This window comes from Sorex araneus, chromosome 11 (genome assembly GCF_027595985.1).
Source record: "Sorex araneus isolate mSorAra2 chromosome 11, mSorAra2.pri, whole genome shotgun sequence".
Taxonomy (NCBI): Eukaryota; Metazoa; Chordata; class Mammalia; order Eulipotyphla; family Soricidae; genus Sorex; species Sorex araneus.
The window spans coordinates 45,919,619-45,991,707 of record NC_073312.1 but is presented as its reverse complement, the minus strand read 5'-3'; the positions used below and the strand labels follow the sequence as shown (position 1 = coordinate 45,991,707).

At 40.1% G+C, this 72,089-nt stretch overlaps 1 non-coding gene and 1 pseudogene across 1 annotated transcript; one reads left to right on the top strand and one right to left on the bottom strand.

The window, feature by feature from the left end:
* The first annotated feature begins 14,232 nt into the window (after window positions 1–14,232).
* On the top strand, window positions 14,233–46,387 carry LOC101554568 (aldo-keto reductase family 1 member B1-like; annotated as a pseudogene).
* Window positions 46,367–46,533, bottom strand: LOC129399520 (U1 spliceosomal RNA). Its single transcript, XR_008627152.1, has one exon. It is a non-coding gene; the product is annotated as a U1 spliceosomal RNA (small nuclear RNA).
* Window positions 46,534–72,089: the final 25,556 nt, after the last annotated feature.

The window sequence follows — 72,089 nt, the reverse complement described above, 5'->3', positions numbered from 1 at the left end:
TGATACCACGGGCAAGTAAAGCTTCAGGGTTCTCCTTTTAACGAATGCTCTTACTTTTATTTAAGATCCTGTTTATCAGTATAAGGAATAGAAAAACTTAAAAGAAAAAAATCAAAGAAAATGACTTGACTATGAATGTCCATGGTGGACCACTTCTGAGTATCACTTTAGAAGCAAAACACAACTTGAACAGAATTTGTGGTCAATGACCAGTGACATAATCATGATGTCCAGACTTTCTTTTTTTAAAAAAATTTTTCTTTTTAAATTTTATTTTATTGAATCACCATGTGGAAAATTACAATGCTTTCAGGCTTAAGTCTTAGTCATACAATGCTGAAACAACCATCCCTTCACCAGTGTCCATATACCACCACCAAAAAAAAAAAAAACCACAGTACACCTCCCATCCCGCCCACCCCCATACCCCCCCGCCTTGTAACTGATAAATTTCACTTTACTTTCTATTTACTTTGGTTACATTCAATATTTCAACACAAACCTCACCATCATTGTTAGGAGCACCCCACTAGAGTCAGACCTGTTGTGAAGAGAAATGAGATCGCGCAGCCACAGTAGTGGCCGCGCGGTTTTGTATTTCTGTACTTTAACAACTAGGTCCAGGGAGATTTCTTCCAGATATTGGATCATTGCAAGCTTGTAAACCCCATCTGTGGTCATCATAATATGGCGTTCCCACGCCCTTCATCCCCGGGAGGGACAGGCGAGAGAGAGAAATACCTTTCCCCTCCTGGGCAGGCATGGGGGCGTGGCTTATTTCTCAGGCTGGAGACATTCTGCAAGTAGCTGCCCATGTTGAGATTGGTTCAACTGGGTCTGGATTCACGCGCGTGCAGCTGCGGAGGAGCCGCACGCACCTGCGGCCCCCGGGGTCACCTGTCCAGACTTTCTTAATGCGTGCTTGCTGCTTTCTAAACAATCTGAAAGTGCATACCCTGGGTAGGAGCTTGAGAAACTCTCATCGCCCTGGGACTTGAACTTGAGGACAGACACCAATGGGACAGAGGAATGGTGCCTTGCTACATGGTTAAAAACTGGCTCTCTGAAAATAACGATCCTGGTTGTAGCTCTCATTTATTCCTGTGGTCTAAGTACATTCTCTTGGTGTGAATACTTTAACACTTGCACTTACGATGTAAATGGACTAGTTTTATGTTACCAACAAATTAACACTTGGTTCTCAGGAATCCTGAAAATTTAAGTTTTCTCAAGCTGATATATGTTGACTGGCATACCTTTGAGCAGGAATTGCATGGAGGAAAAGTCTAGTTCTTAGGCTCTCCTTTCATTGTGCTTTGGATCAATGTGTCACCTTTTTATCAGACTGTCCTAGAATACCCAGTTGGGCTCAGTATTCTCAGTTTAGTCCACAACAATTCTTTCAGATTCTACTTTAGTTGGTGTGAATTTCATCACTGGATGAACTATTTGCTGGAACGGTGACAGGTGCTTAAATAAAGGCATTGCACTTGAAGCTTGAATCTAGTTTTGTTTTCAATTTGCAAAGAGAAATGACTAAGGAAAGTTTTATCTTTATTAAAGAACAGCAATAGGAAAGAGAGATAGAGAGAGTGTAGATGAAATAAAGTTTACCTACTTGGATTACAAATTATTATATCCTCTGGTTGAATAATATGGTAGGATGAAGAGGGAGGAAATGGATTAATAATATTTGATAACTCTAGACAGATACTGTCTTGATCTGTAGTGGAGAACATTCTTGTATAGATAGGTGAGTAATATTCCTTGGGGAAGCTTTACACTCCAGCTGTTTCTTTTGCGGCTGCCTATTGGCCAGTCTACTCTTGTGCCTACAGAACAGAACAACCACAGACAATCCATCTGCTTTGGTTATTGCAGGGTATATAACTCAAGGTTATTGCTCAAGTATAGGCAATGGCTCAAAGAAAAAAAATTCAGGGTGTAAGGCAAATGATAGCTGGGAGATAGTCCTGCAGTACTGTAGCACTGTAGCACTGTCGTCCTGTTGTTCATTGATTTGCTCAGGTGGGCACCAGTAACGTCTCCATTGTGATACTTGTTGTTACTGTTTTTGGCATATCGAATACACCATGGGTAGTTTGCCAGGCTCTGCTGTGTGGGTGGGATACGCTCGGTAGCTTGCTCCGAGAGGGACAGAGGAATCGACCCCGGGTTGGCCCCGTGCAAGGCAAATGGCCTACCCGCTATGCTAGTCCTGCAGTATACATTGGAATTTATTTTGTTTTTGCAAGCACAAATTGGTGCAGGGTGAGTTATTTTAAGCAAACACATCATCTCTGCCTTTTAGTAATGATGACCAACGAAAACCTTACTAACACCTGAATTTCCAAATGATTGTGCTGACTCTAAAATGGACATATAACAAATCACAGTGTTTAAGTAAAGTAAAAAAATTAAAATGGATACATTATATATATATGTATATATATACATATATATAAATATCGTGTGTGTGTGTGGGGGGGAGATACAGGGAAAAAGGCTGGCTTGTAAATTCTAGGTGCTACCAGGACCTGCTGTTTCTACATATTCTCTGCTTTGGTAATTGAGACATTTTAAAGTTTATTTCTACTATGTTTATTTTCTATTTTCTATTCCTTGTTCACCAGCTGTAGAGGTGATAGACAATATCACAGAATGCTAAAATCTAAGGGTTGTGAGAAAAGAATTGAGAGAGAAGTGAAAAGAGAAATAAGTGAGTATTATTGTCTCAGAAACCCTATGAAGCCCTGTTACTAATTAAACTCTCATACTTTGGTGGAGGAGATGTCTAGTATGTACTTGCTTTAAGCAGTGCCCCTCTTTCCATCCTTGCAACACCCTATCCGTCCCCGGACCCTTTCCCGTGGGAAAACCTCGGAGGATCTCTCATTGCAGTTAGGCCTGGACATGTGATTTACTTTGACTAGCAGAAGATGAGTAGAGATGATGTGTTCCCTTTCCTAGCAAAAGCCTCGAAAGTCACTTGTTTCTGCTACCACACTTTCCATATGCTGCGGGAACAGTAGTTCTCAGATGGGGGCTGCTCCTTCAGCCTGAATCACAGAATGTAGACACAGGGAACACAGCCATAGCTAGTTTGCAGCCAGCATGATTGCAAACTGGGAATAAATTTTTTACTGATGTAAGTAACTGGGATTTGGGGGTTTGTTCCGGAAGCAAAATTTAGCAAACTTGGTCAGCACAGAAAATGGTACTACATGACAAAATCAACATCAAAATCTAAAATATGTGGTTAATGCCAGCATACTTGGTAAAACTGTTGCCTTCAACAGCTTGGAGAGCAGATAATAAATTTAATAAAGTTGAGGAGAAATAGAATGCTATAGTGTGAGCTGGTTGCTTGGGAAGTGTACTGAAAGAATGAGGTTATCTCAGAACAGAGTTGGCCAATATGCAAACAGAAATCAAAGGAAATAGAGCCTAGAAGATTCAGGATGTGCATAATTGGAAGATGTGATTTGATTTCATTTATAAGCCATGTATTATAAAGTTGAAACATGTTTTGGCATATCTCAAAAGAATTATGAGTTCCAAGTATAGATGTTGCTGATTGGAATAAAGATAAAAAACTCTTCTTTTTTTACATAAAAAAGATTAAAAAAACCCATATGTTCTGAAAGAGTCCTATCACCAGAAAGTCAGCACAATTAAAGAGTCTGAGACTGCAAAATTTAAAATTATTTTTAATGTCTTAATCTCCTAGAAGAAAAAAACTAGCCATCCCTTAAAAGGGACACATTCTTTGGTACCATCTTCAAATATGGGCAAGAAAGGCTTTGACTGAAAGGATTTTTAAAAGGAAGCAACCATGAAGAATAATGGATTTTCAATCCTAGATTAAAGAGTTTTTGAAATAAATGTCCAGTAGGATTTCAAAGTTTATAGGCCAAAACTGATATGTACATTTTATCCTTTCTCTTTCCACAGGGGAATATTTGTTTTGGTAAACCTATTCCTCTAGCTCCATTGCTTGTTCTCTCTTTTCTCTCTCTCCCCCGCCCCCTTCTCACTCACACCCTTGGGGTGGTTAATGTACAAATAACTTGTCTTTAGTTCACAGGTCTTCATATCAAGAATAGAAAATTATAAAATAGTTACAAAAGTCATCCAAAAATACATTGGATTTTAGATCTCAAGGCATTGTGAGCTTTCAGGAAATATTTCTTTTCCTGGAATATGGGGGAGTGTATTTTTTATGCAGAATAGCGGAAAGTGAATATTTGTGTTCAAAAGAACAAATTAAGAAAGAATCACCATCACTGTCATCCCGTTGCTCATCAATTTGCTCCAGCGGGCACCAGTAATGTCTCCATTGTGAGACTTGTTACTGTTTTTGGCATATTGAATACACCACGGGAGCTTTCCAGGCTCTGCCATTTGGGTGGGATACTGGCATATTGAATACTCTCGGTAGCTTGCCCGTCTCTCTGAGAGGGGCGGAGGAACGGAACCCTGGGTCGGCCGCATGCAAGGCGAACGCCCTACCCGCTGTACTATCGCTCCAGCCCGAGAGACAGGTCAACAGATGCCATACACAGGTATGAGGAGAAGCCTGGACAGTGGGGGGTGCCCCAAACTCATCTACTGAGCTGCAAAATAAACTTCTGCTTCTTAAAGTTCTGGTTTTGGGGGTCAGAGCAATAGCACAGCAGGAAGGGCATTTACCTTACAGAGCTGACCCGGGGTCAATCCCCGGCATCCCATATGGTCCCCCAAGCACTGCCAGAAGTAATTCCTGAGCACAGAGCCAGGAGTAACCTCTGAGCATCACTGGGTGTGACCCCAAACAAACAAACAAACAAACAAACAAACAAAACCCCACAACCCTTTTGGTTTGGTTTTGTCGGCAAATCTTTTATATGAACAGAATTTACTTGTTCAAAAGAGCAAATTACGAAAGAATGTGTAATATTATTACAGTATCTGCTATTTTACTTTTGCTGTATTCTTTCAGACTCTCTTTTTGTCCCATTTTCTTCAGGCCTAGAGACATGCTTTGTATTGGACAACGGGAGACGAGCAGTATTGCTTCCTAGGAAAAGTTTCGAGAGTCATTGCTGATTCTAGTTCTGTGCCTTTTCCTATGCCATATGACAATCTGTTCCGTTTAGCATTCTAGGGACCCAAAGTGAAGAAGACACGTAGAGCAATCCCACACTTAGCCAGCAGCAAAAATGTACAGGAGTGAAAAATAAACCTTCATTGTTGCAAGCCACCAAGATTTAGAGGTTGTTTGTTACCACAATATAAGTGAGTTAAAGCTGACAGACCAAGAGAACAAGACTCATATATATGGCAAGTTTAATTTCCAAGAGCAGTGTAAGAAAATGCTCCTTTAACTGTATACTTGCCAATCTTGTTATTTACTCTGCTTTGTAATTAGCATCCTTGTGTGTTAATTACAATATGTTTTTTTTTGTATGTTAATTACCTGTAGAATTTTATAAAATAGTTTCCATGTCTATACTATCACAAGAATCAGTTTTCATATATCCATATTTAGTTTGGAAACATTTTCTTTTATGAACTATGTATGTCAGCTTCCTATCTGTTGCTTTATTACTTCACTTTTCTTAGTGATTTTTAAGAACTTTAAAAATTTTTAAATTTATTAAAGGCATATTTTCTTTACCATGGACACTGCAAATAATTTTTCTCTAGTTTTGTTATTTTAAAAAATATTGTATGTGGTGACTTATACAACTTTTTTCTTTAAATGAATCACTGTGAGATACAGTTACAAATTTACAAAGTTTCATGATTACGTTCCAGTCATACAATGATCGAGTACCCATTCTCCACAAATGCCCATTTGTGGTGACTTTTGACAAATAGAGCCACATTACCTAGTAGTTCCGATAAATATTTAACAAATCAGTAAGCTTAATTCTTTATTCTTAAGTATTCAGATTGTTCCCTCATGTTGACTTGAGAAAACACTCATCTACATTTCCCCTAATTTTATCAAACATGTTTTGTTTCAACTCCAGATCGAACTCTATAGCATCAATAATATCTGGGAGCCTTCAATTGTCATTTCATTTATTTGCAAAATGTAAGTGTTAGATTTTTAATTTTTATTGCTAAGTTTTTTTCAAACTAACATTAGTTTATAATTTAATAAAAATTTCAGATGTAAGCATTAGATAATCCGTCATCTGTTAATATTTCATTATGATCAAGAGCAAAAGTTTAATTTGGAGAAATTTTTTGTGGGGTACATTTCCTCAGTAATGTTGGGGTTGGGAGATCCAGGAGTCATATCCAGCGATATTCTACTTGGCTCTGTGGGCCTGTAAGTTCATTCTTTGACTTGTGGTGTTGGATGGGGCATACAGTACTGGGGATCGAATTCAGGGTCTCCTGCATGGGAAATATGAGCTGCTCAGTTCTTTTGAACTGCTATTTGCCCTGCCCCTCGTGAGGTTAAAAATTTAAAAAAAACTTTATTTAAACACCCTGGTTTACAAAGTTGTTCATAATACAGTTGCTACAGGCTTTTGATGTTCCAACACCAATTCCACTACCTGAGTGAGTGACTTTCCCTTCACCATTTCCCCATTTTCTCAACCACCCCTAATGCTGCCTTTTTAGCAGACACACGATAATTCGTCTTTTATTGTTACAAGCAAATGGCTAAAGGAATTACCAAAAGTGCCTCAGTAAAAGGAAATCTGTGAAAATTGTTCTATCTCACCATGGGGTTGTTTTGTTTTTATCTGAGGATTTGCCAAGCTGTTTGAGTCTTCTGTGGTACTCTTTTAGTTTGTTGAGTTCAGTTGGCTTCTACATTATTTTCTCATCTAATTTGGTGTACTCCTCCTGGAATTATGCAGCCGGTATATGGCCCAGAAACTTTAGGATCTGTAGAATTGAGATGATTCTGCAGAGATTCTTGTGAAGCCGTTAAGTTAGACGATAGGTGTTGGCTTGGCGGCATCAGTGGTATATAGGTGCGGCTGCCAGGGACTCGGCAGGGCAGGGACATGGCTTGTCCTGCTCCAGAGGGTGCCCGGAGTTTTCACAAGGGGTGGGGACAAGGAGAGGGGAGGGACATTGGTGTGTTCATGAATTTCAGCTGCTTGGCCTGCATCTCCTGGGAGATTTAGGTCATGAATCTAAAGAGCAGAACTGATGGGTGAGCCGACATAGTGGTAACCATTGGGCATGACTCCCTGGTGAGGTTGTTTTTTTTTTTTCCTAAAGTTCAACTTTTCATACTTTTTGAGGAATTCTTTATTTCTGTGTAGTGCTTGTCTTTTTATTCTTAGGATATTTCTCATGCAGTTAGCTTGGAGTTGGAAGATCACTATTAAACACACTTAAATTTTGATGTAGTTCAACTTACCTATTTTTTCTTTTGTTGCTTGCACTTTTTTTTGTGTGTGTACTTACTAAGAAACATTACCTTAACTCAAGATTATCCAAATATATTTACTTTTTTCTTCTAAGAGTTTTATACCTTTAGCTCTTTAAGTCTGTCATTCATTTGAGTTAATTGGTGTGAATTAGGGGGTCAGCACCATTTTTTTTTCTTCAAGAGACTGTGCCTTCCCCATTGAATTGTCTTGACACCTTTGTCAAAATAAATTGCTCATAAATGTGAGAGTTTATTTCTAGACTCTAGTTATATTTCATTAATCTATTTGTCTATACTGATGCCAGAACCACATAGGCTTCATTAGAATAGCTTTATAGGAAGTCTTGAAATCATGAAGTGTGAATCTTCTAACTTTGTTCTTTTTCAAGATTATTTTGGCTCTTCTGAGACTATATGAGTCTCCATCAAATTTCAATTTATGCAAAAACAATCTTCTACAACATTCCCTTCCCACTCTGATTATAGTGCTATCTCTTTTTCTGGCCACCTGTTTGTATTAATTTGAATCATTTTAGAAGTAGATAACTTAAAAAATATTTTATTAGAGAATCACTGTGATGTACAGTTACAAACTTATGAACTTTTGTGTTTGCATTTCACTCATACAGTGATCGTTTACCTATCCCTCCACCAGTGCCCATTCACCTCCACCAATGATCCCAGTATCCCTCTCACCACCCCCACCCCATCCCTCACCACCCCACCCTGCCTCTGCAGCAGGGCATTCCCCTTTGTTCTCTCTCCTTTTGGGTGTTGTAGTATGCAATAGAGGCATTGAGTGGCCCTCATGTATGGTCTATAGTCTACTTTTAGTTCGCATCTTCCAACCCGAATGGGTCCTCCCCACATCCTCTACTTGGTGTTCCCTTCTCTCTCTGAGCTGCCTTTTCCCCAAGCATGTGAGGCCAGTTTCCAAGCTGTGGGGCAGACCTCCTGGTCCTTAGAAGTAGATAACTTTTTTTGAAACATAGAATGCCTTTAAATTCCACAGTAATGTGGAAAACTTAGATTTAATCTTTTGAGACTCAGTCTATCTGTAATGAAGAGATGGGTACAGATCAGATCCAGTGTGTCAATTCACCAATTAGAACTTCCCCACTTATCCCTATCTACTGCTTTCAACAGAAATTATTGACTATGATTTTTCCCGTGCTTTTCTAATCTTTTTTCCTTTTGATGTTCTTAGACTAAATATTTTGTCAGGTTCATTTGCTTTCTGAGGTCCATGATTCCATGAAAAGATCAGTGTTCTGAGAAAACCTTCTAACTCAAGAACTGGTGGATTTTTTAAAAAATTAAACAAACAAGAAAAAACAAGCCAAAAGTCATTTCTTGATGCTGAGACTATTTTGTTTATAGACATAAGTGTGTTGTGTGTCACTTAAAACCATCAAAATGTTCATCACCAAGACTGTGTCTATGCCTCATGGAATTTAGTCACATGATACATCCTAAGAGTAGAGTTAATGTCAAGGCATAATGGATATTTTAATTTTCCAGCATTACATACTAGTTTGCATTATTGATACTACGTTGTTTCTGAATCACTGTGTTAAAATAAAATGTAAGTGAAATTCACTCACTCCAAGAAGGAAAAGGAATATTTCATGACTTAGGATATGTTTAAAGTCATTTTCACTGGGAACATTTTAAGTTTTTAGTCTCTTGGTGAGTAAAAGAGCTTCGTAACATAGAATTTAGCTTCAAAGCATCTGGAAAAACTGTTTTGGCTATAAACTAGGGTACTATCAGTCCTTTCAATCTAATAAGAATTTAATAAATATTTATTGGAAAATGAGTGGATGGCAATGTGACTGAATCTTACACCAGTAGTGTTCCTGAACTTAATTCTCCATACATGTTTAATTCACTGAATGTTATTTGCTATACACTGTTAGTTATATCTCCATTTTATAAATACAGTATCTAGAGATCCAGAATTTCCAGAGTTTAATGTTTTCATTGCTTCTCCAACTTTAATGTAGCGTAGATGACCTGAGGTTCTTATTAAGAGAGATGTTGATGCATCAGGTCTGAGTGAGCCTGAGAGTTGTAGTTCTAAAAGGCTTCCATAATTCTACTACTGTTGTTCTACAAATTATTTGTTGTGGCAACAGTATTGCCAGCCTGACATCTAAATTGCAAAAACCACACTTAAAATGGTGCCTGCCAAGAAGGGAGACGGGGGTGGGAGGGAACTTGGGGATATTGTTGAAGGAAAATTGACACTGGTGGTGGGATTGATGTTGAAACATTGGACGGACTCCTATAATTCAGCTATGAATAACTATGTAAATCATAGTGCCATCGTATTCAATAGAATATTTTAAAAATCATATAAAAGGCAAACATACATCTCACCACCCTCAAAAGTGTAGAGACCCAAAGCAAAGTATACTAATAAACATCATTTAAATAAAATGTCAAAGAGACAGCTTGATTGAACATTATTTCAGCATACAATATATCACAGTACAGAATATACTGTAGACTTGGAGCATTTGTGCTCTTGATTTCAAGACTTATTGCAAAGCTTCTTTTCAAATCTAAAACAAAAGCTCTAAACAGAAAGAATAAGAAGACTCTTGTGACCATTGCTATTACAAAAGTGTTTTTATTTATTACTGGGAGTATTTGTGTGTTATGAGCCATACCCAGCTGGTTCTGTGCTTACAAGTGACCCTGACTGCACTCAGGAGACCCTATGTTGTACAAGGTATTAAACATGGATGGCTTCATGCAAGGCAAGTGCCTTTGTACTATCTCTTTGGCACCCCCAAAGTTGTTTTTGACTAATTTAATGCATATCACCTTTCATAATCCATTTAGATATGGATATTTAAAATAAGATATTAGATACTTAAAGACTGTAGTTAAGGGCAAAAATGTGCCCGTTTTACATGCAAATAAAAAACTCTTAAGAAATCTTATTCATCTTTATGGGTTTCTTGAAAAACCAATATTGTCCCAAAGTTTGAAGATAAAAGCTTACTATCTCTGACTGTGCTCTTGATCAGTTACTAAACTTCCTATGTGGAACTCAGCAGTCATTCATCACTGCTGCTACCTCTTACAATCAGGAGTCCTCATCTGCCCACACCAGGTTATTTTATATCTCATCATTTACTAAAGAGTTCACCATTTTGCACAGCCTTTTATCCTTGAAATGTGTAGATGTTTGAAAAGTTAAGAGGAGATGACAATGAGGAGACTCTGGAAGCGGATTTATTGGCCCTAGGCTGGTGGGTGAAGGCAGAAGATAAAACATTAATTGATGGCCATTAAACCCTTGGACTTTGCCTACTCTGGGAAGATTTAAAAGCCAATATTCATGGGTGTAATTTCTTTCTTGTAATATTTACAAGAGATATCTCGCAGCTAGTTGCTTTCTTAGGAGCCAGTGTTGGGGAAGCCTTAAAGGTAGCTGTTATGGATGGAAAGATTTGGAAGAATTATTGACTCAGATAAACCACTGTGAGGAGGATTTTTAGAAATTAATTTTGAGGGACTCAGAGATAGCACAGCAGTTTGAGTGCATGTTTAACTATATCTCTGACCCAGGTTTGATTTCCAGTACCATAGAGTGCCTCAGCATTGCTGGATGCAGCCTGGGAGGCCTATGAGCACCTACAGGGTATCCTTTATATCCTTAACCCCACAAGACCTGAGCAGATCTTGCATTTTCTGTTCCTTGCACTGAAACACTAGCCCAGTTGGCCAAGAATCACTGATGGGGCTATTGGCACCTGAACTCCACTTGAGAGTCTCCTCCCTCTACCTTTGCCTGCCTGCTCCCACCCAAATCAATGAACTTTTGGTAAAAGATATCGGTTCATGCCACACATTGTTGGTGGAAATTTAAATTGCTGCACCTTTTATAGAAAATGTCATGAAAAGAATTTTAAAAAGTAACCAAGCCCAAACTACCATATAGCGCTCTCTGTCGCACTGTAATCCCATCGATTTGCTCAAGCGAGCACCAGTAACATCTCCATTGTGAGACTTGTTGTTACTGTTTTTGGCATATTAAATACACCACAGGTAGCTTGTCAGGCTCTGCCGTGAGTGTGGGATACTCTTGGTAGCTTGCTGGGCTCTCTGAGAGGAACGGAGGAATCGAACTGGGGTCGGCCTCGTGCAAGGCAAACACCCTACCCACTGTGCTATCGCTCCAGTCTAACTCCCATATAATAACATGGAGCAATAGCACAGCAGGCAGGGCATTTGCCTTGCACATGGCCGACCCGGATTCGATTCCTCTGTTCCTCTCGGAGAGCCCGGCAAGCTACTGATAGTGTCCCGCCCACATGGCAGAGCCTGGTAAGCTACCCGTGGCGTATTTGATATGCCAAAAACAGTAACAACAAGTCTCACAATGGAGACGTTATTGGTGCCTTCTCCAGCAAATCGATGAGCAATGGGATGACAGTGCGACAGTAACATAACAATTTCACTCCTAAGTATTTCTCTGATGAATGTAGAAAACCAATTTATAGTGATGTATGAGTGAATTAATAGGAATTTCTATCTGCCCTGGTTTCACTGGCGAATTTTTCCAAACATTTAAAGAAGACCTATTGCCTGTTTTCCTCAAACTTTTCCAGGAAATTGAAAAAACAGGAACTCTCCCAAACAGTTTCTATGAAGCACATATCTCCCTAATACCAAAAGCAAACAAAGACACCACTAAGAAAGAAAATTACAGACCAATTTCCCTGATGAACACCGATGCGAAGATCCACAACAAAATACTAGCAAATAGGATCCAACAACTCATCAAAAAGATCATACATCACGACCAAGTGGGATTCATCCCAGGGATGCAAGGATGGTTTAACATTCGGAATTTCTATCTGCCCTGTTGGATTCCCTGGTAATAATTAGTTACCTGCATGCAGGAATAGAAACAAGGATTTGGCATTAAAATAAAAATAAAAAAATTTTATTATGAAATTAGTTAATTGTAAAAAACTAAGGCTCTCTGAGGGGCGCGTGCACTCGAGGGCTCTCCGAGCGGCTCTGTCTCACCGCCCACGTTAGGTGCTCTGGAACCGCTGTGTGTGCTGTCCATCAAGGGCAGGCGACAGAAGGAAGAAGGCCAACTGGTTGCTCGATCAGTTTATTTCATTCTCTCTCTCTGCTTCTCTCCCGGCTCTCGATCTCTCTCTGGATCTCTGGATCTGGCCCCCCCAACCCACTCTTACAGCCTAGTTAAATCTCCCCAGCATGAGGGGGTTGGGGTGTACACCTAGGTGTGGTCACCATCAATAGGGTTGAGGTTCCTTTCCCTTAGGGAATGCTTCTCCTAGGACTTAATTCTCTCTCAGCAGGAGGATCCACTCAAGGACGGAGTCCCATGAGTGTGTTTCTCTTCTCCTCAGCCAGCAAACATATAAGAATTCATAATATTAATTGTTTTGTATGGACACAATAAGAGATGCATTAAAGCTTATAGAATTGCTCTCCTGGGGCCATCTCAATCTCAGACTACAGTGCTCAGGCCAGATCAGTCTTTCCTATCCCTAGCAGGGTCCTAGTCTCATCATTACTTTGGGATCATGACAGCATTTGTCTACGATCAAGCTCTTAACTTATAGTTAAGAATTAGGCACTTTGGCCAGGCCCATCTCGATGCCAGGGTAGCACATAACTCACCGCTTGCCCTGGATCCATCCCATCCCTTGTCGAGACCCTGCTTTTGGGGTGCTAGGAACTGAGGGCAACTGAGGCATAAGTGGAGAAAGCAGATGCCTGGGAGGGAATAATATTTGAAGCCAATTAAGTCCCAAGTTACAAAAACATAATATTGTCTTCTTGTGTCTATACAAAAAAGACATTGCTTTAAAGTAAATTATTCAAAAGGCATAAAGAGGGGAGAAAGGCAAAGTTATATAATATTCAGTGTCCTAGGAAGGTCTGACCTTACAAATTAGCAGAGTCAGATTAAGGGAAAGCCGAGGATTAACTGTTTTGGGGAAGAGAGCATAGAGAAGTGATTATAGCTAAACAAAGGGATGGGAGAGATTCGGGAACACCTTAACGGGTGAGACTAGGGTAAGCCTAAACTCCGGGAAAAACCGGGACAAGCTACTCATGCCAAGGGGGAGAGGACAAAGTAATGTCATCCTACAGTTAATAAAATTAATTTTGCTTAAAATAAATCTTAAATTTGGGCAAGGAATTAAAAAAAATAATTATATAGATGTATGTACATGATTACCTAAAAGAATTTAAATGAAGTTTAGAAGAACTTCTGCATCTTGTTTCCATTATCTTATGTTTGCTACTTCTGTCCATTTTTCTTATCTTTTTCTTCATTGGAACCAATGGTATCTCCAGTGGTATCATCGTTTTTCGGAAGTGATTAAGCCATGAGGGTGTAATTACAATTGAATGGGGTTAGTGTCTTTATAAAGGGCCAAGGCTTTTCTTGGGCCAAGAAAGCTCCTTTGCTCTTTCCATATTGTCATCAAAAGTTGAAGAAAGGATGAATTAAAAATGGATTACGGCACATAAAATTAGCTACAACTTTGGTGCTATTGGATGAGATTGAAGAAAGAAGTCTGTCCCTCTAGCTGCAGAATCTGTTGGTGCCTTGTTCTTGGACTTTTGTTCAGAACTGGGATATAAGTTAGATGATGCAGTCACTGTTCTTTTGCTATAGTAGTTGGAACAAACTAAGAACACACGTGACTGATAGCAGTGTGGGAAGTGATAAGGAACCAGGACCCCATGTTTGCGACAGTGAGGGCACAGAGTTGTGCAAGATGATAGACAATGTGATGGGAGGCATTCGTCATGGACTCTGGCATCACAGACCTTGAATGGCCAATGACCCCAGGCAGAAAGGAGCAGGACCCTCTTCTAATTTTGTCCTTGAGCAGCAGGAGGTACGGAGGGTCGAGGGGAAAGGGTATAGGCAGGAACATACTTCTAACAATCCCCTCGTCCTGTATTTTTATTGACAAACTTTTCAATGTCTTTTCTTAAATCTTCAAATGTAATGCATTAAAAATTATGATGCGTAATATATATGTATATGTTTTTGCTTGAGTTTGAGTGCTTTGCACTGCCTTTTTCTGGCCATTCATTCCTTTGCTAAAATAAATTATGTCTTCCCTAGTATTTGCTTAAGTATACATTCATCAAAATTTCCATTAAAGTATGGATAGAACAAATTGACAGGAAATAAGAAGCCCTTGGGATCAGAAAAGGTTGGTGTTCCTTGTTGATGAGATGACCTCAGACGCAGTGTGCCTGTACTTCTTCAAAGTGAGGCCTGTTGGAGGAGGCCATTGGGAAGGTGTGTCTACTCTTTGACCCAGTAACGGAGTAGGGTAACTGGAGAGTGCTTGGTCCCCTCTTCTTTTCTTGGAATGCATATTTAGTCCACTATTCCCACATTAAGCACTATTTCCAGGAGGGAACTTAAAAGAGAGAACCACAGGATGTAACCTAAAGAGATTAAAATCATGCATCATTTAGTGCATCACTCAAGGGATACAGTATGAGAAATGCATCAGTCGGTGATCTTGCTGTGAAAATTTTGAACAGTACAATTATACCAATCTGATGGAATAGCCTACTATATATCCAGGCAATGCAGTTTAGCCTGTGGGATCACTGTTGTATATACTATCTACTGCTGCTTGCATGTCATTAAGCAAAGAATGACAATAATGCTTTCCTATTGTTGAGGCCATCTGAACTGTTTCCATGACTGAACCCAGTAAGGTCTTTTATGTAAATTTTTAAGATTGTGGTATGAGTGTGTGGAGACCTACTTGTTTGCTACTGCCTCTTTTAAAGTTTTTAAAGTTTTTTTTAAAGTTTCCTTGTTTAACTGCTACCTACAAAACTTGAGTGGCTGGCTTCTCAATTCAGGCTCTTTTGAAGTAAGATTACTGGCCTAACTTTAAGACTTTACAAAGAGCTGTAGAATATTGCCAAATTTCTTTTCAGAAGTCTGTCTCTATCAATTTATATTCTCTCCAGAAAAAGGTAGGAGAACTGATTTTGTCACATGCTCAGAGTATTAAACATAATTTAAAATATTTTATTAATTATATGAAAGCTGGTAACATAATATTATTTACAGTTACTTGTTTTTTTTATGGCTGAGCTTTCTCCAACATGTTAGTTTACAGGTTGTAGTTTCTCTTTTGTAAATCTCCTGCTGGTTACCATTTATTTTAATGTTCTTATCTCTTAGCATACTCTCTTTGTTTAATAAGAACATTTACCCTTGTCTTATTTCCTGCAAGCATTGTTCAGTCTGTTGTTTGTCTTTGTATTTTAGTTGCGTTTTATGTACAGAGGTTTTAAATTTTTTTGCACATAAATCCTTCAATATTTTCCTTTGTTCTTTCTTAAATGCTACAGCTAGGTTTAGGCAATAATATTTTAAAAAGAAGTTAGAAAAATATGCCACCACTTTCTTCCAGGTTTTTAATTGATTTTCCCCCAAATACATATTTTATTATTTATTTTACATATTTAACTATTTGAAATATATTTTGATAATTTGAGAGAGCCTATTGAGACTATGATGTTAAATGAGAGTTGTCTGTCAGCCCAGATTTGTCTCTGAGTACTGTTTTTATTTCGTTTTAGATTTACTGGCCCCCGGCCCAGAGGAAGATTCCTAGAATGGCGAAAGGATCATTGTTGATGTTTTATGAGAAATGGCCTGGAGACTCAGATGGAATGGTAGATGCTTAAAAATGGCTGTTTGGGATTAGAGAGATAGTTAAGGCACATGGCATACATGTAATTATCTCAGTCTCCAGCACCACATGGTCCCCCGATCATGGCTGGGTTGTGGCCTAGGTAATTCCTGGCCTGAGTAGCGCATGACACAGATCCCTGTTAAATTTTAATTTATTTATCTGTTGAATGAGAATAATGGCAGTACTGCCTGACGGTTAGGGCATGAAAAAGATTAAAAGAGAAATACACAGAGCAACTCAGTAAGAAGATTCTCTAGAGAATACACTTATAGACACTGGTTGTCAGTGCCATCATTTTGTCCCCTCTCCCCCGCTCCCCGCCCTGCTTGTGCAAATCCAAAGAGTGAAGACACAAAACAAAAATTTTTACTTAAGGTAGGCACTGTTTCCTGAGACTTCTGGGCTGTTTCAGGAGACAAAGATACTTATTTGAAATCTTTTCAGGCAAAGGCTAGGATAGGACCGAGGTTTTTCCTGAATGGCTGACAACGCAGTGAATTTGATGTCTGTGAAGCTGCCTTTGCCTAAGGGGCTGCGCTGCAGAGTGTGGGAGACTTGTTCCTTTCTGTCCCTGCATTCCCTTGGCATGTTCAGGATATAAATGAACTGAGGTTTAGACCAACCAGTGTAGAATGCGGAATGCCAATTAGCTTGTCAACACAGCAGGAGTTTTTGAAGAGAGGTGATATGATGCCACCTATTCTTTGGGAGGAAGAAGGCTGGGAGATAGATTTGAAGTAGAGAGACATAAGGAGGTTACTCCATTGGTACAGTTGGGGAGACCTACAGACTTATGGGGAGGAAGGAGAAGGACAGAGATAAGAATTTGGGTTGGGTGAAAGATTTGATGCAGAGACTCAAAAGAGATTGACTACATTTGCCTGGGGGTGGTATATGAGAACTGTCAAAAATAAGTAAGTCCTATATCAAAGTGGTGAAAACAGATTTTATTCAGTAATAACTAAAATGAGCCTAAATTTATTCTGATTTGTAAAGAAGTGACATGACCTTCTGTAGGAAGAATGGAGGAGGAAGGAAGAGGAGGGGATAGGGTACATTTTGAGACAGAGATGTAAAAAGTGGACAAAAGAACTGGTTCATTATAAAATGTGGTTAAAAGAATTTGTCCAAATAAGTGAAGTAAACTCAGCTGTCGCTGTTAACTGGTAATTATACGTTACATAATTTTTAGAAGACAACATTTGGAGTTAAAAATAAATTTTAGGTTGATTTTTTTTTTTGTTAACCTGACAGCTATTTTCTAAAGAGAGGAAAAAAATCACATTGTCTCATGAAAAATGATGCAAGATTACATCACCTTATTCATTCAAAAATTTGCCTTTTAAGATAACTGATGGAAGAACATTGAGCCAAATTTTAGAACAGGAATAAGGAAACATTGTATTGAATGTCTCTATGCTGGTCACATACTTGATTGAAGTAGATTGCACTAGAGATTAGTTAGTAATATGTCTTAATGGGGTTCAGCAAAAAGTTTTGTTGAAACAAAATTATCTGTCGAAGAAAAACAATGCATAAAAGCAATTAAAATTTGGTGCCGGGGAGCTAGTGTGTCCAACCAGAGTCTGACCCCTAGCACTCTGTATGGTCTCCCAAATCCTGCCAAAGTGATCCCTGAGTGCAGAACGAGGAGTAAGTCCTGATCTCAGCCAGTGATGGCCCCAAGCAAGAACAAGACAAACAAACAAACAAAAAAAAAAATCAAAATTCTTGATCCTTGGTACAAAAGTAGAGGTGCTATTCTTTTCCCTGGAAAAGCTTTGAATTTGGTATTCGTACCTTTTAATTCTGAACACGTAAAATTTATTCCAAGCAGGTGAGAGTAGATCAAAATTAGGCAAATCTTCGAAATATTTTATCATGTTAATTTTATTACTAGTAATTTATGTAATTTAGTGTCACATACTTTATCACCAGTGCAAAGGAAAATTATGAATATTTGTGTATCATGGACTGGAGCGATAGCACAGCGGGTAGGGCGTTTGCCTTGCATGCGGCTGACCTGGGTTCCATTCCTCCATCCCTCTCGGAGAGCCCAGCAAGCTACTGAGAGTATCCTGCCTGCACGGCAGAGCCTGGCAAGCTACCTGTGGTGTATTCGATATGCCAAAAACAGTAACAAGAAGTCTCACAATAGAGATATTATTGGTGCCCGCTCGAGCAAATCAATGAACAACGAGACTACAGAGCTACCCCAAAATGCTGAGAGCTGTCTGAAAGTGGCCCAGGGATATAAGATGTCTCAGCCACGTGCTTCCGGAGCTTGGTTTTATAGTCCCACAAAACAGTCAAAAAAAACCCCATAAAATCCCAAACCGTACCTAAAAGAAACGTCTACCTCATTCATGAAAACTCAGGGTAGAGAAAAAGACCTAGGACCTAAGTTGTTTCTACTTGGCAAGGTGATTTTCATTTCCTCAGGACACATTTAAGATGCAGCTTCAGGAAATTAAATGTACAAGGTTGCTTCTATCTAACCTCTATATATCCTGCTCCTCTGTACTGAGACCTCTCTCTCCAGTTGACTGAGCTCATGAGCTGTAAGATTTCAGGTTAGTCTCCCTATTTTAGAACTGATTAGTTCATCTCATAACTCCTCACTTATAGAGTTCTAATCATCCTGGTGAGAAATAGATCCAAGTTAGAGCACTCCTCATATCTCATATCTCATTTCTCTTTCTTTCTCAATTGTAGTCATTAGGTGCTTTCTAGAACCATTTCTTTTATTTTCTTCGGCACTATTACCTTGAGCAAGAGTTTGTCTTAAGTGAATTTTCTTCTGCTTTAAAGCAACCTTCATTTTATCTACTTGAAGTTTCCTCGGGGTTCATAATTGACATGGTTTCTTGTTTTCATTACATGTATTTCTCTGATATTTGAAATTGTTTAGAACACATTAATAAGTTTCTAGAAATTTGAAGTCTTTTTTTTTTGAAATAATGTTCTTTGTGACTATCAGGTGACGGTGTCCAATTATAGGGTGTGTGTGTGTGTGTGTGTGTGTGTTAGGGAAAGGAAGGGGGAGAGGGAGAGGAAGAAAGAGAGAGAGGGAGAGAGAGAAAGAATAAATATCTATCTTTGATTTACTTTGCATAGCATGCATACCATTTTACCTGGCATTTTATTTTCTCTCCCTTTTTCATTGTTTCATTGTGGCAATATTTTACATCTCTGTGTGGTTGCAGAAGATTTTACTTTGGTCGCTCAGCAAGCCTGTGAGCTAGTTATTTTGCTGTTTTACTCATGCTGATTCTGAAGGAAACTGAGTCTTAGAGGCACTGTATGCGTCAGCCGATTAAATAGCCCATTACATCATAATGACTTCTAATAATCGGTTCTAATATACCTATTTAATTTGTGGTTGAGAGAACTCCAAAGTGGTATTTATCTTTTAAATCTTTTCAACCTTTTAAAATGCATAAGGATAGAAAACATATAATTATCATTGGGACAAGAGAAGGTAGAAAAAGATTTTACTGTTACAAAATCTTCGTGAAATAGACTTTATATATATATTTATAGTTCAATGATTGCTGCTATATTGCTTACTTCAATTTGTAACATTTGAGTCTGATCTCTATCTTCACGCTTAAAATGTTCAGACACCTAATAAATTAAAAACCCATGTACATTCTAAAGATCATAACAAAAATTACCTGGATTGCATATTTCTATTTTCCATTTTTATCACTTAAATTGTTTTAAAAATTGAATCACTGTGAGACAGACCCTTACAAAGTTCATGATTAGGTTACAGTCATACAGTGTTCTAACATCTATCCCTTCACCAGTGTACATTTCCCAGCACTAGTATCCCCAGTTTCCCTTCCATAACTCCCCTCACATCCCCCAGTCTGCCTCCTCTATGACAGGTACTTTTCTTCTCTCTCTCTCTCTCTCTCTCTCTCTCTCTCTCTCTCTCTCTCTCTCTTCTCTCTCTCTCTCTCACTTTTATCTGGCTTCAGAAACTTGCCTGGCAATCCCATTTGTGATTTTGAGGTTGCCTTTCGAACAAAATGTAATTTGTATATGATCTCATATACAAATGAGATCATATTTGTATCATATTTGTATAAGATTTTTAATCCAGGCCTTCATTTACAGTCTTTAACAAAGACATTGTTTAGCTGATTTTAATTCTGATGTTGGCTTACTCCACCAAGAAATCTCCCTTTTGGGTCAACTTTTCCTTATGTGGAGGTGAAGAGAAGAGAGAATTCAGAGTTAGTTAAGTAGAGTGTTAACAGTTGATACTCTAAAGGATATTGAAGAAGAGGCAAAGGGTCTTAGAATGACTATAGTAGGGGAAAAACATGCGGAATTGAATATAACAGAACAAACAAAACCTTTTGAACTTGATTGAAGGTGGAAAAACTACTTGCTATCTGTCATGCTGATACAAGTGGCCAGCAGCAGCTGAATTACAACATCAAGAGAAAATTTCCCTATAGTTGTTATGGTGATCACATGTATAATTCATTTTAAATAGAAGCATCCTTTTAAAACGTTATTGTTCTTTTGTAGGACCCCACCTGACAGAACTCAGGGGTTTCTCCTGGCTTTGTGCTCAGGGATCACTCTTGGTAGTGTTAAAGGGACCATATGTGGTTTCAGGGATCCAACTGGGGTCTACTGTGTTCAGGGCAAGCATCTTACCACTTGTACTATGTCTCCAACCCATTATGCTTTTGAAGCATGAGAAAGTGATTTAATTTTGTATACATACATTGAGAAGTGCAGTGGGATCCTTTCTCATTTTCAGCCTAAAAGGCTGCTAGTAATCTCTGAACCAACTGGCATGACAAAGGAAACATTCATAGAATTAATTGCACCATTAAGATAAATGCAAAGTCAAACAATTATCACAATTAGAGATCAAACTATTATTTGAGTGTGTTAATATTCATTTGTAATAGAAATAACTTAAAAACTGTGAACAAAACGATCCTTTAAATTATATCTATCTGTAAGGTATAGTAAATTGGCAATATGTATCAGACTTAAAATGTGCTCTTTTATAGATTCATTAAAATAAATATGCACAAAAATGTGCTAATCTTTTGCCTCAACAAGTTTTGTTCTAAGAACTTATGTGAGAATTAATTCAGAAATATATATATACAGTACATACAATAATTTTCAAAGTTGCTTTCTATAATACTAAAAATTGATTTCCATACTTTACATTTATCTCAAATCTTTTTTTTTTTTGCCTTTTGGGTCACACCTGGTGATGCTCCGGGGTTACTCCTGGCTCATGCACTCAGGAATTACTACTGGCAGTGCTCGGGGGACCATATGGGATGCTGGGAATCGAACCTGGGTTAGCAGTGTGCAAAGCAAACGCCCTATCCACTGTGCTATTGCTTCAGCCCCTGTATCTTTTTTTTTTTCCTTAAATTTTATTTATTTATTTATTTATTTATTTATTTATTTTTAATTTAAATTTTATTGAATCACCATGTGGAGGGTTACAAAGTTCTCAGGATTATGTCAGTTATACAGTACTCAAACACCCTTCCCTTCACCCGTGCCCATGTTCCATCACCAACCCCCCCATTATACCTCCCGCCCCCTCCCGCCCACCCAGTCCCCGCCCTTGTAAGTGATAAGTTTCACTTCGTTTACTCTTTATCTTGGTTACAGTCCATGTTTCAACACATAATTCACTATTGTTGCTAGGATTTCCCCCCAAAAAAGAGAAGACAGTCCCACTGTCAAGGAAGCATTTGATGGCTCTCCATTGCTGAGAATGTAGAGATATTAAGTCCCGCTGTTTGTTACATAACTTTTCTATTTTTTCCCCCCTCGTCCCATGCCACCGAGATCACGCCTGTTTAGTAATCACCACGCTGCCTGACAAAGGGAAAACAAACCAAAAGAGATGGTTATTTCTCGTCATCAGCCGGCGTGGGGCTCTGGCTTAGTTGATAGTCTGGTAGAATGTCTGCAAGCAGTTTCTGGAACCAAAAGTAATACGCTGGTATCGGCCCCGGCTCAAGATTCCACCAGCATCCCGCTGTTCCAAGTACATAATAATTTATTCCCTTGTATCCCATTCCCACGCCACCAGGTCCGTGTCAGCTTAATGGACATCATACTATGGTTAACGCCACGCCGCGTTTCTTCCCGAGAAAGAAGGATATTTCTTCTCAGCCGGCGTGGGGATATGGCTTAGTTCAGTCTATAGAGATGGCTACCACTTTGGTGGCCTTCAATATTTCAGCAAAAGACTTACTATTCTTGTTAGGATTTCCCACCAAAGTCCGACCCGTTAAAAGGGAACTATTTCATATTGGTGCTGATTAAATGACAATAGGTTGCGCGGCCATGGCAGCAGCCTCGCGGCTTTGAATTTCTGTATAAAGTCCAGGGAAAGTACAGCCAGAAATTACACATCGCTACAAACTTTAACCCTATTATGGTCCCCCCAAAGTCCAACCCATTACAAAGGAACCATTTCATATTGCTGATGATTAGATGACATTAGGCTGCCGCGGCCGCACGGTTTTGGGTTTCTATATAAAGTCCAGGGAAAATTCTGCCTAAAATTCTATTGCTACAATCTTTTACCCTTTACCAAAAAAACTTAGTACTATTGTTTGGAGTTTCCCCCCACGTTAAGCCCTGCCAAAAAGGAACATTTACACGTTGCTGACAATCAAGAGATATTATCGCAGCCGCGCGGTTTTGGATTTCTATATGAAGTCTAAGGAAAATTCTTTTGGTAATTGCATCACTCGCTGGCAGCGCCTGGGCCAGAAGCTCCGAGCACACAGTTTGGAGGCATTTTGGGGGCGCCGCTCGTGTCCAAAGTGCTTCAGTTGCCTCCGGGGTCGATCTCGCGCGGGGCCGCAAAGGAGCGTCCCCACATGGCTCTGTGCTTAAATGTCGGCCGGCACCGCCCCTGTATCTTAAATCTTGACAGCATATGTCTTTCTCCCAAATAATCATTGTTATGTCTTTGGAAGTCATACTACAGAATAGGAATGGCAAACTTTCTCTGTAAAGAGGCAGTTAGTATATATTTTATTAGCTGAGGGATTGTTTCCATAAATGTGAGGTTATTTCCATGAAACTTCAGTTTCTGGACCTTGAAGTTGGAATTCCTTACAATATTCTTGCATCACAAAAAATGATATTCTTTTGATTGTTTTTGATCTTTCAGAAGTGCAAATATCATTTTTAGCTTATGGCTGTATAAAAGCATTCAGTAGCTAGAATTGAATCTCTGTTGATAAATATTTTGTGTTGACAAATATTTACTGATAAATAATAAAATTAATTTATCATTAATGTAAATATGTAAATTTAACATACTAATGCTCTAAATGCAAAACACTGTTTTAAGGCCTGGCCTGGCATGGGAAGTCAGAACTCCCTCTCTCCCTCTGGGGATTGAACTGTCGCAAACTTGGTCCAAGCTGAAGCTCGAGAATATACAAGCATATTTCCCCTCTCTCTGAACCCTGCCACCATCAGGAGAAAGCGCTTAGCCAAGCTTGATCAAAGAATGTGAGACATGTACAAAGGCTAATATGTCGCTAACAACCCACTTGCTGAATCCAGTGTACCAGTGACCCTTACTAAATTCATTCAAGTTCAGTCAAAAAGAGTCATTCCTTGCTTTATAGATTGATAAGAACTAATAGATTGCTTTTAGTTATTAGGTTTTTGGGTGGTAAATGAATTGATAGACTTGAGAGATGGCACAGAAATCTAATTTCTGCTTGATTCAACAGGATGAAGAGAGGCAGGAAGATCAAAATAAGAAGTCTAGATATGGGTATTGGGAACACCTGTTCAGAGCAGAGGGCAGGACTCCAGGACTGGTGTCGAAGATCCCAAAGCCAGGGCCATTTCTCTTGGACTGCATGGCGACATGTCCACCATATCGTTACTCTTCCAATGACCAGGAAATGACTTTGTCATTTAGGAGCAGAATTTTCAGGAGATAACACATCAGTTTAGAACTTCCTTCGCCAAGGAAGTTAGAACCCCAGAAGCTTACCAGGCATTGTGTTTACAGAAAACTTTAGGATCAGTTTCTGGGTGATAGTTTTGAATTTGGAACCTGAAATCCTGAATATTCTTTTTGCAACTTCTGGAGGATATAGGGGCTGTCATGTAAGTGGATGTCCATGAACTTGTCATGAGTACTTTAGAATCCCAAAGATGGATAAGCACAGTAGGGTCATCTCTGATCCAAGGCTATACTGACATGTTAGTTAAAAATGTTTATTGTTACCATTACTTTGTGTCCCAAAGAAGAACTTTATAAATACTATATATATACACACATATATGTATATATATACACATATATGTGTATATATGCATATATATATATATAAATGTTAGACAGTTAGAATCAGGGACATTGTTTTATTTGCCAAGGTGTATCAGATGGGATGGACACATCATGTGATTTGGAGACAACTGCTGGACTAGAGCTGTTGCCAACTGGATTCCAAGGGACATCAAAAGAACTCCTGGTCGCCCACCTACGAGACAGTCAGACTTCTTCATCAAGACCCTGAACAAATGGTTTGAGGCTCTTCATGTTTCTGGAGTGAGCAGATGCCATTGGGCTACACTAGCACACAACAAGGACGAATGAAGACGTTACTGGCACCCGCTCAAGCAAATCAATGAGCAACGGGATGACAAGTATCTATCTATCTATCTATCTATCTATCTATCTATCTATCTACCTATCTAATTTGCTGTACACACAGTGAATTCAGTAATATAAGATTACTTAAGTGAGAATTAAACTTGTTTCCTTCATATTGATGAAATTGTTTTATCCAGAATCTACAGTCATTATGAGATTCTCACTGCTGAGTAAGAATAACATTTTGTTCTTTACTTGTGCATAGTTTTTACAAACCATTTTCACTTAGATCACTTCATTTATTCTCACCATAATCATTTAGGTGTTTATTATTATTAATGTAATAATAATAAATAAGAATAAAGTGAAACAAGAAAGAAGATAGCTTATTCCAGCTCAAATTAATTAAGTGGCTGAAGTGGCACACACAGGCTCTTTGATTCAAAATCTAAGCCACTCTCCTTGACAGCATAGCTTTCTCCCTAAACACAGTTTCTTAGGTTAGCTGTGTATGATTGATTAAACCAAATTTCTTCCTCCAAGGCAGAGGAACTTGTTCCTCTAGAGCATCACTGCTGTTTCCAGGGATCAATGCTATAAAGCAAGTGGGAAAATTGGTTGCCTGTTAGGCATTTGTTAAAAACATTTGTAAAACTCATCTGTTTTGTGGGAATGTGATTTGGCATATCAATCTATAATTATGCTCTAGAGTTCCTTCATAGAGTGCATACTAACCGAATTGTGGAATTCAGTAATTGTGAAATTACTATACTAGATCCTTCTAACTTTTATTTCCTTCCATGTTTCAAACTTCTTTTAATGGCAACATCATTTATCTAGTCCCCCAGGACTTTTTGCCACCTTCTACATTTACTCTCTTCTCATCTGCCAGTGCATCAAAGAGATGGTGGCATCTAAGCATTTGTTAGTCTGTACCCATCTCTTCACAGTGATGAAATTAGCTCACTTTTCCCTCCTATTCCCAAGGCTATGACCTTGTCAAGTCCTTTACTCTTTTCTGCATTGACTCTGAGGGCAATCATATAGAATTGTGTTTCTTACTTTCTTTCTTCCCTCTTATCCTTATTGTGCACTGCCCTCAAGATAAACCTTTGGAAACAATTATATCACTGCTGTGCTTGTGGAAATCTTTTGTAGATAGATCTACCTTGCTTACAAATAGAGTATAAGATGGTGCTTTAACCCCTCCCCTTTAAATGGGCTATTTTAAAATTAATTTTTAACTGAGGCACCATGAGAGATATAGTTACAAAGTTGCTCATGATGGAGTATCAGTCATACAGTGTTAAAACACCATCCCTTCATCAGTGCATATTTTCCTTCACCAATGTCCCTAGTTTTCCTCCTGCCAGCTCCCCCTGCCCTGCTCTCTCTCTCTCCCTTTCTCCCTTTTTTCCCTTTTTTTCCCTCTCTCTATCTTCCTCCCTCTCTTAGGCATGGTGGTTTGTAATATACTGAAAGGGTATCATGCGTATCACTCTACCTCCTGTCAGCACTAAGTGTCTGTCCTAAGTGATCATTTCCAATTATCATTATATAGTGGTCCCTCTGTCCAAATTACATTCCACCTCCCAACTTGTGGCAAGCTTCCTACCATTGAACAACCTTTGTTTCTACTATATTTTTATATTATTCATATACTATATATAAATCATATATTCATATACTATATATATATTAATCCTATATATATAACAAACGAGTGTGATCATTCTATGTTGTTGCCCTCACTCGGACTAATTGCACTCAGCATGATACTCTCCAAGTCCATCCATGTATAATCAAATTTCATGATTTAACTTTTCCTAGCCCCTTGATGGTTCACCGCTTCATCATGGCGAGGGGGTGGTAATGGTGCCAACCAGTGAAGAGTGAACCAACAGGTGTTGCCCAGAGATGCAGATAGGTACAGGGCTGGACTTCTTGCATCGACTGTGTCAATTTGACCAGTACTTTCTGTACTTGAGCAGCACATCCATGCATAATGTGTGTGGCATATTTGTCAGCGTGCAGATCGTTACAACATGCCACCTGCACAGCAGAGCCTGGCAAGCTACCTGTGGTGTATTTGATATACCAAAAACAGTAACAAAAATGGGCTTCATCCCCTGACCCTTGAAGAGCACCTAATACAACAGCATTGAGAAGGACAAGCAAGGAGAAGCTGCCAAAATCTTAGGGCTGAACTAGGCTGCCAAAACGAAGAAGGACTAAAATGACTGCCTGTACTCTTAACGCACATATGCTGGCATTGGAAGCATCCATCGAGGACCTGATGGTGCAAGCGCAGAAGACCAAGTACAACATCATAGGATTGACCGAGATGAGAGGGCATCGATCACATCGTGGTGTTTTTGACACTGGAGAAGAGCTGTTCCTTGAAACATGCGACAGTAGAGGCATTGGTGGTGTCAGTGTCCTCATCAACATGAACTTGACCATGAGCATTGATTCATTCGAATGCCTAACAACCCGAATCGAATGCTTATATTTTAATAGATGTGGCTCATTGCTGGCAGTTTCTATCTTCGTTGTCTACACATCAACATCCAACTACAATGAAGAAAAAATTGAGAAATTTTACATAGGGTTGGAGAAATTCTATAAAGAAGACCACACCTTCTACAAGGTCATTGTTGGTGATTTTAATGTCAAGATAGGACCAAGAAGGTCGCCTGAAGAACTCCACATTGGGACCCACAGCCTAGAATGGAATGAACAGGGTGAGAGACTGTCTGAGTTCATCATGTTGACCAAGACCATCCATAGTAACTCGCAGTTCCAGAAGACCGAATCTAAACGTTGGAAATGGGAGTCTCCTGGTGGACGGTTCCACAATAAAATTGACCACATCATATTCATTCAACGGTTTTGCCTGATCAATGTCACTGTTGTCCCAAAATTCCAAATGAGATCAGACCACCATCTCCTTCATGCAAAATTTTACCCCATGAAGCAGGAAGAAAGGGCTATAAAGTTTAAGAAGAGAACTCCCAGAATGACCACACCAATTGGGAATTCTTTGGCACTATTGCGGCAATATGGGAAGATGCTGTCATTGAGAACATCGATGAGGAATATGATCAACTGGTTCAGCACCTTCCCGATTATGTGAGGAATGCCAAGAGAGAGAAAACCACAAAAAGACACCTGTTTTTGGAAACTCTTGAGCCCATTCGCCAATGGTTTGGCATGAGCCTCAGGTAATAACAAGCTAATGTTCAAACTCTCAAAGCTGTGCAGAGAAGCAATAAGGGAAGACCTCAAAGAGAGAAGAGCAGTGGTGGCCGATGAGGATCCTCCATGAGCTGTATTATGGACTCACCACCAGGATCTCAACATTCTACAAGGAAGTGATCATCAACACAAAGAGAGCGGTTCAGCAGGGCAATACCATTTCACCGAAACTCTTCAGTGCCACCCTCGAGAACGTCATGTGACAACTGGAATGGGAAGGAATGGGAGTGAAGATAGATGGTCAGCAACAATATCACCTCTGCTTCACTGATGATATCATTCTAATAACGCCAAATATTAGCCAAGTGGCACGAATCCTGGCCGACTTCGACCATGAGCATGGATAGGTTAAATTGTAGCTGAATCTCACGAAGACAATGTTCATGAGAAATGGACTAGTTCCTCATGTTCCATTTGCTCTCAATGGAACAAACATCTCTGAATGCAGCAGTTTTGTGTACCTGGGTTGAGAACTCAACATGACAAATGACCTGGCACCTGAGCTGTGCAGGAGGAAGAGAGAGGCGTGGAATGCCTTCAAGAGCGTCGAAGAAGTTGTTAAGAGGATGAAGAAGCTTTGGCTCCAGGCACATCTTTTCGACTCCACTGTCCTTCCTGCACTAACATATGCCTCAGACACCTGGGCTTTACAAAAATAGGATAAGAATTCTATTCAGGTCTCCCAAAGAGCAATTGAAAGAGCTATGCTTGAAGTATCACATTTCACTCAAGTGAGAGAAGGAATCTGGAGTTCAGACCTCCATCAACGATTGAGAATCAGGGACGCTGTCTCGTTTGCCAAGGTGTTGAAAATCAGATGGCTGTACACATAATGTGATTTGGAGACGACCGCTGGACTAGAGCTGTTCCTGACTGGATTCCACAGGACATCAAAAGAACGTGTGGCTGCCCACCTATGAGATGGTCAGACTTCTTTATCTAGACCCTAAATGAATGTCTGAGGTTCTTTGTGTTCCTGGAGCGAGCAGACACCATTGGGCTCCACTAGCATGTGACAGGGATGGAGACGTTACTGGCGCCCGCTCAAGCAAATGGATGAGCATCGGGATGACAAGTGATAAAAATTTTTTTCCTAATAGCTATGTATTATTTCATTGTGTATATGTACCATAGTTTCTTTGTCACTCATCAGTTCTTGGGCACTTAGGTTGGTTCCAGATTCTGGCTATTGTGAATAGTGCTGCAATTACATAAGAGTGCAGATGGGTTTTCCGAATTGCGTTTTTAGGCCAGTAGGGTATATTCACAGTAGTGGTATTGCTGGGTCATATGGGAGCCCAATTTCTAGTTTTTTGAGGACTGTTCGTATTGTTTATCAGAAAGGCTGGACTAATTGGCATTCCCACCAGCAGTGGATGAGAATCCCTTTCTCCACACATCTGCACTAGCTTTGGTTGTTCTTTTTGATGTGTGCCAGTCTCTGTGACATGAAATGGCATCTCTTTGTTGATTTTATTTGCATATCTCTGATAGTTGGACTGGAGCAATAGCACAGCGGGTAGGGCGTTTGTCTTGCATGCGGTCGACCCGTGTTCGATTCCTCCATCCCTTTCGGAGAGCCCAACAATCTACCAAGAGTATCCCTCCCACATGGCAGAGCCTGGCAAGCTACCTGTGGCGAATCCAATATGCCAAAAACAGTAACAACAAGTCTCACAGTGGAGATGTTACTGTGTCTGCTTGAGCAAACTGATGAACAATGGAACAACAGTGCTACAGTGCTACAGTGCTATCCCTAATAACTAGTGATGTAGGGAACTTTTTAGTATGTCTTTCGGCCTAACTAGGTTATTTTTATGAGCCCTTTTAGGTGAGAGTAAAATTGGTAAAAAGTACAGAAAACTCCCCAAACCTCTTGTCCTTTCATATTTACAGATACCTCCTCCTCCATAAGAGTAGTACATTGTCTGCAATTTACCAACCTAAATGGATATATTACTAACACCCAATATCTATAGTTGACATGATGGTTATAGTGCAGTGGATTGTGTCTTATCCACTGCACTATCTCTAAGCCCAAGGTTTGTTTTCTTTCTTTTTGTTTGGTGGGTGAAGTGTGGGTGGGGTGGCACATTGAGCTAAGCTCAGTGATTACTCCTAGCACCATGTTCAGCCATCACTCCTGGTCGTGCTTGAGGACCGTATGTGGTACTGGGGATAGAACTTATGTTAGATACATTTGAAGCAAGTACCTTAACTTCTTCATGGTTTCTCCAGCACAAGATGAGGGACTGTTTAAGGTCTTTTTTTTTTTTTCTTTTTGGGTCACACCCAGCGATGCACAGGGGTTACTCCTGGCTCATGCACTCAGGAATTACTCCTTGTGGTGCTTGGGGGACCATATGGGATGCTGGGAATCAAGCCCGAGTCAGCCTCGTACAAAGCAAACGCCCTACTCGCTGTGCTATCACTCCAGCCCCTGTTTAAGGTCCTTTGCCTATGAAAATAAGCCTGGGTTTTCCAGAATTTCTTTGTTGCTATTTACCTGTTAACTTCTGGGATTTTGATTGGAATTGCATTGCATGAATAGGTTAAGTTTTGAAGACATACCTGTAGATTATTTTGAATCTTCCCATTCATGAACACAGAGTAAGAACACAGAATATGCATTTATTTATTTCTTTGAGTAACAGTAAATTTGCACATGCTTTCTTTTATTTTTTTTTTGGGTGGTACTTTTTTATGTTTAAAAGTCCAGCTACACTTATTCTTTGCATATTTAGAAAAGCAATGATTTTTGGGGGGTTTAGTTTAGTTTTGATTTTGTTTTTCCTTTTTGGGTCACAACAGGTGGGGCTCAGGGCTGTTTTGGGTCTATGGTCAGGGATCTCTCATGGTGGGGGTTGGGGACATTTGTGCTACTAGAGATTGACCCATATTTCCTGAATCTAAAGCATGTGCTCAGCCTGTTGAGCTGTCTGTCCAAGCCATTGACTTTTGTGTACTTACTTTATATGCTGACACTTTGCTATAATTACTCATTTTTCCATCTATTGGAATTTTTGTCAGCTTTTTCAGATTTCTTAAGTAGATGATCATGGTATTTTTAAACAAAGGGCCTCTAGGATTTTCCCATTATAGACACTTTTTTTTTTTTTGGTTTTTGGGTCACACCTGGCGATGCACAGGGGTTACTCCTGGCTCTTCACTCAAGAATTACCCCTGGCGGTGCTCAGGGGACCATATGGGATTGCTGGGATTAGAACCGTGGTCGGCCGGCCGCGTGCAAGGCAAAAGCCCTACCCACTGTGCTATCGCTCCAGCCCCCCATTATAGACACTTTGATGGTGTGAGGTGTGGTAACTATATCACGACTTTCAGCATTAATTCGGTTGTCAATGTGTTTGTTACCTGAACATAATAGTTAAAACAAACAAAATATCTAGATAGGACTATTGCCAATTCTAAATATAAAAGGATATGCAAATGTTTAGCCTAGGACACAAATGTTTCTTTCTTTGGGCAAGAGGATGGGACGAGGGTTAATGCACTTACCTTGCAATGTAGCTGAACCTGGTTTAATGCCATGTAACACATAAGGTTCTTTAAGCACTGTCAGGGGTCACTTCTGAGCACGGAGCCAGGAATAGCTCTTGAGCATTGCTGGGTAAGGCCTCCACCCAGCTTTACCCACAAATGTTTCTTTTGTGAATTTCCTAGGTCAAGTTAATTTTTGTAGGGCATCTCTACTAGTTCCAAGTATCATTCATGAGCATGATACCTGGGTCTATGTCTTGGTATTTAATTGTCAAATAAATTTGAGTTTTTGAAAGAAAGACGGAAACCATCACTTTAGAAATCCAGAGTAGTATACACAAGGTATGAGGGACACCTTTGTTCCCACTTGATATAAATTAGGGGAAAGGAACTAAATAATTTACATAAATTGGAGACAAAATTGTTTAAAAAAATTTTTTTTATTAGTGAATCACTGTGAGGTACAGTTACAAACTTACAAACTTTTGTGCTTGCATTTCAGTTATATAGTGGTTGGGTGCCCATCCCTCCACCAGTGCCCATTTTCCACCACCAAGCATTTCTCTCACCACCCCCATCCTTGTCCTTTCCCCCACCCCACCCAGCCTCGGTGGCAGGGCATCATTCCCTTTTGCTCTCTCTCTCCTTTTGGGTGTTGTGGTTTCCAGTAGAGGTATCAAGTACCATCATGTTCGGACTATAGTCTACTTTCAGCCCACATCTCCCATCCCGAACGGGTCCTCCTAGCACCCTTTACTTGGTGGTCCCTTCTCTATGTGAGCTGCCTTTTTCCCCAGCATTCGAGGCGGGCTTCTAAGCTGTGGAGTAATCCTCCTGGTACTTATCTCTAGTGTTCTTGAGTGTTAGTCTCCCATTCTGTTACTTTGTTTCTTGATATGACTATGTCTTGTCTCCTTATGTTTTCCAGTGCAGTTGGCTTGATGAATCAGCTTAGTGCTAGCAGGTACTACCCCAGTGAAGTAAGGCCCATAAAGATTCTGGTTTTATAATGGTGCCTGTATAGGGTCTTGATAAGCAGAGTTTTAGTACTTTCATGCTCAAAGAATAGAGGCTGCTTCATTTCTGAGTTATGTGCAGTTCTCTTCATTTTCAAATACTTTTTATTTTTCCTTAAGAATTTAGCTATTAAGTCCCTACTGGTTTAAATGGCTGTGAAACATTGAACATTCATTTGCTTTTGAGTCCTAAGTGAATAGCCAAGAGGATCTATTCCTTTAGAAAATATATATTTTATGCTGCCTATTGCATCTAAATGAATCTACTGCAAAGCTGTGTTTACCCACATCCATATGCAAATATTGACTTATGCATTGCAACGATGTAAGCTTGGTAGGTTTTGGAAGAAAAACATAACACAAATGAACATTTATAAGCAATTCAAATATTAAAGAGCTTAAACATTTCAAAAGACATTCACATATGAATTTTTCTGGATGTCATTATGGTGCTGCAGTCATTTGCAAAATATAGTTACTGAACTACATAGCTTTTACGTATAAAAGTATGTGTTTATTTCTGACAGCAATAAAATCAATATATTAGATATTCATACCATCCTTTATAATAGTCCTTGGGGAGATATACTCAGCTCTATATACTCTTTTTAGGTGATGCTATAGTGAAATAGGACACTAAATTTTATAAACTCTTGTAAGTGTTGCTAAATAATCCTAGTAAGGATTGTTTTAAATGTCTTTTTCTGATGTTGAGATGTATATAATTTTTTAGCAGAATATGCGATTTTAGCCTTATTTCATCTGGTATTTGTTCCTTTATTTGTTGACTTTCATTAAAATATCATAGAACTTGTGTAGTATATATGTTACTCTTTTAAATCCTATGACTGCTTTCTTTCTATTTTTTATTTCTTATGGGCAGTTATGTTAAGATGCAGCTTAAATTCTCTTGGTTCTGAGGAATATCAAATACTGGTAAATTCACACTTCAAGAAAAAGTCCAGAAATGCCACAGGGATTCCAATATATCTATTACTACCCTTGTAGCCTCTGGGGAAATCTATCATAATAGTGTTTCATAGTAAGGCATATATGTATTATAAATTGCTAACTGGGTAAGTCATGAGTGAGGACTTAAATTTTGTTCAAAAGGATTTTCTTGTGTGAGTTTTATTAACTAAGAAAACTACTTTATGGAAAGACATAAAGTTGACATTCAAAGAAAATTCTTTATTTTTTTAAAAAAAACTTAAATTTTATTGAATCACCGTGAGATAGTTACAAGCTTTTATGTTTGGGTTACAATCTCACAATGATCAAACACCCATCCCTCCACCAGTGCACATTCCCAACCACCAATATCCCCAGTATAACCCCCCTTTCCCACCATCCCCCTGCCTCCATGGCAGACAATATTCCCCATACTCTCTCTCTACTTTTGGACATTACAGCTTGCAACACAGACACTGAGAGGTCATCATGTTTGGTCCATTATCTACTTTCGGCATGCATCTGCCAACCCAGCTGGTTCCTCCAGCCATCATTTTCCTAGTGATCTCTTCTCTATTCCACCTGCCTTCTCCCCTCTGCTCATGAAGCAGGCTTCCAGCCGTGGGGCAATCCTCTTGGCCCTTGTATCTACTGTCCTTGAGTGTCAGCCTCATGTGATGCTACCCTACACTCCACAAATGAGTGCAGTCCCTCTATGTCTGTCCCTCTCTTTCTGACTCATTTCACTTAGCATGATACTCTCCATATTTATCCATTTATAAGCAAATTTCATGACTTCATCTCTCCTAACAGCTGCATAGTATTCCATTGTGTAGATGTACCAAAGTTTCTTTAAGCAGTCATCTGTTTTAGGGCACTCGGGTTGTTTCCAGATTTTGGCTATTGTGAGTAGGGCTGCAATAAATATATAGGTACAGATGTCATTTCTACAGTGCCCTTTTGCATCCTCGGGATATGTTCCCAGAAGTGGTATTGCAGGGTCATATGGAAGCTCAATTTCTAGTTTTTGAAGGACTGTCCATATTGTTTTCCAGAAAGGCTGGACCAGTTGGCATTCCTACTAACAGTGAAGGAGCGTCCCTTTCCCCCCACATCCACGCCAGCACTGGTTGCTTTTGCTCTTTTGAATGTGTGCCAGTATCTGTAGTATGAGATAATATCTCATTGTTGCTTTGATTTGCATCTCCCTGATGACTAGTGATGTGGAGCATTTTTTATGTGCCTTTGGGCCATTTGATGTGGAGCATTTTTTTATGTGCCTTTGGGCCATTTGTATTTCTTTTTTGAGGAAACTTCTGTTCATTTCTTCTCCCCATTTTTTGATGGGGTTGGAGGTTTTTTTCTTATACAATTCTACAAGTATCTTGTATATCCTGGATATTAATCACTTATCAGATGGGTATTGGGTAAATATTCTTGAAAGAAGATTCTTTAATAAGTTTTAATAGTAAAAACAGAAGAAAAGTGATCAACAATAAGTGATCAACAATGATCACTTCTTTCTCAGCATTTTTCGCTTCCTATTGGTATTTCCCTTGCAACTGTCTAATGTTGTGTTGTATTCCTTTGAGATGTGTGTTGGTATCATGGGTCAATTTGAGGACTGTGATATCTTTGAGAACAACTTTTTATCTTATAAAACAGTATGTCCTAAATAGGAGTCAGCAAGTGGCTTTTGTTTGTTTGGGGACCACACCTGCCATATTTTAGGGGCTACTACTTAGTGGTGTCTCCTGGCATGGAAAACCATGTAGTGCCAGGGATTGAAACTGCCAGACAAAGAAAGTGCCCCATTTCCTCTAGCCATCTCCCCAGCCTGTAGTGATTTTAGTAAATTAGCATATTTCATGACTTCATGAATGATTTAATGAATGGATTCATGGTTTCATGAATCCACACAATCACGATGGAGGATAGTTTATAAATTGTCTTCAAAGAATGATTGAAATTCAGTAGATGTGGTTGTGATGGTGATACAGGAAAAGGAAATATCATAAGGTGAGAAATGGTTAGAACATGCTGGGTACTATTTTGTGGTTCATTGTGGTCTCTAGCAGAGGGTTCAAAAATGCAAAACTTGGAAAATTAAGATGGAAATGTGGACTAGACCTTCAATTGTGAAGTGTTTATAGTTCTCTGAATATATTTCAAAAATTAATTTTATTTAATTAGCATTCATATAGTCCTAATTTAAAAAGTCTATTCCCAGTGTCACATCAGGCACTGGCCTTCATAATAAATAAACCAGTTGTGTAGTAACAGTGATTGCATTTAATTCAGAGGGAAAGAATTAGGTAGGTAAATGAAGAACTTCAAATGAACTGGTCATTACCGCTACTGATCCATTCTACTACTCTCTTCCACTGTCTTCTGGCCCTGACTTATGAAAAGACTGTTTCTACTCTGGCTTCTGGGTTGTAATAAAAGTGGGGAGGGAGATCAACTTGAAAAAAAAGAGTGAGATGAAGATATTTATTTTCCTAGCTTTGTCCCTGCTGGGTCACTCTTGGTGGCTATGTCACCTTTCTGAGGGGTGCCCACTCCATTTAACCAGTGATTTGTTTGGGTACCTCAGCACTGGTAAGGGCAACATGCTCTCACTAATTGTGGGCTACTATTTCCTCCAATGAACTCCTTTCATTAGGAGTTTGTCTGCACCCTGTTGTTTGATGGATCTCTCGTTGATAGTATAATAGTTAGTTTTTTGAGGTTGTCACTGTCACTGTCACTGTCATCCCGTTGCTCATCGATTTGCTTGAGCGGACACCAGTAACGTCTCCATTGTGAGATTTGTTACTGTATTTTGGCATATCGGATACACCATGGGTAGCTTATCAGTCTCTGCCATGCGGGCAAGATACTCCCGGTAGCTTGCCAGGCTCTCTGAGAGGGGTGGAGGAATTGGACCTGGGTCAGCTGCGTGAAAGACAAATGTATATTTCATCATTTTATTTTATTTATTTTTATTTTTTTTGCTTTTGGGGTCACACCTGGCAATGCACAGGGGTTACTCCTGGCTCTGCACTCAGGAATTATTCCTGGCGGTGCTCAGGGGACCATATGGGATGCTGGGAATCGAACCCGGGTCAGCCCCGTGCAAGGCAAACATCTTACCCGCTGTGCTATCACTCCAGCCCCTATTTCATCATTTTAAACAATGATAATTTGTTCTTTTATAATCCCAGAGGCCAGAAGTCTGAAATTATCATTACTGGGCTGAAATCAAGGTTTGTTGCCCTGCTATATATTCTCTGAAGAGTCTAGGGGACCAGACTAGTCCTTCCCCCTTCCAATTTCCGTCCTCACATTACCCTTTCTTACTGGTGTATTTTCTTTTTCTGTGTGTCTTTCTCTTGTGAAGGAATTTCTTTCTGCCTTTCCCTTGTGAGGACTACCCATGATTGAGGATCACCTAAAAAATCTAGGTTCTTCTTTCCAGCCTAATGTTTTAGTTTAATAACATGTGCAAAGATCCTTTTGCTTAAAAGGTGATTTATAGTTTCTAAGGATTAGAATCTGATAGATATCTTTGAGGGGCCATCAGTCAGCTTGCTTTAGATAGGGAAGTTCAAGGGAAGCTTAAATCAGAAAAGTTTCAGGAAGTGTAGTAGGTCTGTAGATGCTTTTTTTGGAGGAGCCAGGAACACTAAATCTGAAATTAGCAGGCTTTCGATGGCACAGCGGGTAGGGCGTTTGCCTTGCACGCGGTCGACCCGGGTTTGATTCCTCTGACCCTCTCGGAGAGCCTGGCAAGCTACCGAGAGTATCTCACCAGCTACTGCAGAGGCTGGCAAGCTACTCGTGGCGTATTTCATATGCCAAAAACAGTGAGAAAAAGTGAGACATTACTGGTGCCCGCACGAGCAAAATGACGAATAATGGAACGACTGTGCTGTGCTACTGTGCTAACAGAAATGATCAAGGTCAAAGGGACCATGGAGTGAAGTTGGGTAATGTACTCTTCACAGCAGTATGCGGTAGGAGAAAAGACCTGGGAAAGAAATAGAGCTTTCAGGACCCATTTTTGAATATTTGAAGACTTGGCACCTTATGAGTATGGCTATCCTGCTGAGTTAAGAAGGTAGAAAGTGTTTGGTGGGGTGATGGCTGACAGTAGATGGGGGCTAGAAAATAGAAGATTTTGTCAATGATGTTGAGGAGTTTGGGCATATAAGTTGGCAAAGAAGATCCACTGCCTATTTTTTTGAACAGGGGAGGGATAGGAGAAAAGTAGACCTTCAGGAAGATTAATTTAGTGTTAGAGCACAGGGCAGATTGCAGCAGGGAGACTCTGGCTGCAGGGAACCCAGTTGAGCAATGAGATGAAAATTTCACTGATGTTAGCCACTCAGTAAATATCTGAGATTATTCAACTCTGAGTAGAGTGCACTCAGTGTCATCAATCATTTAAAAATATTTATTAACTTTCAACATTATGTGAAATTGTGAATAGTTGAGGAAGAAAGGGAAAAGGGGCCTAGTATGTGGTCTAGGAGCAAATGCATTGTTAGCAATTTAATTGTACTGGGCTCTCTTTTCCTCAAAAACATTACTTTCTGTTTGCTAAATTGAGAAACATTTGATTTACTTTTTATCATGAGTGTTTGCCAGATACCGCATTACTGATTCTATAGACAGGTTAGTGTCTAAAATCTAATTCTTGATGCCAAAGTTCAGAAATAAAAACATCTGTGAACACTAGGAAATAATTTCCAATGAAATCTTCAATGATACTAACTGAAAAAATGTTAACAAGAAGCCTGAGACTTTGAGTCATGCTGACAAATACTGGAAGAAAACACATACAGTACAAATACTCTGTATAATTTTAGAAATGTAATTTAGAATATTTGACATTTCCTTATGTACCATAATAATGGATAAACACAAAAAGAGTTGAAGAGAGGGTGCTGTGATGAATATGAATAATTCACTTGTTTGTTGCTTTTTATGTATTAGAATATACTTTTCTGGAATAAAACACACAGACCTGCAAAATGTTGTGGATTCTTTTGAGCTTGAAAAATCATGAAGGAAAATTTAAAATTTACTTAGATGTTCCAATTCCAATGCTACATTCACCTCCGGCCAAGTCACAATGTATAAATAGTCCTTATCTTAAGGTAAAACTTTTTATATTCTGTAGTCTATAATTTATTTTTTTCAGTTTACTAATTAGGCAAGGTAGGTATCTGCCAGAATGTAGTTAGTAGACAACTTCACCTTTCCCAAATAGAGATGAAGAGTTTCTTTTACATGAATAATATGAAAATATATCCAATTTTCTTGAATTAGAATATTTTATAGTGATTATGGTAAGATAGCAATAGAGGATGCTCAAATATGTGCCTATAGCCAGAATTTTGAAGCAGAATTGAAATGAGATATGAATGTGCTCAGTAAAAATGTAAGGAAGGAAAAATGTGCATTACAAATGGCTCTACACCTAACGGGGCAAAGCTATCAAGACTAGGTTGTTCCATAACCTGACTCTCAAGCAAGGATGCACAGTTAGGCAGACTGCTAAAAATGATCTAAATAAACACATATTAAAAATAAAACTGGACGCTGAAAAGCTAGTTCAATGGGTTGAGCACATTCTTCACACACACGTATGCGTATGCAGAGGCCAGAGATCTATCCCCAGGTCTTTACCGGTTCCCCCTTGGACCATCTGGAGTGACCCCTGAACACAAAGCTCGGAGAACCCGCTGAGAACACTGGGTATGACCCAAAATAAAACAAAACATAAAAACCAATCAAACCTAAATTTTAGAAAAATATGCCGAGAATTAGAATGTATTGAATAATGATAACTGAAAAGTAGCTGATACAGTCAATTTAAGTTTTGGACAAAGTGAAGAAAAATGAATTAGAGATAAGGCAAAACTGAAAGATGTAGTTGGTGAGCATTACTGGGAAATGGAAAATTTGAGCTGTATCCATTTAGCTAAGTTGGAACTACATTTCTCCAGACTGTGTTCTATTGACAGTTTTGGGTTGTTCACAACAGTAATTTGTGTGAGATCTGAAAGGAGAAGTGAAGTGACCGGACAGTAATCTACTATAGCTCGTAAAAGGAGTTGAAGGAGTTGACTCAAGAATTCACTGTGTCAGCCTGGGGAAGCTACTTGATTTGCAGTTCTTCCAGGTACAGCCAGAGCTTCTCTTTCAGCTTCCCTGAGTCCTGAGTGAGACCTCCTTGCTGTAGTCTGACTGAGAAGCAGCATTTTTCTGCAGATTCCCCACATCACAGAGGGAGAGGCAGGGAAAGACACGTGCAAGTTTCACCCAGTCCTCACAGGCTCCAGATTGTCCTTAGGAACTCTATTATCTTCTCTATTTGCTCTTTTATTTCCTGTCCCTCCCCCCCCCCAATTCCTGGCTCTGATGATCCACTACGACTCTGTACCCACTGTCACTGTCACATCTATGGGCAATAGTCTTCAATAGAGTTCTCCACAAGCTGATCACCTTGGTCCTGGGCTACTAACTTCTTTCTGACATACAGCCATATTCTCTTGGATCATTACACCCTCTAGTTTCCCACATTGTCTCATCTTTGTAAAAAGTTTAGTCCTTGTTCTAACTACCGTATTTTCTCTCAATCATGGTAGTTAGTTTTCTCCAACACCAGTGGCTACAGAAAACTTGAATTCTTCCTTTTGGACAATGTTCACTTTGTAATAAAAAAAACATGTTGTTGAATGAATCAAAATAGAATTTTATAAGAGCATATACTCGCATGCTAATTTCATTGAGCCTGAGACAGAGCCTCAGAAGGAGAAGTATTGTGACCCAGGCAGGCATGATAAATTTGACCTGGAATGGAATCCAGGCATAGCATTTTTAACAAGCATGCTGGGAGGATCCTCACATGTTGTTCCTCTAGATTATGAAGTACTGAGGAAGACATGTCAGTTCGACATATTATAAGATAAAAGAGACTTAAAAATCTGAGACTTCTCACTCAGAATGAACTGCTGATTTTTTTGTTTTATACTTCCTGTGGTCATAATGTAATATTCACTAGTGACAGGGATAAATTTGCCAAGTGGGTAATTCTAAGCCACTTTTCCACAATGATCTGACATGAACCATTAGCTGGAAATAAGAATTAGTATCTGGAGATGCAAATTATAAGTCAGTTGGTCTGTGGCTATTAATTAGACCTACCAAGCAACATGGAGTTATTCCCAGACAGGAACCAACTGCTAAATAGGTGGCAAAATGATCCTAGTAAAGGTCAGCTAATTGGAGCACAACCTTGATTTTTCTCAATCAACTGTTCAGGAATTTTTCTAGCAAGTTAAGTAAAGATGCTGTCTACTCAGCTTGACTGATTCTAATTTTTAATGTTTGTGAAAAGAACTTCCTCCTAAGAATGCTGTAACTGATATATACCATACACACACATAACACATACATATGGATTATATATTGTCCCAACAATATACAATTTTAATTAATTCTCATGCATAAATTTTAATATTTTAGCATATGGAATTTGGATACAGTTTAAAATCAAAATGAAAATATTGCTATTCAATCGGCACCATTTTGTTCTAATACAAATTAGAAGGACAAAATGGTTCAATAAATTGTGTTATATTTGAAAACATTTAGAACCCCATCACTTCTTAGCATCTTTGTTGCCATCTTCTTAGGACTAATTGTAACCATCTTTCTTTTGCTATTGCAATAGCATAACTTGTCCTTCTATGGCCATTGTTTTCTCTCTTCCAAACAGAAAAACTTCTGCCTCTTGGATTTTGGCTCTCCATGCCTCAACTCTAGGAAATTCTTTCCTATGATTTCTTTAAAATTGGTTCTCCATTTCACTTGCCTTCTGATTCTTCAGGGACACTAGTGACTCCTATATTTTTCCTCTTGAATTAACCCCATACCTCTCTGATGCATTGTTTATTTCTCTTCAGATATCCCCCCTATCTTCTATTGTTTTCTAGAGGTTTCCTTCATCACACCTTGGCATTTCATGATCTTTCAGAATGTTTATTGCATTTTGAATATCACCAAATCTATTTTTTTTTAATTTTTTTATTGAGTCACCATGTGGAAAGTTACAAAGTTTTCAGGTTTAAATCTCAGTTATACAATGCTTGAATACCCATCCCTTCACCAGTGCATATATTCCACCACCAAGAATCCCAGTATAGCTCCACCCCGCACCCCCACACCCCTAACCCCCCACGCCCCTAGCCCCCCCCCTTTAGCCCCCCCGCCTGTGTAACTAATAAATTTCACTTTACTTTCACTTTGATTGCATACAATATTTCAACAAAACTCACTATTATTGTTTGGAGAGTCTCTCCCCTAAAGTCAGACCTGCTGAAAAGGAAGCATTAGATAATTTGTTTTCCATTGCTGAGGATGAAGAGGTATGAGGTCGAGTGACCACACTTAGTGGCCTCTAGGTTTTGGGTTTCTGTATTTTAGTATTTTAGTAACTAAGTCCAGAGAGATATCTGCCAGAAGTTGCATCGTTGCCAACTTGTACTTCTCAGCTACATTATATTCCACATATGAGTGCAATCTTTCTATGTCTGTCTCTTTCTTTCTGTCTCATTTCACTCAACATGATACTTTCCATGTTGATCCATTTATATGCAAATTTCATGACTTCATGTTTTCTGACGGCTACATAGTATTCCATTGTGTAGATGTACCAGAGTTTCTTTAACCAGTCATCTGTTTTGGGGCACTCTGGTTTTTTCCAGATTCTGGCTATTGTAAACAGTGCTGCAATGAACATAGAAATACATATGCCATCTCTACTATACCGTTTTTCCTCTCCGGTCACCAAATCTATTCTTCATTTCTGAGATTTCTTTATGTAATGGTTTCATTTCCATGTTCATGTTTCTTGTGCTTTGCTGATTTCCTGTACTGTTGTTTCTTTTAGCTCTTTAAACATACTCAGCATGTCACTAAAGTCACTCTCTAAAGTTGTCCTCTAAGTAGGCATGGTCCTTGAGCAGGTGCTGTGAAACTTAGTGATCATGGCTAAGTACATCACTCGCTACACTGGCACCAAAATATCCATTTAGGGCTGGACACCTGAAAGTCAATGCAAGGCAAAGTCGATGCCAGGTGAGAAAGGCTATCATTGTCATTGGGAACTGCCACATCAAATGTGCCCTAAAGTAGAGAGAGAGTATGGGGGAAATTGCCGGCCATGGAGGCAGTGGGAGGGTGGGAAGGGGGTATACTGGGGAGACTGGTGGTGGGGAATGTGCACTGGTGGACGGATCGATGTTTGATCATTGTGTTATTGTAACGCAAACAAGAAAGCTTGTAACTGTATCTCATGGTGATTCAATAAAAAAAAATGCAAAAAAAAATGTGCCTACTGTCTACTGGACTGGAGCAATAGCACAGCAGGTAGGGCATTTGCCCTGCATGTGGCTGACTCGGGTTCTATTCCTCTGTCCCTCTCCGAGAGCCCGGCAAGCTACTGAGAGTATCCGGCCTGCACAGCAGAGCCTGGCAAGCTGCCAGTGGCGTGTTGATATGCCCAAAAGAGTAACGACAAATCTCACAATGGAGACGTTACTAGTACCCGCTCGAGCAAATCGATGAACAGTGAGATGACAGTGCTACAGTGCAGTGTGTTGCTACTGTCTACTAGAACAAGAACGAAGTGGGCTTGGCCATCCGGGAGAAGCCCCAGCAGCAGGGAGTGAAGCGGGAACCCCTTCATTGTCAGCAAGTACGGTGCACGGAGCACAAGCAAAGCCTGGTGAGGGGCATGTGCTAGAAGACATTGAGTGACTTCATGCTGGACTCCTGGACCTCTACCTGAACCACTGACCCACAGGCTTCAAGTCCGCAAAGGAGACTTTCCCGCTTGATGAGGATGGCAAAGTGATTCCCTGTGAGACGGGACTTCGTGGACACGTGAACGGCCATGGAAGAGCTTGTGGATGAAGGGCTGGTGAAAGCCACCGGAATCTCCAATTCCAACCTCCTGCAGATGGAGAAGAGTCTAAACAAGCCTGGCCTAAAATACCAGTTGGCGGGAAAGCATCTTGAGTGTCACCGCTCTCCAGGAGAAGCTAGCTGGTCCAGTACTGCCAGAACCAGGGCATCGCCGTGATGGCCCACAGCCCCCTCGGGCCACCCCACGGGCCTTGGCCCAAGCCCTAGGGCCCCTCCCTGTGGGTGGATCCCAGGAACAAAGAGACTGTGGTCAGGCAAAAGACAACCACATCCCAGGTGCTCATCCGCTTCCTGAAGCAGAGGAATTTGATTGTCACCTCCCAAATCTGCGATGCCTTTGCGGAGAACTTAGAGGTGTTTGATTTTAAACCAAGCAGAGAGGAAGCGAACGCCTTGCTGAGCTTCAAATGGAGCTTCAAACGCCACTGGGAAGCTGCACCTCGCACAGGAATTAGCCCTTCACCACTCTCAGTGCCTGCAGGTGACTGCACCTTGCCTAGTGGTCAGCTGCCTCTTCTACGCTCCCTGCTGCACTCACACATCGAGTCCATCTGGCTGGTCTCTCTAAGCTGCTCAGCTTTCTGCATCCCGCATCTCCCACCCCAGCTGCTGGACATGGGGGCTAAGAACAGGGTTAGTGGATTCGAAGCCTCTTTTTATAAAAATATATATACATATATATTTTATTTTTATAAAGTCATTTACAATATTTGATTACATTGAATATTCGAACACCAATCCCATCACCATTACACCTTCCCACCATCATACTTCGGATATTTTCATCCCGAGGAATTTGAAGCTTCTTGTCTGAGGAAATTACTAGAAAACCCTTTTCTGACTTCCGTTGATTCTACAAAGTGAAGAGCACCACTCACCAGCTGTGGGGCTGTTTTGGAAACTGTAATCCTCTCAGGCTGACTCTCCTCCCCTCAGATAAAAAGTGCTTTTGTGGAAAAAAAAATGTTATTTTCTGGGAGTTTACAGTCTTGGTTGTTGCTGATAGTTTCCCCTGTTAATATTTGAGCTCACTGGTCTTGCTCCAGAAGATGTGGAGCTGGCAGCCTTAGAAGACGGAGGAGGAGGTCGGGAGTGGAGGCTGTTGGCAACTCAACTGCAAGGGACGGTAATCTGTTTCTGGATCAAAGAAACATCCCTGGGATGTTAGCTTCGAGGTTAACCTCACCTGGGGGTTTGGCAAAGCAAGCGGAGGTTCAGGAGATTGACCAGCTAAGAAGATGGCAGAGAGGGGTTGGGCATTACTTAATATTTTTCTTGGTCATTTTGGGTGAACTCAGCTAAAGCCAAACTTTCTTTCTGGGCAATAGATCTCACTCTTTCTGATCTACATGTCTCTTGTATGTTTTCCAACTCTTGATGGCATCAGTTTCCCCCATTTTTTTTTTCTGGGCAATTCGCCTAATTGTAGCAACATGCTTTTATTTGTCTTAAAAACAAACAACGCTTTCTTGACTGTGTCACCTTATTTCTTCCTCTATTTAAGCAATCTTCTGAAAAAAGTTTAATCCTGTTGTCTCTAATTTAGTTTCAGTTCTCTCTCTCTCTCTCTCTCTCCTTTCCTCTGTCTCTCTCCCTCTCTCTCCCCCCTCTCTCTTCTCTCTCTCTCTCTCTCTCTCTCTCTCTCTCTCTCTCTCAGGGCTTATTCCTGCCTCTGTGCTCTGGGATTACCCCTGGAGAGCTCTGGGGACCATATGGGGTGCTGAGTGTTGAACCTGGGCCAGTCTCATACAAGGCAAACACCCCCTATCTGCTGTGCTATTGCTCCTGCCTCTCAGTTTTCTCTTGAACTCACCCCACCAAAATGATTAATAAACAGTCAGTGAGACACGGGAAAGAGTTGTTGGAGTGGGTTCAATCCCTGGCACCCCACATGGTCCCCAGAGCTCTCCATCTCCTGAACCTCTGTTTGCTTTGCCAACCCCCCCAGGTGAGGTTAACATCGCAGCTGACATTCCAGGGATGTTTTTTTGATCCAGAAATGGATTAACATCCCTTACAACTGAATTGCCAACAGCCTCCACTCCTAACTTCTTCTTCTGTCTTCTAAACCAGCCAGCTCTACATCACATTGTACAATCCAGTGTCACATCAACAGTTTTTTCTTATTAGTCAAAACAAAGAATTCTCCTCTCAGGCAGTTTCTTCTCTTGGCGATCAGGATGCTTCTCTTTCTCTTTCCGGTGCCTCACTGGCTCTTTCCTTCTCAGTCTCACTGCCTATGTGTTCTTGTAGGCCTAACCTTTAAATGTTGTGCTGTGGGCCTCAGTCGAAGATGTTGTTTTTTTAAAGAAAATTTTATGTACATCAAATGCCCAGATGATCTTATCTAGTTCTATAACTTGAAATACACTAAATGCTTCTGACTTCCAAAATCCTGTGTCTGGATCATATCTTTTCCTTCTTCTCCAGGCTTGCATATTAACGTGTTACTTAGCATCTCTGTTGGGATGTCTACCAGGCATCTCAGAGTCTCAAATGGACCATTAGCTGTTTCTCCCCAAGGTGCTTCGTTTGGGAAAGCAAAATTATTAAGAGTGTAACTGGAAGTAACTGGAAGAACCAGGAAGAAAAGTGGTGCCCAATTCAAGTTAAAAACACTCTGCTCCTCAAATCAAGTCAAAAATTAAAAAACTTTAATGTTTGAGTAGGTTTATGTATGTGATATTATAGCAGTTTCATCAAGCAAGAATATGTTTTTACTTCATTTAAAACATCTGTGCCATTAAAGAAATTTAATTTTAACTGAAGGCAAACAAAAAAAATAAAACCAAAACACCCAACGTTTAAAAACAACTTGTTGCAGTTTCTGTGTCATTTTTATTTGTAAGATAATTCATAACATATAATGAGTTTTTTTTTCTTTTTTCAGGGGAGAGTACGAGCATAGTCCCCTACTACCACAACAAATTCTGCAGTTGTGTTTTCCACATTTGGGGCAATCACAGGGGTCAGCACATCCGGAGTACAATAGATAAGCCTCGCCCTGGGAAAACCAATCTCTTGATCACAGTATCTCCCCTGACAAGTAAGTATAACATTTAATGAGTTTTTTAAAGAAATCTTTGGACTATTGGGCTATCTTTTGGTCATTCATATAATCCCAAATAGTACAAGCTCTCCTCTCCCCAGCCCCATTCAGCATAAAATGCAATGTGGGAAGTATTTGTAAGTTTCAATTATTACTTACCTAAAATTAAAAAAACATGAATAAAATCAATTTTAATATATGAAGTTGCCTGGAAATGAATATATTCCTCTTAGGGAATATTCATTAACTGAAATAGCTTAAATGATATAATGGGCACAAATTATTGTACAATTAAGTCAAAATAAATGTAAGCTACACTCATGCTTTATATGCAGGAGTTCTGGGTTCAATCCCCAGCTCCAAACAGTTCCCTGAGCACTGCTGGGAGCACAGAAGTACTTTAAGAACACAGGTTTGTGCATGTCTTTCTATCTCCTATGACCAAATAAAGAAGAACAAACTCAAGATAGATGCATCTTTAAATATATACATCAAGGTGTACATTGAATATTTTCTCATTTTACTCAATAATATCCCCTCTCCTGAGTCAATCATGTTATTTCTATTTTGTTTTTTTCTAACCATCAGATAACACACCATTGGATAACATTGGGTTGTCCTTGCTCCTTTCACCAGGAGCTTAGGTTTATTGAGTTACTCCCACAACAGTGCTCCTGAGACATGCCCAATTCCATCAGGCACTAATAATCCTATATATTACTTTTCTATTTTCTTTATGTCACTTGCATGGTTTAGCAATGTCCTTTTTGTATAGATACTGGAAGACAGTTGATGTTATGCTTTTGTAACATGGGAGTTAATTGACTTCAAAATAATATTTACTCCTGGGCATCTGTCATATTTACCTGACTTAAGCATCAGTTGCCCTTACTTCCTAACACCCCCAAAGGAGGGTCCCCAAGAGGGACAAGGATGGATCCAGTACAAGCTGTAAGCTACCCTGGCATGGGAAAGGGGACAAGCTTAGAGCCTCAAGAAGTATAATAACTTAAAAGCACAGTCATGGAACAAATTCTGTCATGACCCAAAAAGGAATAATTAAATAATGGTCCTGGTAGGGTTAGAAAACACTAACCTGGCCTGAGGACTGTAGTCTGGGATATATAGTGAGATGTCCCCAGGATGAGCCGACCTTTAAGCTTACTGTGTTTATACAAAATGACTAGAAATATTATAAGAAGTAAATTTACTATGATTGTTTAAATAGATTGGGCTGGAGTGATAGCGCAGCAGGTAAGGCTTTTGTCTTGCACTAGGCAGACTCGGGTTTGATTCCTCTGCCCCTCTCGGAGAGCCCGGCAAGCTACCTAGAGTATCTGGCCCTCACGGCAGAGCCTGGTGAGCTACCTGTGGTGTATTCGATATGCCAAGAACAGTAACAACAAGTCTCACAATGGAGACGTTACTGGTGCCCACTCGACAATCGATGAGCAATGGGATGACAGTGACAGTGACAGTTTAAATAGATTACTAACTGCGGAAAGGAGAAAGCAATACACCCTGGATGGAATCCCGTCCTTGAGCGGATCTCCTAGTAATCTAGAGTGTTGAACCCTCAGATGAGATTTTTGTCCTTGAGTTAATCTCCTAGAACTTCCCTGAAGGATCGGCTTTACGTCTGTTTGTTGTTACAACAATCTTCAACCCCACCTATGTGTACCCCCACCCTTCATGATTTCTATATAACTAATGCTGTAAGGGGAAAGAGAGAAGACAAGTACTATGAGGATGAGGATGAGGGAACTATGATGTCTAGGACTACTGCTAAAAATATGACTACGATTATGCTGTAAGGGGAGAGATTGGACTATGTTAGGGAGGAGAGGGAAATAAACTGACTACCAAGTCTGGGGCCCTGTTTCTCCATTCCCTGGTCCTTCATCTGCTTGTTGCTGTGGGCCGGCCTGGGGAATGGTTCTCGGGGACTGAATGCCTGAGTCCCACGTGCCTGCGTGGCCTGCGCTTTCTTTTGAAACTCACAACACACTATATCACTGTATCACTGTCATCCCATTACTCATTGATTTGCCTGAGTGGGCACCAGTAACATCTTCATTGTGAGACTTGTTGTTACTGTTTTTAGCATATCAAATACACTACGGGTAGCTTGCCAGGCTCTTCCATGTGGGTGAGATACTCTTGGTAGCTTGCCAAGCTCTCTGAGAGGGGCGAAGGAATCGAACCTGGCTGGGCCACGTGCAAGGCAAATGCCCTACCTATTGGGATATTGCTCCAGCCCACAACACACGATATACTTTCTAATTTAAAATATAACAAAAATTCCTCTACTGCTTTTCTCCTCCTTGTCACTATTATATTTTTTCTGTGATATAAAAAAATTCCTCAAAGGTGTTCATGCTTTGTCCTTACATAAACTTACTTATGTCCATTAAAATGATGTTAGGCTACACACAATGTAAAATATAGCATGAAAGGAAAATTTGTGTAAAACAAAGGATATATATATATATTTTAATTTTTTTTATTGAATCACCAAGTGGAGGGTTACATAGTTCTCAGGATTATGTCAGTTATACAATACTCAAACACCCTTCCCTTCACCAGTGCCCATCTTCCATCACCAACCCCCCCAGTATATCTGCTGCCCCCTCCCACCTCCCCAGTCCCCACCCTTGTACGTGATAAGTTTCACTTCGTTTACACTTTATCTCGATTACATTCCATGTTTCAACACACAACTCACTACCGTTGCTGGGGTTTCCCCCCAAAAAGAAAAAGACAGTCCTATTGCCAAGGAAGCATTTGATAGTTCTCCATTGCTAAGAATATAGAGATATTAAGTCCTGCTGTTTGTTACATAACTTTTCTTTTTCCCCCTTGCCCCGCGCCACCGAGTTCACGCCTGTTTAGTAATCGCCACGCTGTCTGACAAAGGGAAAAAAAACCCGAAGAGGATGGTTATTTCCCGTCATCAGCCGGCGTGGAGCTCTGGCTTAGTTGATAGTCTAGTAGAGTGTCTGCAAGCAGTTTCTGGAACCAAAGGTCTTGCGCTGGTATCGGCTCCGGCTCGAGATTCCACCAGCGTCCCGCTGTTCCATGTACATAAGTTTTCCCCTTATATCTCATTCCCACGCCACCAGGTCTGTTTGCTTAATGGACATCACACTATGTTTGACACCACGCCGCGTTTCTTCCCGAGAAAGAAGGATATTTCTTCTCAGCCAGCGTGGGGATATAGCTTAGTTCAGTCTAGAGAGATGGCTACCACTTTGATTGCCTTCAATATTTCAGCAAAAGACTTACTATTCTTGTTAGGATCACCCACAAAAGTCCAACCCATTAAGAAGGAACCATTACATATTGCTGATACTAAGATGACATTAGGTCATCTTTGTATCTTTGTATTTGTATTTGTTTGGGTTTCTGTATAAAGTCCAGGGAAAATTCTGCCTGAAATTCTATCACTACAATCTTTTACCCTTTTATGGTGCTCATAAGATGGGAAAACCTAGAGAAATACCGGGCCCCCGCATGGGGGGCCTGGCGGAAACGCTCAAATCACATACTGCAGGTTGCTGGCGGGCTGCTGGTGTCCAAAGCAGCTCCCTTGTCTTCCTCAGTCATACTGGGGCTGCGGGCGTGGCGAAGTGGGAAAGCCCACGTGGCTGCACTCTCTTTAAGTGTCCAAAGTGGGAGGAGACCGGTACTTCCCCGCCCTCGATCCCCTGCCAGCCGCGCCGTGCATTTGGGTGCGTCTCTCCATTTTGTGCTTAGAGAAGTGGGGTGGAGGCTGTGCTGTGCCCAGAAGAGGTTGAGGGAGAGAGAGAGATTAAAAAAAAAAAGAGAGAGAGAAACGCCGGGCCCCCGCACGGGGTCCTGGCAGAAACACTCAAATCACATACTGCAGGTTGCTGGCGGGCTGCTGGTGTCCAAAGCAGCTCCCTTGTCTTCCTCAGTCATACTGGGGCTGCGGGCGCGGCGAAGTGGGCAGGATATATATTTTTTACATCAGAGAATGACTGGAGAGATAATATAAAGTTTAAGATACTTGTCTTGTGTACAACCAACCCTAGTTTGAGTTTCTGGTCACCTTCAAGAGTGAAGTCCAGAACACAGCTGATTCTAGTTCAAAACAGCACCCCTGTTTCTCCCTACCCCCAAATATAAAGGTAAATAAAAAAGATAAGATTTAGCTTGGTTCATGTATGTATAGTAATACCATAGACATAATACCATAGACATCTTTCTATTCTACCATATGACCTTTGTGCTTTTAAGTTCACATGATCACAAATGCTTCATTCATGGTCTTGGGTTGTGGTACGCAGAAGGTGTGAACAAAGGAAGGTGTGGCAGATTGGTTGATAATAGCATTTGTCCATAATTTTCTTCTCATTTTCTCTTTTTGTTTGTACTGACGATAAAATCTAGGGCCCCACACATGAAAGACAAATGCTCTACTCTTGAACTTTGGGTCCTGGACACAGGATATTTACATACCATCACTCCTTTGCCATGGTTCACATGGATACAGAAAACAACTATCTTCATTGACTTTGAGCCCAATCATGTAAATTCTTTGTCCAGTGTGTGAAAGCGACTTGTAGGTTCTGAGCTAAAGCAGTTTTGAATTTGGGTGGCCTTGCTCAGCCAAGCCCAGTCAGCCCAGCTGACATAAATCAAACTTCAGCCCCCAAAGCATGAAATAGAATGTTTGCTGTAAGCCATGGGGATATTTTTGGGTTGTTTGTCTGATAGAACTATCACAGCAAAAATCTGACAAATACAGATGGGCAAGGGGTGCCTCTTGGCTGAATCAGCTCCCTCTCAGCTGCTTCCCAGAAATCCCACACACTTCTGCTTACTTGTCATATATGGCCACACTCTGATGAAAGGGAGATTGGAAAATAAAGCTGGGTGCACTTTACCTCAGATAAAACTGGAATCCTTGTTGCTTAAGAACAGTGCCTGGTGATAGTGTGTGGAAATCACCAGTTGTTTCTATATGAATTCAATCAGGCCTTTTGTGCAATCCTTCAGTAAAACAGCTCTGGCAGAGCCCGTCTTTCTCAGGAGTGGCTGTTTAGCAGCTCTACCACAGTCCAAGCCTTGAGATATTTTCTAGCTTTACTCTCAGGTCATTGCTTGATCCTCGGTTTGATCCTTGGCAGAACCTCATCTGCCAAGCATTCTGTCTCTTTTATACGTTCATCTTACTCTTTAATAGGCTTTTCTTTTACTCTTTTTTTTTAGGGGGTCACAGAGATGGCATTGTCTAGGGATCATCCTGTTTTTGTGCTCAAGGGTCACTCCTGGTGACATCCCCCTGCTTGGGGGACATACATGGTGCTGAGGAAAAATGAAAACGAGGTCAGTTGTGTGTGAGGCAAGCACCTTAACCGCTCTGTTATTTCTCAGTTCTCTTCTCTGAACTTTTCTTGGAGCTCAGACCTCAGCTTATTTTATTCTATAGTTATGTTCATTCTCTCGTAGATCCAACGGAGTTGCAAGGTCTTAAACACACTATACTGATATTTCCCAAATCTGTATCTTTAGCTCATATTTACCCATAATCTCAGACATGTATATCCAAATGCCTCTTAGTTTCTATGCAAGATGTTTAACAAACAGCTCATATAAAACACGCCTTCAAGTTATTTTCTATCCCTACTTGCCTAAAATATTTACTTCAATAAGCTTTTCTACACGAAGTCTCAGTTTTCTAGAAACTCATGCTAAAATGGTTTTCATCTTTCTTTCATATTTCAGATATGTTTAACAAATGCCACAAACCACATCTTAATACATAAACCATACTATTTTATACAATGGGGAAGGAATGAATCCATCACATGGAAGAATCTCACAAAATAATAGTAACAGAAATATACCAGGCATACAAATATATGTTCTATTACTCCATACATATGAAGTATATATGTATGTATGTATGAAGTATATAAGTTGATAAATAAACTTGTGAAAAAATTCAGAAAAGTGGTTATATTTAGAAAGAATTGAGAGGGACTAGAAGGGATTCTTAAGTGGGCACATTAGCAGAGCATATGTAAAAATGAATAAATTTAAATTTATTACTTAATAGGAAATCCAATAGATAGTAATGAATGATAAACTATTTAATTAATAAAATTTGATAATAATAAATAAGAAAAATTTAATCTAGTGATTATTTAATCCTAATTATGTAAGTTATGAGGATCTTATCAATAAGGTTTATTGTGATGAAAATAGTTAATTGAAAAGATATTTGGAAGCATGTGATATTCAAAATATACTTATATAATTGGTCACTTAGTACATCTATAGTTGTATTTTCCTGGTCATAACACCATGATTTCTTAACTATATTATTGAAATAGCCTATTAGCTAGTATCCTAATTTCCCTCACCATCTCCTTCTATATCTTCAAAATTGAAATTAGGTCATAATAAACCAATTGAATGCACACAAGAAACTTCCCATTATTTTTTACAGTAAAAGCCAAACTCCAAATTTCTGGGATCTACAAGTAAACATAGAAGAAATCAAGTCAGTTTGATCTCCAGATTGAAAAGGTATGTGTAAATTCTTCAATAGGCCATCCCAGTAGACCCTAGCTTTTAGCCAGGCAGACAAAAGTGAGGCCATGTTGGGCCTCACGTCCAACAGTCTTCCATCTGAATCACTTAGTGACCTCAACCCATGTCTTATGGGACAGAAAAATTGTGTATTGTGCATCAGAAGTCTGCCTGAATTATTGAGTCAATATGAAATATAATAAAATGGTTGCTATTTTAAGTCAGAGTTTGGGAGTGAATTGTTTAGCAACACTAAGTAGAGCGAAGTTTTCTCTGTGTTTGAGGGTGTCAGGGATACTGACTAGCAGATTTTATTTCAGGGTTCATGGAAAGGGAGCACATTGACAGGCTTTTCCTTTCCTCAATGTCAAAAATAATAGGGTCTCACAGACCAACACCCACACCTGGACCCCTCACTCTCTTAGACAGACTATGTTATAATTTCATATTGGAGAGATTTTTAGACATCAGTATGGGAATAGATACACATTGCTGACAGTCTAGATATAGGATGCAGAGGATACATCCAAGTATTTCTAACAAAATACCCCTATATTTATCTTGCTCACTGATTGAAGATGCAGGGGTATTATCACCAGGATACTTCCCATGTTTTTGTGACCTTTGTTGTATAGTCTGGGCTGCCACTCTCTGCAGTCTTATTCCTTCACCCCCTGCCCCTCCCCCTACACACACACACACACACACACACACACACACACACACACACACACACACACACCCCTCTTCTTTTCTTGTCTGGAAAAATTTATCAGTGTCTCAGTCAATTCATGGGCTCCAAACTTATTACCAGTGAGTAGCAGATTTCTGCCCATCTTTGCTAGCAATTCAATGGGATTTGAAAATGGTGGGAAGGAAACACATGTACTTTCTTAAGCCCAAATATATATATTTCCACAGTAAGAAATATACAGCATATATTCTTCAAGTGGAAATATCCTCAAGGCACTGAGGATCTGTTGAGGAAACACTGAGTTCTAGTTACAAATTCTGACAGTTATGAGTCTCTTTTTTTCCACTTCTATAGATTTTGTTGGGTTCAACTAGCCAGGAAAAGAAAACTCATTTCCTCTATCCATTGGGATCAGCTCAGTTCAAAGCTCTCTGGTCTCTGGCAGAGGAAGGGAAGACAAGGGAATGGAAGAGAAAAGAAGGAGAGGGAGAAGGGACAAGGAGAGGCTGTATCCAAATTCAGTTCCCTAACAAGTCTTCAATTATAGCAGTGAATATAATCTGCCCCATAAAGCTGTACTTAACAGAAATGGAAAGTCTAGCTGAAAAGTATATATATATATATATATATATATATATATATATATATTTAAAAAAATTCTTAGGCCTTATTCTTTTATGGACTAAATCACATTCATTAACATGCCAAAACAGTAGCAATGACGGTCCTCATTCCCCTGACCCTGAAAGAGCCCACTGGGCTACACTAGCATGCAACAGGGATGAATAGAGACGTTACTGCCACCCGCTCAAGCAAATCAATGAACAACGGGATGACAGTGATATAGCGATGCAGTGATTTTAACATATATATTATGCTTTGATTATACAATGAACTGAAAGTTTCACCAAGAGTTTCTATGCCATGATAAATGTTTATAAAATGTTGAGAATTAAAGCCAGAAAAGTGTAACTCAAATGTTAGCTAATTATGACTGCAAAAAGGTGAAAAGGTATAAAATGAAGAAGGTGTGTGAGGAAATGAATCTTATTTGCTTAACAGACATATGGTTTTTTTTTATTTAAAAAAGCCTTTTTTATGTGTCATCTAAATACATTTAATTAAAAAGGAATTGCTGACAGGACAAAAAGCTTTTATAAATCCAGCATAAATGGGCTTTAAATGGTTCTGTATGCATAGCTAAGGCTTGCTAATAATACTAGACCGGCCATCCGGCCATCCACTGGAAACAACCAGGAATTCTAATAAAGAACAGTGACTGCATCTGGAGTAAATGCTACTGTTGATGCTATTTTCACTTGCAAAAAGTCAGTTTACCAATTGAAAATTCCACCCATAGTGGCAACCCTGAGGGTCAGCAGAGTGCTGAAGTCCCTGGCTGTTGCAAACAGAATGGCCAGTGGGGTTGGGGTCTGGGGTTGGGATTGGGGGTGGGGGTGGGGATGTGTGGGAGGGCTTAGCAACACAGCAGATTTTGGGAACTTCTTGCTGAGAGAGAGCTTGCCCAGTAGTCACCACATTGGAGAATCTGAATAGAATCCTTCCTCAGAAAGCTGATTCTAGAGTGCCACACCCTTAGAATCGGAGCCAGAAGGGACATAACCTCATGAACCCATGGGAACTATAAGAGTGTGTAAGAACTGTAAGAACTAATGATTTGCTCTCCAGCTGAGAAGTTAAAAACAACAGCAACCATAAACCCTAGGAAATTATAATCATTTGCCTGCCTTCAATTCACAGCTCCAACTTCACCTCATGTAGGGGCAAGGGGAACCTAAGTGTCCTAAACACTGATGTTTACACAGTTTGGAATGCATAGCTTATTAAGAAAAAAAATTAGATTATACTACATTGAGTTAAACTGCACAACTGGGCACAAATGCAACTATTCATTTGGAAGAGAAAAAGAGTTGCGACAAGTCCAAGATAAAAAAAGTTGACAAAGAGTACAATCATAAAACAGAAAACACATATATATGTTCGGACGAGCATCATGCATGAAGGGGCTGGCAGAGGAACCCAGGTGTGCGGGACCCAGGGCTGAGATCTCTAAGCCTGCTTGGATTGGGACTGGGCCTTCTCCACCCAGACCCCCATTTTCCAGTAGCTTGGCAGCCACACCCACAAACTGCCCCCGGCACTGTGTAATCCCATCAAAGGCCAACATCCAGAGACTATAAGACCAAGCTCTCGGAAGAGAGCAATGCAGTCTCTTGGTCCCCGTGCCTGACTGTCTTCACCGGAGCCCCTTGGAGGGGACGGGTTGCCTTTCCCTCTCCACCCCAAGCACAGCCTTGACACTTGAAGACCTCCGGAACCCAGCCACAGCCATGCTCAAGGCCACTCTCCACACGTTCGGACAAGCCTCACGCATGAAGGAACCGGCAGAGGAACCCAGGAGTGTGGAACCCGGGGCTGAGATCTCCAAGACTGCTTGGATTGGGACTGGGCCTTCTCCACCCAGACCCCCATTTTCCAGTAGCTTGGCAGCCTCACCCACAAACTGTCCCCGGCACTGTGTAATCCCACCAATGGCCAATATCCAGAGACTGTAAGATCAAGATCCCAGATATCTAATAAGCCTTGTTCTCCCTCTTGGAGAATGTGACAGCTACCAAGAGTCTATTGCTTGCACAGGAGAGCCTTGCAAGCTCCCAATGCCATATTCATATTCCAAATACAGTAAAAGATATATACATACCTCTCGGAGAGCCTGGCAAGCTACTGAGAGTATCCTACCTGCAAGGCAGAGTCTGGCTAGCTATCTATGGCGTATTTGATATGCCAAAAACAGTAATGATAGGTCTCATTACCCTGACCCCGAAAAAGCTTCCAATCGTTGGGAAAGACAAGTAAGGAGAGGCTGCTAAAATCTCAGGGCTGAGTATAATAGAGACATTACTGGTGCCCGCTCAAGTAAATCAACGAGCAATGGGATGACAGTGATACAGTGATACAGTGATTTATATTTATTTATTAAAGAGCTGACATCAATAGAACCATTTTCCTTTACTTTTTGGAGCTGCTTTGAAAGTCTCTTTATGTGACAATGATTTTTATAATGTAGCTTTCTATATAAAGAACATAAAGATGATTTAGTCTCTATTCAGCATGGGTGACTGAAATTTCTTTTACTACTGATGGCACAGAAAAATGGTTTTTATTTCATACCTCATTACAAATAATGCTATATACATTTTTAGGATTGCTATCATATTTGGGAAATTATCTCCCAAGTTTCTTTCACTTATAAGTTATGAATTGTTAGAGAATTTAAGTTTTTTTCTTAGACAATAACTTTTAAAATACTTTAAAATTAGTGACCCTCCCCATTAACCAGTTTGTTTTTAATATCTAGGTTTTAGTGGAATATTAAAATTTTTGCTATGTTGATTGATATTAGTGTTAAATTGTCAACAGGATAGTTAATTTTTCTGTCTAGAGGAGTGAGCAGAGAATCTTTCCCCGAAAAGCAGACTGTCCTGGCTGGTTTGACATGGCTATTGCAGTGTTTTTTTCATAGGGAGAGAGGGGAAGGCAACCCGGAACTAGAGACCATTTCGCTCCCAGTCAGTATCCTGGATCGAGAGTGGATTGTAGTGTATCCTGGATTGTAGTGTGGTCTGAGTTGCCTCATTCCAGTTACAGGGCAAGTCAGGGGTATTCAAACGCCTGTGTTTAGAGACTATGTACCCTAGGAGGCCCAAAGTACTAGTGGGGTCAAAGGAAATGAAGCCTGGGCCCTATTGATTTGTCTGGAGGAGCTGGAGTGATGTGTAAAGGGGGACTCAGTTCTTGGGGGAACTGTGCAGTCCCATGGGCTGGGGTGAAACAAGAGCTTCCCCAACAAGAGATTTGCTACTGGAAAGGACCAGGTAGTTATGGCTCATACAAGTTGAGCCCATTTACCCAGAAATCCCACAGTTACCTGGCTCCTCTTTGTCTCACATCTCTTCACGTGAAGTCTGGTCTAAGGACGGAGGTAGTCCTGGGCATCCTGGGTTCAGTACCACATTCGGCACTCACCACTTCAAGACAGCAAACCTGAGGCTGTCTTATCATCCCATGTATCAGAGGTGTGCACTGGAGCACTTAAAAAAGTAGTGTATTCAGCTATTTTACTTATGTATTAATCTTCACCATTATATCATCATCATCATCATCATCATCCCGTTGATCATCGAATTTCTTGAGTGGTCTCAGTAACCTCTCCATCCATCCTGTCCCTGAGATTTTAGAAGCCTCTCTCTATTCGGCCTTCCCAATGATGCCGCATTGGAGGCTCTTTCAGGGTCAGGGGAATGAGATCCAGCTTGTTACTGGCTTTGGCGTATGAATACACCATGGGAAGCTTGCGAGGCTCTCCCATGTGGGCAGGAAACTCTCAGTAGCTTGCCAGTTTCTCCCAGAGGGAGAAGTTAGGTTATAAGATATCACTTCTGGGAGCTTGCTTTTAAGTCTCTGGATGTTGGCCATTGATGGGATTACACACACCTGGGTTCCTCTGCCGGTACCTTCATGCATGAGGCTTCTCTGAACCTGTGGAGAGGGACCTTGAGCATGGCTGTGGCTAGGTTCTGGAGGTCTTACCCGACTACCTGCCCGTCTTCCGGGGGTCCCTCAGACGGGATGGGCTCCAACTTCCCTCCCCGCCCCGAGTAGAGCTCCTGGCGACTGAAGACCTCTGGAACCTAGTATTAACCTTATTTTAAAGTTATCCAAGAAGCAGTTCATCACTTTCATCTGAAATTTATGTCTTTGTCTTGAAATTTGCAAGTTCCTTTAAAATCTAAGGTTTTTGGGCTACTATTTGCTTCTTGATGTCAGAATACCTTTTATTGATTTCTTTATTTATCTTGATAATCTTTGTTGTATATTTTGTTGCTATTCTATTAAAATTTCTTTTCAGTGCTTTTAAAGTAAATTTAAATGACAAAAAAGAAAACCATTCAATGATTCTAACATAGGATTTTTTTCCAACTATTTATTGAAACATCACAGAATTATTATTTCTTTTTACCAAATGACTGAAAATGGCATGTTTGGACTATATAAAAAAGAGGTGACATTGATGCACATAATTGTGTATAATTCAAGGGTGCTTTTTGAGGATGGGCATTTCCACCATATTCAGTGGTCTCAGGAGCTGTGCTCAGGAGTGACTTCTGGAAGTGCTCAGGGGACCATAAATGGTGCCAGGGATTTCAACCAGGGTTCCAAGGCAAGGAACCTTACTTCAGGTGCTACCTCCCAGACTTCAGGATATAAGTCATCCCATTACCCACCATCAAAGTGACTATCTTCATCGCCATGGTCTATTGGGCCAATTTCATCCTTTGTGGTTAATATACCCTTCTGCTTTGCAGTATGAATCCAAGAGTTAGTTATGGATTGATTTTTGTCTGTTTGCTTATTTCTTTATAAATCACCTGTGAATAAGAACTTCTGATAATTGTCTTTCCACTGACTTAAATTATTTAGTCTAATACTTTCTACTCAATTCAGGTTTTGCATATGACAAGATTTTATCTTTTCTTATGGTTATGCATGCTTATACATATGAAATGGAATAATATTACATTGCATTGTGTATATATATACCACATCTTTATACACATTCATCACTGGGTGTCCGAATTATTTCTGTATTTTTGGCTATTGAAAATGCACTGCAATGAATATTGGAATGGATATACCTTTTAAATTAGTGTCTTTATGTCCTTTAGATATATATTTATTATTAGGATTGCCAGATCTTAGAGAAAGTCTATGTTTAACATATTGAAAAAAACCCTCCTTATTGATTTCCAGAGGCTGGAACAGTTTAGATAACCAACAACAATGTAATAACATTTCACCGCCTTCCACTCTGCCCAACAAACTCATCAAAAATTGTTTTTAGTTTGTGTGATAAAGCCATTAGTACAGGTATGAGGTGACATCTCATGACCCTTTTGATTTGTTCTCCCCTGATAATAAGTGATAATGAACAATTTTGTATGCACTTATTGTACATCTATATGTCTTAGACAGGTGTCTATTCATCTCTTTTGCTCATTTTTCATGGGATGGTTGGTTTATTTTCTGCTATTGAGTTTTATGAGTTCTTATGTGTTTTGTTATTAACCCACTTTAGGATATCACTGTATCACTGTCATCCTGTTGTTGATCGATTTACTCAAGGAGGTGCCAGTAACATCTCCATTCGTCGCAGCCTTGAGATTTTAGCAGCCATTCTTTTGGAAATATGATATAAAACTATTTTTTTTCTGATTTAGTAGGATGTATTTTCATTTTGATGTCACTGTCACTGTCATCCCATTGATCATTGATTTGCTCAAGTGGGTGCCAGTAACATCTCTATTCATCTTAGCCCTGAGATTTTAGCAGCTTCTCTTTACCTTTTCTTCCCAGCGGTGCTGCATTGGAGACTCTTTCAGAGTAAGGGGAATCAGACCCATCATTGTTACTGTATTTGGCATATTGAATATGCCACAGAGAGCTTGCCAGGCTCTGCTGTGTGGGCAGGATGCTCTTGGTACCTTGCCAGATTCTCCAAGAGGGAGAACTAAGCTATAAGAGGTCGCACTTTGTTTTATAGTCTCTGGATCTTGGCTGTTGGTGGGATTACATGGCGCCGGGGGGCAGTTTGTGGGTGTGACTGCCAAGCTACTGGAAAATGGGGGATCTGGGTGGAGTAGGCCCAGTCCTGATCTGAGCAGACTTGGATGGAGATCTTAGCCCTGGGTCCCGCACACCTGGGTTCCTCTGCCAGTTCCTTCATGTGTGAGGCTTGTCCGAACGTGTGGAGAGTGGCCTTGGGTATGGCTGTGGCTGGGTTCCAGAGGTCTTCAGCTGCTGGGGCTCTGCTCAGGGTGGAGAGGGAAACTCAATGCCCCCCACGTCCTAGGGGCCCTGGTGAAGACAGCCAGGCGCGGAGGCAAGACACTCTGTGTCACTCTCTTCTGGGAGCTTTATTTTATAGTCTCTGGATCTTGGCCATTGACAGGATTTCACGGCACCGGGGGCAGTTTGTGGATGTGACTGCTAAGCTACTGGAAAATGGGGGATCTGGGTGGAGGAGGCCCAGTCCTTCTCTGAGCAGGCTTGGAGATCTCAGCCCTGGTTCCCCACACTTGGGTTCCTCTGCTGGTTCCTTCACGCATGAGGCTAGTATCATAGAATATTTTGCTTGTGTTTTTCTCTATCACTGTCACTGTCATTCCATTGCTCATCAATTTGCTTTAGTGGGCACAAGTAAAGTCTCCATTGTGAGACTTGTTACTATTTTTGGCATATCAAATACACCACGGGTAGTTTGCCAGGCTCTGCTGTGCGGGAGAGATACTCTCAGTAGCTTGCTGGGCTCTCTGTGAGGGGCAGAGGAACCGAACCCTGGTCGGCTGCGTGAGAGGCAAACACCCTACCCACTGTGCTATCGCTCAAGCCCAACATACATGGTATCTTTATAAATATAAAAGTCACATATGAAAGTCAGTTGAATTCAAATACAGAACAGAAAAAGAAATTGCAAATACTTTTAATGATTGACAAATGCTAGTTATGAGTGTTTATTTTTAAGTTACTCTTTTTTCCCTGACAGACTTGTTTGTACTGTTTAAATCTTTCTGCATTAATTTTTATTCTTGCTTTCTTGTCCTGGCAGTGCTCTCAGAGTGATGAAGAGAATTGGTGATGGTGGTCAACTCGGGTTTCTTTCTGACCACAGGAGGGATGTGCTGAGTATTTTTGGACAGGGCATGAACACCATAGAATCTTTACCTTCTGTTTATGATATTGGTTTCTGAGTTGGAAGAGTCAACTCTGAAGAGAGTCCCAGAGGAAGAGGAGGATGGAGCATGGCTACCAGCCAGAACTGAGTGGTGGTGGGACTTGAAGGGGCCAGAAAGCATATAAGAGATTGACAATGAGGTCTGAAGGTCATTGGGAGTATTGGAAGGTCAGTAAAAGGTGGTGGTAGGAAAGCAGGCAGTGAGCAGCTGGGGCAGGGCCATTCTCCCTGATCCCAGAACTATCTCTACAGAGACATAGAGGCAGAAGGTCACCCACGGCAGGGGACTCAGGACTGAGGACTGCATGGTGAGAGTAGGGTGCCACTCTATACTCCTGCCTTAGTCAGATTCAGAATCTGTCCTGTATAAGCTTTCTAGTACTGGATGTGAAGTAAAATAGTGAACTTTCTTTAGGGCTTTCAGTCTGGCATTCTTGGCAGAAGATAGGAGCCAGGTGACCTGGTGCCCTAGAGGGCAAACTGCTATTTAGGAGTATGAGGGTTGCAGAAACCAAAGAAGCATTCTAACTGCAGAGAGTGAAGGAGAGTTGTACTTATTTTAAATTTTCATTAGACCTAATTGTTTTATTTTAGAGTTGAAAATATGTTTTTTAAAAATCTTCCTTGTAAAATGATAAGATGTTTCATAACGGACTAAAATCCCTTTCATCCATGACCCCCTACCTATGTCCTTGTTACTGACTCATTCCTCAGAGGAAACTACTTTGCTGTATCTTCTTTTGAATTTATTTCAACAGAAATTTAAATATAGATTTATATGGATATAATGCTACATGCATTTAATACAATTTTTATGATGTTCAAGTTATATTTCCCCTCTTTATTCTTTGGAGTATCATTTTTTTTTCTTCCAAAAGTTATCTTCAAACAAAATGCTGCAAGGGCTACAGTTAAAATAATAGTTACTAGAAATATATATATTTTAATTTATTTTATTGAATCACCAAGTGGAAAGTTACAAATTTCTCAGGCTTATATCTCAGTTACACAATGCTCAAACACCCATCCCTTCACCAGTGCCCATAAGTTACTAGAAATATTTTTTAGAAATGATATTTACGGAAAGTTCATCATCATCATCATCATCCCATGGATTGTCGATTTTCTCGAGTGGTCTCAGTAACGTCTCCATTCGTCCTAGCCCTGAGATTTTAGAAGCCTCTCTTTACTCATCCTTCCCAACGGTTCCGCATATGCCAAAACCAGTAACAATGATGGGTCTCATTCCCCTGACCCTGAAAAAGCCTCCAATGCAGCATCGGAGGTAATAGTTACTGAAAATATTTTTTCTGGAGGTAAAACATGCAAATGTCATAGAAATTCAAGACTAAGCACATTGAAAATGACTTAATTTAAGGTGGGAACTGTAGGACAGATGAATGCAAACAGCTCCTGTTGTTTTCCTCTGGGTTTCCCTAATCTCACAGGGCACCCCCACACTCTAGTAACAGGAACTTAAGTGAGAGCCCCGTTTGTCACCAAAATGACTGTTAATTATTTCCCTTCTTAAAAAATCAAATCTGGATGAGGAGGCAAAAAGAATTTTCTTTAAGCATGAAAAGTTGCTTGTTCAATTGCGATGGTACTGCTGCAAAGAGGAAGGATGAATATATGAGGTGTGTGTATTAAGAACTCTGCTTCCCATTATTCTCCTCCCTTTGTGGAGAAGCAGTGCCTGTATTAGAAGGTTCAGGGACTGAATACTCTTCAGAAATTCATTATATGCAGCAGCCACTTTTTAACCTTTGCCTGCGAGTGATTTTTGAAATGCACTCATGGTGGATGATTTTTTAAATTCTAAAGGTGAATGAAATGGCATTGTCAAAGCACTAATGTCTACGGTGATGAGAACATGAGTGCCTGGAAATTGAGTTCTCCAAGGGAGGGATATTATAGGAAGAGTTAGAAAGAATTGTTTCTTGATTTCCAATATATTAATTTATTCAAATAGCTTCATCTACTTATATATAGGAATCATATGATGTCAGTGTAAAAAAGCAGTGGAGATAATCCAGTTATTGAAATGAATTTTATAGATATAACAAGAGAGGCAGACAAACCACATGAGCAGTGCAAGGTCACACAGCTGGCTAGTGAAAGGAAAAAGAAAAACCCAGACTTCCTGAATTGGGGTGAGTTCTATCGACTTCTCTGATGAGTGCTGCCTCCTTAATTTGGTCCTTCAACGACCCCTGTATTGATTGAAGAATCACAGGAGAATGAAGCTTTTGAAAGATAGTGTGGGATGGCAGATAGGACAGTAGTTATAAAGTTAGATGCCTGAATTTGAATTCTACATGTTGCCACATTTCAGCGTGATCTTAGGCATATCTCTTGACTGAACCGGACTTACTTCAACCTTCTAAAAGGCTTATCTTACAAAGCATTTTGAAGAGTGAAATAAAATGATTTTAAGAATGTGTCACTGCATGATTCAGCACATTTTAGGTTCTTAATAATTAGGGAGAGGACCCTTCTTCTTTGTTAGAATTATGTCAAAAAGAAGGAGATAAAAAATAATAAATGCAAACAAAACCATAGAGATGACTATTATTGGAATGGAGTCATCTTGGGTTTTATTCACCCATTACCTTTCTCTCCTATCTTGTTCTTACTAAATTATATAAACTCTCAAAAAAAGATTTGCTTAATTTGAAAAGTGAATGTTAGTTTACCAGGAAGACCTGGTAAGGTTTTTTTTTTTTTTTAATAAAGAACAAGGAAATGGTGAAAAAGTCCCTAGAAACGATATTCAGGCCCATGCTTATTTAGAGAAGAGAAGGCAAAGGTCACTTTTGAGTTTTTAGGAGCTGCCTAAATACCTAAAACAGTGTGTATAGGCACGTCACTGGAAAACTCAGAGGAACATTCTTGTATTTTCTGAGGAGCAATTATTGCTTGTAGACAGGGAAAAATGGTTTTTGGTGTGACAAAATAAAAATGTGCGATGATAAATCCCAGCTCACCTCTTCCACAAACATTTTTAAAACCCGCCTTTCTACTAGCTTGAGTGGTAAAGAAGACATGGGACCTTAGTTCTGGAGAAAATGGTCTCAAATTCTTGAAAGAAGAGCAGGGAGAAAACTAATTCGAAAATCATCATGATACAAACTCACAGAAACATGTCTCCATTCTTGTTCTTTTGATCTCTTTCCTGAAGAAAGTTGTAATATAGCAAAAGATCTCGGATATTTCAGGGAGAAAGAGAAAGAGGGAGGGAGAAGAAAGAAAGAGGAAGACAAAAGAGGAGGAGATGAGAGAGGAGGGAGAAAAAGAGAAGAAGAGAAATAGGGAAGAAAGAGGGGGAAGAGTGGGGGAAAGAAAGAGAATCAAAGTGGAAGAGGAAGAGAGGGAGGAAGATGTATAGAAAGAGGAGTAAGGATGGGGAGAAAGATGGAGAGAGAGGAAGAGAGAAGAAAGAGGAAGGAAAGAGAGAGATTTAAGTGTGAGGGGACAGAAGTGAGAGCTAAGAGAGAGAAGAAAAAAAAATGAATAATAGACCAGAGACAGGGGGAAATGTATGACTCAAACTGGAGGCTGAAAGTGTGTAGTTGAGGATACTGCAGCATCCCGTATGTTACAGACTCACAGGTCTTCCTTCCAAGCACGGCAACAATACCTGAGGGAAAGCTGAGAATGCCAAAGGGTCTGGATGAGGAGGCAAGGTCATATTCCTTGGGACAATGACTTTGGCTGATTCAGGGGTTCTCCCTTGGTAGCAAACAGAGACACAGATAAAAATACACACAGCAGACATGCTATCTGCACTTCTGTGATCATTGAAGCACTATTCACAATAGCTATGATCTGGAAACAACTCAATTGCTGGAGAACAGACAACTAGATAAAGAAACTATGGTATATCTGCACAATGAAATACTATGCAGCTGTTAAGAAAATGTCACTGTCACTGTCATCCCGTTGTTCATCGATTTGTTCGAGCGGGCACCCGTAACGTCTCTCATTGAGATACTTATTGTTACTGTTTTTGGCATATCCAATATGCCACGGGTAGCTTGCCAGGCTCTGCTGTGTCAGTGTGATACTCTCGGTAGCTTGCCGGGCTCTCCGAGAGGGGCGGAGGAATTGAACACGGGTTGGCTGCGTGAAAGGTGAATGCCCTACTGCTGTGCTATCGCTAAGATAATGAAGTTATGAAATTAGCTTCTAAATGGATGGACTTGGAGAGTATCATGTTGAGTGAAATGAGTCAGAAGAAGAGGGATAGACATAGAATGATTGGACTCTTTTGTGGGCTATTAAACATGATGTGACACTAACCCAAAGCCAGTAGAAACAAGGACAAGGAGGATTGGTCCTTAGTTGGAAGCCTGCCTCAAGTGCTGGGGGAGAAGGCAGTGGGGATACAGAGGAATCACTATGACAAAGGTAATTGGAAATGATCACTCTGGATAGGAACTGTGTGCTAAAAGTAGGTAAAGAAAGAAACAGGATAACCTCTCAGTATCTGAATTGCAAACCATAATGCCCAATAAGGGAGAGAGAGAGAGAGAGAGACAGAGAGAGAGAGAGAGACAGAGAGAGACAGAGAGACAGAGACAGAGAGACAGAGAGACAGAGACAGAGACAGAGAGACAGAGAGAAAAGGAAAATGACTGCCATAGAGATAGGCTGGGGGGAAGGGTGGGGAGGGAAATGTAGACTGGCGGAAAGACGGGTGTTGGAACACTGTATGACTGAAGCCTGACCCTGGACAGCTTTGTAACTCTGTATTTCACAGTGATTTCATTGAAAAAATAAAAAAGAAAGAATGAGTGTACAGGAAACCTAAGATAAATGTTAGGCCGAACAGAGTGGAGTGCTTTCCAGAGTTTATCCACAGTGTGGGGGACCAAGGGACACCGGCAGGTATGGTAATGTGGTGAATAGTCCTTTGTATTGGTTGACACTTTCCACAAGTGTCACGTATACTAAGAAGAGGCACCAGTTTTCTGGGCTGTGGGTGATAAGCTGCAGAGTTGTTATCACTATCACCTACCTCTGCACACCTCACTTCTTCTCCAGTTTTTTCTCTAAGTGTGTTATTAACTCTTTGATTTCTAGCATATTTCCATATGCATTCAAACATGGCAAAGGGATTTTATGTATGTTCCACTTTTTTTTTTTTTTGGTTTTTGGGTCACACCTGGCGATGAACATGCACAGGGGTTACTCCTGCTCTGCACTCAGGAATTACTCCTAGCTGTGCTCAGGGGACCCTATGGGATACTGGGAATTGAACCTGGGTTGGCCGTGTGCAAGGCAAACGCCCTACCCGCTGTGTTATTGTTCCAGCCCCCTGTTCCACTTCTTTACTTACTTAGGGCTTAGATGATGTCCTGGTGATCATATCATATAGGGGTGAAAATCCCATGGATTTCCTGGGAGAAGAAAAAAAAGCAGGTTGAAGCAGACACTAACATCAATGCTGACGGCAATAAAATAGAACAGAAGACCAGATCAGAATCTGGGAAAACTTTAGCAAAGGGAACTAGAATTGGCTTATGTAAGGTCTGAAGATTTGCTAGTCGTTTGTGTCAGTAGAAATAGTTGCTGAAACCAACCTGAAAATAATACTTCTGGACAGAGCCTATGGCTTTGTGGAGGAAAATAAAATCTGTTTGTATCGTACAGGGAATAAGATGTATACTATTAGAGATGCTTTGAGGTGCTGCCTTCAGAGTGCAGAGGAAAATAGCTCTCATTGACACTCATAGACCAAATAAAAATTATGCAAAGCCCCAGCCACCTTCATTAGAAAGTAGGGACGCCCTATGGGTTCTGTTCTCCTCCGGAGCTTTTCCTTGCTGACAGGTAGTGGTTGCAGGGAGTTCTCCAGGCTCTACCACAGTTATCCTAAATGTGATAAGGAGAGAGTGACAGTGACTCCTTGCTATGGGTGGATGTTGGTGTATTACACAAGCCCTGGAGGTCTGCTACATGTTGGGGTTAAATCTATAATCTTTTCTCTTTTTATTCTCCCATCTTTCAACTTTCCTCATCCAGCTATTAATTTAGTGGTTTGATTAAGCAAAACCAGTCACTGACTCCAACAGTTTACTCCTTTAAGGAAGTGGGTATACAAGCAGATTCTTCTTGGTCCTTTCATTATTCCTATGCATGCTTTTCCTTCACACATAACGAAGGACTGATAACACTCTTCTCTTTGTGATCCTGCCTGCCTTCTGTCCAACAGAATTAATTGAGATTTCTGGCTAATGATTTTAAGGTTTAAAGGGATGTGTTTTTCTTGAAGCAACTAGATAAGTTTTGTTGTAGATAGGGAGAAGTTGGTACATATATAGGCACATGTTTGCAGAGAAAGTTTTTTTGTATTTGCGTAAATACAAGTTATTAAAAAATCACAGATGACAATGCTTGGGAAAGACAGTAGTCACATTCACCGAGTCTAGTTTTTCCTTATCATTTGTCTCTTTATATTTTTCTTTTTCTCTTTATTTATCTATCATTTCTTATTTCTGCTTGGACTTGGTACCTTGTGAGTTGCCATTTTGATGTTCCTTCCTCTCTTTGAACTATTGTTCTTTTTATGTATAATTACGACGTAAGCCCGAAGTCCAGATAATATTAAGCTAGAAAGCTGTTAATAAGAATTTGCATCACAAAAGGAAATGAGCACTTTTGTATGATAAATGGAAATGTGTTATCTTGCAGGAGGAGTTAACATTGAGGTTATGCAATGTGAAGATTCAATGACAGTTTTCTAAGTTCAAGGATTGCATCTGGGAACTCTATTCCCCTGGGTTAGAGGCTGGTGTTAAGTAGGCAGAGAATTGGAAGCTGATAAAGGAATTACTAATACTTCCATTTGTTTTACAAATTTCAATTAAAGGATTTAATACTATGGTTAAACTATAAATTACATTGAGTAAAGCACAAGACTGGTATTTTCTTAATTTAATATTCCTGCTTAATGCCAGACTGCATTAATCCAGAGGCATTTGGTGGTCTCAAATTTAAACTAAATCCTTGGTATTTATGATTCCTGGTTAAACTAGAAATACTGAGCATTATACTGGAGAATAGAATAAAGTATTATATTGTTTTTTTGGAATGCAGAATTTAATATGATTTCATTGCATTAAAACACTTCACAGGCCTCAAAATGAATCAAATATTTGGGCATATCCTAGATTTTCTTCCATTAACTTGTCAGTTGCAAATGAAGCTTATTTTACTTTGTTAGGTTTTAAGTTACTGAAAATAACACATAAAGAAAACTAACATCAAGACACAAATATGTATACATAATATCATTGTGTAATAAAAGCATAAAAATCAGTTTTGCAGAATTCATAGGAAAACTCTATAATTCTATTAGGTGAAATAAGTTTCCCTTGTTCAAACCATGAGGTGAAACCCAACTTCTCTAGTTTTGATTTTTTTAAAAATAATAGTTTGTTACCAGCAATATCACTTCTGGGAATATATTCTGGGGGTGCAAAAGAGCACAGTAGAAATGACATCTGCACCTCTACGTTCATTGCAGCACTGCTCAAAATAGCCAGAATCTGGAAACAACCCTAGTTCCAGAGAACAAATGACTGGTTAAAGAAACTTTGGTACATCTACACAATGGAATACTATGCAGCTGTTAGGAAAGATGAAGTCATGAAAGTTGCTTATAAGTGGATGGTCATGGAGAGTGCTAAGTGAAATGAGCTAGAAAGAGAGGGACAGGCACAGGATGACTGCACTCATTTGTAGAATATAAAATAACATAATATGAGACTAACACCCAAGGACAGTAGAGACAAGGGCAGGAAGATTGCTCCATGGTTGGAAGCCTGCCTCATAAGTTGGGAAAGAAGGCAGCTGGGATAGAGAAGGGATCACTAAGTCAATGATGGTGGGAGGGATTGTTTGGGAAGGGAAATGTGTGCTGAAAGTAGATAAAGGATCAAATGTAATAGCCTCTCAGTATCTGTGCTGAAAACCATAATGCCCAAAAGTAGAGAGAGACTAAGAGAGAAACTGTCTGCCATAGAGGCAGGGAGAGGAGTGGAATGGGGGCAGAGAGAGGAATTTTGGGGACATTGATGGTGGAAAATGTACACTGGTGGAGGGATGGGTGTTCAATCATTGTATGGCTGAAACGCAAACAGGAAAGCTTTGTAATTGTAACTCACAGTGATTCAATTAAAACAAATAATAGAAGGTTAACTGTGAACTAATTTGTGGATTAAAGCTTCTTCCAAGTTTATTTAGTTTGTTTCTCATTGAAGTTGAACTCAGTGAAAGTCAATCCCATGAAAATGTAAGTGTTCATGCTGTCTCTTACTTGAGGTTAAGAGGATGTCCATCATTTAAATCTGAATCTGAATAAAAATATCAGAAGCATGAAGGTAGGCTTGGTTAGAGTGAACATAAACCCATGCTGCTGCTATGAACTAAAATAGAGCATAAGATTTGAATCTGAGAGAATTTGTCAAAGGACTCAGAATCTTTTCTGAGTTATGAAGCTGAGAAAATTTGTTAATAGTCTTTTGAATGAAACTACAAATAGATAATAATACTGCTCTACATAAATCTTCCATATATCATTCTCTCATAAAATTTGGATGCTTTTGTATTTATTGCAGCAAATAGAGGATTTGAGACCTACTTTTCGTTTGGTCTTTTCCAACATGTACTTAATGAAGTTATCCTGCATGAGGATCTCTCTGTGGCATTGAACCCAGGTTGACTGCATGCAAGGCAAATGCCTTCCCCGCTGTGCTATTGCTCCAGCCTCTCCAACTTCTTAACCTTTTTTTTGCCTTGCACACAGCTGACCTGGGTTCGAGTCCTCCACCCCTCTCAGAGAGCCCCACAAGCTACTGAGAGTATCCTGCCCATCCAGCAGGGCCTGGCAAGCTACCTGTAGCATATTCGAAATGCCAAAAACAGTAACAACAAGTCTCACAATGGAGACATTAGTGGTGCCTGCTTGAGCAAATCGATGAACAAGGGGATGACAGTGCTACAGTGCTACCTAATGAAGTAGATTGATGAACTTCTGAAATAGGTGAGTAGAAATGGAAACGATTTGGTTTTTTAAATGTTTTTTAAAATATGTAATATATTCATGGGCTGGAGTGATAGCACTGTAAGTAGGGCATTTGTCTTGCACGTGGCCAACCCAGGTTCGATTCTTCTGCCCCCTCAAAGAGCACGACAAACTACTGAGAGTATCTTGCCCGCACAGCAGAGCCTGACAAGCTACCCGTGGTGTATCCGATATGCCAAAAACAGGAACAAGAGTCACAATGGAGACATTACTGTTGCCCGTTTGAGCAAATCTATGAGCAACAGGATAACAGTGATAACTGTGAACAGTGATATTATTGCTCTTAGGATTAAGTTTTTTTATAGCCATTTTTGTGGTCTTGGTAGTTTAATGATATTCTATACTGTGGTCAGTACTTTTTCTGTTATAGTCACATTGAATTCATTTGAAACTAAACATAAATAGTTATCTTCTCTCTATTTTCAAGAACCTTATATATACTATTACCTATGCCTGGATTACTGCCTATTCCTCCAACCTTGTTTAACCCCTTTACCTAACTTAATCTTGATCATTTTTAAGTTCCCTTCTGGGATCTCTTCTCTTTCCTAAGGGGTAGGTTAAAGGTCCTTGATATATGCTCTGACAACACTCATTACAGGCGTAGCTAGTTAATAATTTATTTATTAATAACTAACCAAATCATATATTAGCTACTTTGTTCCTTGGACTGATATTCCCATGAGGTAGTAATTTTCTTGTTTATAAGAAAATAAACAGTACCTAGCCACTGCCATGCTCCAGGCTGCTTTCTGGACTGCTTTCTGGACATAGCATAGGACACTTAATACCCATTTTCCATAATTTTCACACCATATTTGATAGGCTTCAAATATGGTATGAACCATGGGAACACCTGTAAGGGCAATAGGAGACCACCCTAAAAGCCTCCATCCCTCTTGGAGAGCCTGGCAAGCTACCAAGAGTATCCCGCCCACACGGCAGAGCCTGGCAAGCTACCCGTGGTGTATTTGATATGCGGAAAACAAGTAACAACAATGGGCCTCATTTGCCTGACACTGAAAGAGCCTGCAATACAGCAGCAATATGAAGAATGAGCAAGGAGAGGCTGATAAAATCTCAGGGATGAACTAGACTGCCAAAATGAAGAAAGACTAAAATGACTGTCTGTAATTTCAACGCAGGTACGCTGGCATCAGAAGCATCCATTGAGGACCTGATGGTGCAAGCGCAGAAGATCAAGTATGACATCATTGGTCTGACTGAAACAAGAAGGCATCAATCACATCATGCCATTTTCGACACTGGAGAAGAACTGTTCCTCAGAACATGCGACAATAGAGGCATCAGTGGTGTTGGTGTCCTTGTCAACATGAACTTGGCCATGAGCATTGATTCATTAGAATACCTAACAACCCGAATCAGATGATTACACTTGAAT